Source organism: Coptis chinensis, chromosome 4 (genome assembly GCF_015680905.1).
Source record: "Coptis chinensis isolate HL-2020 chromosome 4, ASM1568090v1, whole genome shotgun sequence".
NCBI lineage: Eukaryota > Viridiplantae > Streptophyta > Magnoliopsida > Ranunculales > Ranunculaceae > Coptis > Coptis chinensis.
The window spans coordinates 80,312,327-80,384,415 of NC_141459.1; the positions used below are offsets into that span (position 1 = coordinate 80,312,327).

The 72,089-nt window shown below is 37.0% G+C and overlaps 3 protein-coding genes and 1 long non-coding RNA gene across 6 annotated transcripts in view; all 4 read left to right on the top strand.

The window, feature by feature from the left end:
• The window catches only part of LOC147505028 (uncharacterized), a 2,999-nt gene extending 1,530 nt beyond the window's left edge, over positions 1-1,469 (top strand). The window contains exon 2 of the long non-coding RNA XR_015220516.1: positions 1,164-1,469. This is a non-coding gene — a long non-coding RNA (uncharacterized LOC147505028). The remainder of the gene's footprint in view (positions 1-1,163) is intronic.
• Positions 1,470-5,222: 3,753 nt separating this feature from the next.
• LOC147505029 (uncharacterized) lies at positions 5,223-6,780 on the top strand. The gene is made up of 3 exons (XM_086605447.1): positions 5,223-5,635; positions 5,730-6,023; positions 6,423-6,780. The coding sequence occupies exons 1-3, from the start codon at positions 5,223-5,225 to the stop codon at positions 6,778-6,780; spliced, it is 1,065 nt and encodes a 354-aa protein (XP_086461573.1).
• Positions 6,781-9,431: 2,651 nt separating this feature from the next.
• LOC147505030 (LRR receptor-like serine/threonine-protein kinase ERECTA) lies at positions 9,432-16,183 on the top strand. Of its 3 annotated transcripts, XM_086604105.1 has the most exons (8): positions 9,432-9,491; positions 10,688-10,699; positions 10,800-10,871; positions 10,978-11,051; positions 13,277-13,405; positions 14,911-15,012; positions 15,087-15,351; positions 15,994-16,183. In XM_086604105.1, exons 1-6 carry the CDS (start codon positions 9,451-9,453, stop codon positions 14,913-14,915), a joined length of 333 nt encoding a protein of 110 aa, XP_086460231.1. In that variant the 5' UTR covers positions 9,432-9,450; the 3' UTR covers positions 14,916-15,012; positions 15,087-15,351; positions 15,994-16,183. The 3 variants fall into 3 exon arrangements, with proteins under 3 accessions (XP_086460231.1, XP_086460229.1, XP_086460230.1); XM_086604103.1 differs by lacking the exons at positions 9,432-9,491; positions 10,688-10,699; positions 10,800-10,871; positions 10,978-11,051; positions 13,277-13,405 and adding an exon at positions 14,538-14,798; XM_086604104.1 differs by lacking the exons at positions 9,432-9,491; positions 10,688-10,699; positions 10,800-10,871; positions 10,978-11,051; positions 13,277-13,405 and adding an exon at positions 14,538-14,798 and having other exon boundaries at positions 16,010-16,183.
• Positions 16,184-48,118: 31,935 nt separating this feature from the next.
• On the top strand, positions 48,119-48,913 carry LOC147505031 (uncharacterized). The gene has a single exon (XM_086605448.1). The coding sequence runs from the start codon at positions 48,119-48,121 to the stop codon at positions 48,911-48,913; it is 795 nt and encodes a 264-aa protein (XP_086461574.1).
• The last annotated feature ends 23,176 nt before the right edge of the window (positions 48,914-72,089 follow it).

Consider the following 72,089-nt stretch of genomic DNA (forward strand, 5'->3'; position numbering starts at 1 on the left):
TTATGGTGGGAACAATAATCATTTTGGTGAGCTTTTATAATTGGTGATTTTAAGAGATTCTAGTGACTTAGGGTCGGGGCCTAGTTAGTTTAGTTTGTCTAAAATGATATGGATAGTGGTAGATCGGCTCCTGTGAGTAGGAATTTCCAGCCAGGGCATCGTAGATTGAATTCGATAGGTGCCCCATTGATTTATTCTGGTAGTTCTGTGACTTCACCAAATGTGAATGCACTACCTACTGGGAACATTTGTCCTTCTAGGAAGGTTATGAAGACGGGTATGGTGCAGTGGAATTTGGTTTAGAAGTCATGTGTTAGGGTCAGGAATGGGGAATTATGAACATGGGAGTATAATGAGAGGTGGTGGCATTGTGGGAAGGTCAACCTTTATGGCTAAATACATGGGAGGTGACTGGGATGAAATATACTTGAGAGGTCTAAAAATTTGGGCTAATGTAAGAATGTCATGGTTGTTGCTCTTCATGAATGGGAGAAATAGGTTCTATGTATTAAGAAATTGAATAGGGATTAGGTTTTATGCTGAGGTTTGGATTTGGAATTTTTGGACTCCCCTTCCTAAACTTTTTTTTTTAGCCCCCTTTTTTGTTTATCTTTCTAGTTGGCCTAGTCAACCGCCTGGAGGCCTTGAAGGGACAGTCAGGGATCGCCTAGGCAGCTGTTTTTAAAAACACTAATCGGACAAAATTGCAGCTTTTTGGATCCCGATCGGATAGTTTGATTTTGTTACAGATCGTGTTGCCTCACTATCATTTTCCACCCAATAGCTGCTACTCTAGGATGGGTTGTAGCTTACCACAAGAAGTTCTGCCTTGGTGGTGTGTAAGTTTTGGTTCTAATAGCTTCATGTGTGTATCTCACAACAAAATCCTCATTGGCACTGCTTCCATTGTCCATACTAGTTTAGGTGACCCCTTTTCCTTATTGTACGCCTACCTCTTGTCTTAGTTTTTATGTTTATTTCATTGGTCTCTGCATTTTTTTTTTATCTATATATTTTATTTAACATGTATGTTAATGGGAAAAACAGTAGAATACTCTATTACCTTAGCTTCACCATGATTAATTCAATTATAAAGCCTGATGCCCCAAAAGCCAAGAGTATGCACTTGTATGCTAATTTTGTTCTCCTTGCCGGATATGCAGGTAACTAACAAGGCTGGAGGGAAAAGGTAGATAGGCTAAACTAAACAAGTAGTAGTGTGTTTTCATTGTTGTTCAAGTCAGATGGAGTTAAAAGGACTAGACTAGCATCCGGCCTACGTACTATGCTTGTATAGGGACCTAATATTGATTGCTCCTAGACTCTTTATGTTTAGCGCCACTGTGCTCAATTTTGAAATGTTATCTGTGTGCATATCCTAGCATAACTTTTTATACCAATGGTAGACACAGTGATACATTAGTGTGCTGGGTGTGTGGCAGCAGTAAATCTTGCCAGAGGTTTGACCCTATTTCATCATTTCTTAATTTTGGCGGCAGCCCGTTCAGTATCAACAACTCATCACCCAGCTGCAGGGACTTTTGACTTTTGACCCACCGTGATGGTGAAGGTCACTACACCAAAACAGGATATTAGTAAGCGCTCCAGTTTTTTACTTAGTAACGGTTTTAAAGTGTAACTAGGTTCCTAACGTTTTATAAGCGTTACAATTATATATAAAGTGTTATGTTAATTTTGCCAAATATGAGAATTAATTTGTTACATTTTTAAATTGTTTGTTTGGACCAAAAAGCGTAAATAAATCATGAATATTAAATATAATATTAAAATAATAGCTAAATTATAATTTAAGATTTCTAAATAAAAAATTTCGGTGAGAGGAAAGAATTTTCGGTGAGAGGGAAAGACCAAAATTATCGCACTCTTCTCTCCTATTTAAGATTACTAATGAACATCTTTATATTGTATGCTCTTTTCATCGCCTCTCTCATTCAACAAGTTCATCGTTCAACAAGTTTTGGGAGTCAGCACCAGTCGTCGCTGCTGCCGCTATTAGGTAACGTACTTCCTTCGCCTTCTTCTTCTATGATTTTCTATGTTTCATCATCTCATATCTCTTTTTCAATTGTTCACACTACTACTAGGTGATATCACAACTGAAATTAACTTGGGTGTTAGTTGGCTACAGTTATAACCAAAGGTGCGATTTTTATTACTTGTGTTATTCATTAAAAAATTCGATTTTTGTGGTTTGATTTTGCTCTTCTATATGTAATTAGTAATTACTTATTTTAGTTATGTTATGATTTATATTTTTCCTGGTTTGTGGATTGTTAGATTAATATTCATGCTAGCAAACACACACACGGTCTGTATAATGAATACCACCAGTCCTGTTGATGAGAAATTTTTGAATAAAAGGGAATCATCTGTTAGTGTCCTCCCCTTCACCGGTTGAATGATTATAACACTGGGTCAATATCTCAGCTCTGTCTTGAGTGATTAACAAGGTATGCTCGAACTGAGCTGACAGACTCCCATCTGATGTAACAACCGTCCAGTTATCATCTCACATAACAGGATTAAAGCTACCCATTGTCAGCATTGGTTTGTGGATTGTTAGATTGTTAGTAGTATCTAACTCCCTTTTTTTTTAGTTTGATAGCATGGATAGGGTTTTCTAGAGTTCATGCTGGATTGGGTTGAAATATTTAAACAAAGAATAACCCATGTCTTATTTCTAGTAACTGTGGGTTTTAATAGATAAAATCTGAACTGGCACACAAAGTATCTCTTTTTGAAATTCAGACTTATATTTGAAGCAAGTTCAAAATTTTCAAACTTGTATCGAAGTGATTTAACAGTTCGCATCCTATTGGCTGAGCCTTTGGAATAAAATCTACAATGAACTACATGAGTTTGTATATATGTGCAAACCGATAGCATATATTTATATTTTTTTAAGACTGAATTTCAGGCAATTATCTTGAGTATAGTGTACGCGTGTTGGGGGGAATGAGAAGTCTTTTATTTTGTCTTGCATTTTGTGTTTATATGTTATAATGCCTTCAAAGTAAAGCATTTGAAATCAGTCCACACTTAATCCTTCCAGTGCCAAGTAGTTCGTATCTAATTGTGTTTACCAATTGAAGTACATCTGAACATGTTTAGCAATTTAATGGTTAAAATGTAGGCACCGTTTAGCTTGTTTACCGAGATAGTTCAATATTTATAGAACGTTATGCATCAAATTTTCATAAACAGATAGTGCTAAAAGCCAGGCTAGTAGGAAATGACATTGACCCTATCGCTTGTTCCTTGTGTTTACTTGATGTGCTACTTGCAGAATGTCTCAACCGATTCCAAAAGATTGGATGAATGAAAATGACAGACTTGGGAGTGTGTATAGGCAGGGGTTTCCAATTTTATTCTATTCGCTAGTGGCAAAGATGAAACGTTGACCACGTGTCCTTGCCCATGTAACAAATGTCGAAATAGGAAAAGGTTTGCGTATGATATAGTTAGAAAACATTTGATTCATAACGGTATAGAATCAACATATCGTGTATGGGTTTTACATGGTGAGAACCCATATAAGGATCGAATGGTAAACCGAGTTGAAGAAGAAAATAGTGATGAAGGACTAGGGATAGGAAATTTTGTTGATGTTGCTTATGGCATACATGAAGAATTAGTAGGTGATTTGAGTGGAGGCGATGGAAGTCAAGCCGAAGATGTTGAACCACCTATTGTTCTAGAACCTGATTTGGGTAAGAGGTACAATGAATATAAGAAAAAAGCAGAAGAAAAATTATACCCCTCATGTGAGGCTCCTGTCACAACCCTTTCAAAGAAATTTGTGGACCTCCATAACTTGAAGAAGCAATTATAATTGGTCGGAAATAGTGTGACCGCTTTTGTCTATGTTGAAACGTGGTTGCGGATGGAAACACTTTGCCTTCTAAGTATCCCGCAATGAAGGCAATGTTGAAAGATCCGGGAATGAAAGTTTGAGTGCATAGATGCATGTGAAAATAATTGTATGTTATATTATAAGACTGAAGCTGATTTGACAGTGTGTCCTCAATGTGAAACGCCTAGGTACAAAGTAAAGGAAGGGAAATCGAGAAAGAAAGAACCAAAAAAGGCGAGAAAAGTATTGAGACATTTCCCTTTGATTCCTAGACTTAAAAGGTTGTACACTATATCATGGATAGCACGTGAAATGACGTGGCACAGTAGAGCGACACCTTCTTGGAATTATATGAGGCATCCAATCGACTCGCCTAAGATGGAAGACATGTAAAGATGATTGGCCAAATTTTGCTAAGGAAGGCGTAATGTTTGGCTTGGAATTGCAACCGATGGATTCAATCCACGTGGTGTTCAATCCATCGGGTTATAGTTGTTGGCTTTTTTTGTGGTGCCTTATAATCGCCACCGTCTTTGTGCATGAAATCTGAGTTCCATATGATGTCGTTGTTAATACCTGGGCCGAAGGCACCGAGTCAAAACATCGATGTATTCCTTAGACCACTAGTTGATAAGTTACAACAGTTATGGAAAGAAGGGGTGGTGACTTGTGACATGCACAAACAGGAGCATTTTACTTTGAGGGCTATGTTAATGTGGGGCATTCATGATTTACCAGCGTATGGCAATTTATCAGGTTGTGTAACACATGGTTATAAAGCTTGTCCTATTTGTGGTGATGAAACTCCATCTATGCATCTTCGGAACGCAAGGAAGATCGTCTATACAAATTACCGGATGTTTCTTAAATCTGATCACCCATTTAGGCAAGGCAAGTACTTAGGAGTTAAGACAAAAGAGTTAAACCCTCCTCCGCCAAGGTTAAAGGGAGAAGTAATTGAGAAAATGTTAAGTCGTGTCCATTATGTACACGGGAAAGTATTAAAAGGTACCAAACGGAGTATAGATGATGTGGATGTGGTTGCTATTGGAGATGATGAAGATGATGAAGTTACTGAAGCATGGTATAAGAGGTTTATTCTCTTTGAACTGGAATATTGGCCGAAGTATAAAATTTGACATGTTATCGACATGATGCATGATGAGAAGAACGTGGCAGAACACATAATAAATGTGATTCTTGACAAGAAAGACAAAACAAAGGATACAGTTTAGGCACGAGAGGATTTGAAGAAAATGGGGATTCATAGTGGTCAATGGATGCAAACGGACCCAATCGCGAGGGAGATCTGTTAAACCAAAGGCCCCATTTGTCTTGAATAAAGAGAATGAGTTCGCACAATTTTGAAGAATTTGAAGCTTCCTACGGGGTTTTCATCGAACTTAAAAACATTGTCACTTTGAGTCCTCCTGGTTTGCTTACAATGAAATCACATGACTATCACGTGATTATGTGTTACTTGCTTCCAGTTTTGCTTCAACACGCTTTTCCAAAACATCGTGATTTGCGTAGAGCTATTCATCAGATTAGCTTATTTTTTAATATTCTATGTTCGAAAGTCTTAATCCGAAAGGAAATCCAAGATGCCAAATACATGGTTGCAGAGGCATTGTGTGTATTGGAAAAGTATTTTCCAACCGCTTTCTTTGATATCTCAAAGATCCACCTCTTGGTGCATTTGGCTGATGAAGGGCTGATTTGTGGACCTGTGTATCCTAGGTGGATGTTTCCATTTGAACTGTATGTAAAATGCCTTTACTTTTATATCTTATTTAGTGGCAATTATTATCGATGAAACTACAAAGTACAATTTTGGTTTTGTTTATTTTAATAGGGCAATGAAGGAGTGTAAAAATATTCCAAGCAATAAACGTTATGTTGAAGGCTCCATTACGGAGTTCTATATTGTTTCTGAGTCTGTTAGGTATGTTATGGAGTACATGCCAAATTCTCGGGATGGAAATCACAAAACTACTCGTGAGGCGTTTCTAGATAAAGATGGAGAGTATAGTGATGAGGGGCCTATACTTGAGGGTAAAACTGTGATCCTAGGCAAGGAACAATGGATACAAATCCGTAGGTGGGTTCTTTTTCGACTCGACATCGAAAAACTTGATGAACATTACAGGTTTGATTGTTTTTGATAGATTTGACTCAAACATTTACTAGTCTAAAAAGTCATAATAAATAGTCGTGTCAAACTGTATAAACAAATTGTAGTGAATATCGTGCCTTGCAAGCAACTGCACGTGCTAGAAGAAAAGGGGTAGCAAAGACAGAAGTGGAGATACAGACTAAGTTTATTGTGTGGTTATATGACAAAGTATTGTTTTATATATAATTTAGTTTAGTAGGATATTACAATTAGTATTTTAATTTTATCTTTCTAATTGTCGTTTTTTTTTATTTCACAGTTGTTGGCTGCAAAATACATAGATTGTGACTTATAGAGATTTGTCCAAGGACCATTGTTCAAAGCTAAAACATATAAAAAGTACCGTGTTAATGGTTTTGTGTTCTCTACTAGGTCGCATGACGAAACAATTTCCACACAAAATAGTGGTGTTTGCATGAAAGCAATCACTACGTTTACAACGAGTAGGAAAGACAAAAATCCCATTGATGCATCGACTAAGTGGTATGGGGTTATCGAACAGATAATAGAGTTGGACTATACGACCTTCCAGCATGTTGTCTTTTACTGCAATTGGGTGAGGGTGGAGGACAAGACCAATGGTTGTAAACTTTGTCCAGATTATAATTTGGTGATGGTTAATCTCAATAGGCTAAAGAGTGTTGATCAGTACTTTGATGAGCCGGTGATTCTTGCTTTTGAGGCTAGTCAGGTGTTTTACTTGGAGGATTTGAGAAATCCTAACTGGTAGGTAGTCATAAATTCACCTAGGCGATTGACAAGTCGAGTTGGTGAACTAGATGCACCAATTGACTTCCAATCTATTCTTGAGGACCAACCTAATTTGCAGCCGTTGATGGAAAGTCTAACCTGATTGTAATAGTTGCACTATCATATTGTGAGATTTTAAGTTGCATGCGAACTTCTCATTTTCTACTTTTAGATATATAAACTCTTTCTACTTTGAAGTTTGTTTGTGCAGTTGGGTGAAAGGTGTGTTTGAGTTGTTTTTTATCTTTTTTTTTAATCAAGAATAGTTTCTATAAATGTATACTTTTGAACTTTGTCATTTTACCTATTTCTTCTAACATTTTTTTGTCATTAATAATGGCACTAGGTCAATCTCAATCTATTGCTTCCCAGCCATCGAGTTCAGTCCCACTTCCATCTCATAATTCAACTTCAGACTCTCACACATCTCAGCCTTCGGGAAACTCACCAACGATTACCAAGTTACCTATAGAGTTCGATGAGGATGGCGTCGCTGTGGGTCCTAACCATGCCAAATGGAATACCCAGGTTGGTATTTATGTTCGATCTCGTATTCCAATTCATTACAAGGATTGGAGGAAAATAGATGGAAGCTTCAAGGATAATGTCTGGAATAAATTAATGGTAAGATTTACATGTACTTTAATTTCGATGATAGCATCCATTATTCTTGAATATTAGTATGTTTTTCAAATCCTATATCTACATGTTGTCCAGCCCTATGTATGGAAATTTACTTAATATGAAATAAACAAAAGTCACTTTGTTCATGTAGGAAGAATTTGAGCCTAATGTTCCCCAAGCAATGGCACACCGAGAAGTTGAAAAGGACTTTCCCCAAAAGTTCAGATCAGCAAAGTATGCCTTGCTGAAAGAAATTTTGTGTAAGTGTGGGAGCGTGGAAGAAGCTATTGCAGCATGCCCAGATGGTAAGGACCCAAATCATTGGACTGTGTTTGTTAGAAAGGAGAGTACCGCTGAAGTGAGAGCTAGAAACGCAAAGAATGCAGAGAATGGCAAAAAGAATATATATCGACATACTAATGGGCGGGACACATATGCCCATAAACTGGATAAAATGGTAGGTGTCTATTCTTGCACTAACGATTTCTTATCACGTTATGCTAACAACTATTAAGGATTTTTTTTTGTAGGATAAAGAAGATCCTAGCAGAAAACATGGACGGGTAGATAGTTGGAAAAAAGGACATGAGCGTCGTGATGGAACTATATTAGCGAGAGCTCGTTGAAGCTTGAGCTTACCTGTGTGTTGGTATTGTATATAGACTATGTTGCATATTGTATTACTCATATCGGTGGTTAATATTGTAGGAACAAGTGGAGGCTTCTCATAAAAGAAGAAAAGAAGCAAGGTGGTGGTGAGGCGTGTAATAGAAGTAGACTTCGATAATGATGAGTTGTCTGAAGTCTTTGGGCCCGACAAAGGGAGTAGAACTCGTGGAATCAGCTCCAACAAGTCTAAGAAGCAATTGCAACTTACAGGTATTGTTAAGGCATTATTGCAGCAAGTAAACTCTTCATCCAATTCTAAGTTGAAGGGGGAAATGAATGAGATGAAGTCTTCCTTAGTTAATGTCATGGGCGTGTTAAAGGCGAGTTTGCAGTTTGCATTTGTGCTTTATTGCATACAATACCATTATGTATAACTAATTGTTACTATAAATTGTGTAGGATGTACTTAAGGCTGTCAAAAGCAATGGAACACCGACTGCTCAACCACCGTGCAGCCCAACAACACCAGAAACTGAAGTCGGTTCCAGTTCTATTTGTCACTCGACTCAACAAAACTTGATGAATATGTTTGCAAATTTGAATCCTCCTTCTAGGACGCTTGGTTCTTCACCAAATGTATCTTTATTAGAAAGGGATGGTGTAGTGGTTGCTAAGGGGTATGTCATGACATAAACAGCTGGAGATTGCAATGGCAAAAAAGTTCTCGCAGGTGAAAAAAAGGTCTACATAGAGGAAGTCTTGGTTGGTGATGCTCTTGTTTACAATGGGCCCCAAGATGGAGTTAGATTTTTGGATGGCTTTAGTGCAGGAGGTCCTTTAATTTGGCTAGAGTCAAGGATGCAATTTTCTTAATAAGTTGTTTGGGATATGCAAACTTTCTGAACTTGGAATTTTTCAGTATGGTTTGGTTACTTTATGTTTTGAATGTCGTTTATTTTTTATTTAATATGGATGTCATAGTGACTTGACAAACTTATGGTCTTTTTTTGGTATGGATGAGTATTGACTTTAATATGTTCATACTATATCTATTTATTAAATTTGATTGCAGTATATGTATGCTTGTTTGCTTAGCAGGTTGAAGAAAGTACTAGCCCATTTTTAACTCCGCTTGTGCAAATCAATATAATTGGTTTGCACTGTCGGTCCCAAGCCTGGATAAAAGAGGAGGGAGGATGGTGGAGCCTTGGACTGTTTCCTGCAGACACTATAAAGAGAAGAAGGAAGAAGTGGAGCCAGAAGGCAGAGGCTGATCCGTAAGCGAGATCAAAGGATTTGATTTTGGCGTGATCGTGCCCGGGTTTATTTTCCAATTCATGTTTATGCTTATTTTTATCATTTTTTCTACTCAATTCTCAGAGTTTAAGCTTTGTTTCACAGATTTCTTTGAAGGCATATGAAAAAGACGTGTTTCAATTCTTTTCAAGGGCTGGCAAGGTTAGTAGGGGTGCTCTTTTTTAGCATATCATATTACCTCCTAATATAGTGGATCGTAAATATTTTCAGAGTGTTCATTTGAGATCATATATTTCCAATTTACTGGACTACGAATTGAATAGTTTGTCCTATATTGGTTAAGTGAATATTCGAATAGAGAGCATGATTTAATGGCAGCAATCTCTATGGCAACAAATTGAGTGGAGGTATCCCACCTGGTTTTGAAAGACTTGAGAGCATGACGTCCTTGTGAGTCCTGTTATTCAACAATTTTTCGTAGTTCAGAATGTTATCCTTTTAACAGCCGTACCCTCTTTTTTGCTCTAAGTTCTGTCATATACTCGTATGGACGGTATGGTAGCTTATGGGTATGTGTTGTTCTTGCGAACCACAGGAATCTTTCGTCCAACAATCTCAAAGGCCCTATCCCTATAGAACTGTCACGGATTGGCAATTTAGATACTTTGTAAGTACCATCAAACCAAAGAAGTTTTTTTTTATCAGCCCTGGAATGTTTATTTCATTAGTTTCTTTTCCTCAGGGATCTATCAAATAACAAGATTTATGGCTCTATTCCTTCTTCTGTTGGTGATTTGGAACATCTTTTGAAACTGTTAAGTTCTACTATCTGGTGCCTTTCCATCTCCATTTTTCTTCTTTATAGAGTTATAGCTAATGCCTTGTATGTTTATCTACTAGAATTCTTAGCAAGAATAGATTGACTGGTTACATTCTGGCAGAGTTTGGAAATCTGAGAAGTGTTATGAAGATGTAAGGAACCTCCAGTTTTTCCTATTTTATTACATTAACATACATGTGTAATGTTTCTGAACCAATCTAACCATGCTATTATATTGTAGAGACCTGTTAGAAAATCAACTCTATGGTCAAATTCCTCAAGAACTCGGTCAGCTACAGAATTTGTTTTCACTGTGAGTTATACTTCTGATGTTTAATATTAGAGAATGAATCTCGAATTCAGCCTCTCGAGGGAAGAACCTCAGGTTTTAGACTTTTAGGACATTGGCTCTGTGACAAATGTGTGTTCAGTGCACCTTTTGACAGATCCCTAGCTAATGCAATCGCGATTGCAAAGAACATCAACGGATCTCTTTTACTTTAACTGGAGACCTTCTTTCACTTGTGGAGAACAACAATTTAACTGGAGACCTTCTTTCACTTGTCAACTGCTTCAGTCTAAATGTTCTGTAAGTTATCTTTTTGTCTGGGAACTCTATCAAATTCATTATTAGGTTGATTATAGGTGAAAATTGCAGTCCTCATAGTATCTTATTTGCATCTAAGTAGAAATGTGTCATACAACAACTTAGCTGGTGATATTCCTTTGGGAAAAAAGTTTTCAATGTTTCCTCCGAGCAGGTGAGTGATTGTAAACATTTTTTCCTGGTGGGAGAGCTTACTACTTCAACTTTCTTGACATAGATGGTTCTGATTTCGTATTGTGGGTGGACTGTCTTCTCTGTAGCTTTGTTGGAAATCCTGGGCTTTGCGGTCCTTGGGTTGATTCTCCTTGCCACAATTCTCACTCTCCTGAACGAGGTACACATAAGTTCTTAGACGGATCTTTCTACTGTCACTATTCTCTAATTCGTTGCTTGTTGTAACAAATCTGTGTGGTCGTTGTTGTCACACCCCGAATTTCAACAGAATTCGAAAAAACATTATTTGTTCAAGACTCTTTGATCTTCGAGGTGTGACGCACTCTCAACTCCCAAAAACCCATAAACAGTTTAAATATGCGGATAATTAAAAACCAATAAAAATTTTAACTTAAACAAAAGTCATCTTCATTACAAAAATTAACAAATGAAAAATACAAATAAATTTATCTCAACTGAAAATCTATATCACCTCAAAGGAAAACAAAGCCTATCTTGAAATGCAATGCTAACGCAAACCACAAGTAGCAACCAATCTTCTTCACCACTAAACCTGTCAAGACTTATCAACTATGTTCATTTAATGAACACACCCGATAAGCAAACATGCAATCGGTCAAGATTATAAAATCTTTGGTGTGAGTAGCTCTAAAATACAACATATAATTATACATATATATACACAATCCATACGGCAGTTAGTTCCTCTACCGAGGCGCCTTAACTTTCAACGACTAATATAACATCCTTAAGTACAATAATTAAGGCAGGTAGTTCCTCATCGAGCCTTAACTACCCACCCACTAACCACACAACAAACTATACTCATAATAAATAAGGCATGTAGTTCCTCCATCGAGGCGCCTTAGGTTCTAACTAAACAAATAACCAACCAAACATATTATATCTGTACCGCATTTCATGTTCAATAACATAGTGGGTCGTCTCTGCCCAAGTAATTAGTTTGACCCACCCTTTTGCAAAACCATAGACAAACATCTATCTAAAGATACCTCATTAACCAACATATTACCATAATTAGATTATTTCAGGCTTTCTTTGCGTGTCCCTAAGATCACGTAGTATCTATGTCTTACCTAGTTTCCCTGGCTACCACAATCGCTTCCCAACGCCGAACATGTACATCCACATGCCTCCAGCCACCAAAACCGGCCACCACCATCTCCACACGTCCACCCATTTCAACCAAACGGTTGGACTCCTAAAGAAGAACCCAACATCTTTAATACATAAAACTCGATCTCATTTCCCCCTCACCAGCGCAAATTCGGCCAAATTGCGCCGCCATTGATGCTCCTCCGGAGCTTCAACAACCCACACCTCACTACACCACCCAATCCTACAACCACCAACCCATAACACAAACAAAGTAGTTCACAACAACGAAAATCCAAAAAAAAACCCAACCCTCAGTATCATAGTAACGAAAATTTACAGGGGAGGAGGTTTGGGGGTTCGCGCCTCCATTGACGCTCCCTTCAAGCTTCCACAGCCCCTTCCAAACCAACATTCAATCACCCAACAACAAGTTCCAACCAAACACAAACAACCCACGCACAACAGTTAACATAAACTTTACTGACCGCCATTAACACATTTATTCAAAGCTTCCCACAGTTAAATCCCAATTTCCGATATTTAACGAAGTTTAATAATACGACGCACGACGTAGAATAAAACAAGATAATAAGTAGTATCAATAGGCAGAAATCTTAGACAGTATACACCGATACACGAAAACTATAAATTCGGTGAAATAGCAAAAATTAGCTACTCACACGTATTAGAACTCGACGAATCCTCCTATTCCGAATCGTCGCTCTCCACCCTCCAGCAAACGAGTTTCTAGCTCTGCCTCCATTTTTATTATTATTTTTTATTCTCTAAAACCATATTCTCTAGAACAATGTGATTATATACTTGGGTTTGAAATCCAAGCCCAACACAAACTCGGGCCCAGAAACCAGGCCCACATATCCCAAACCCAATCCGATCCAATTTTAAATAAATAAATAATTAAATAATTAATTAATTAATAAAAATGTATTTTAAATATGGGCGTTACAGTTGTGCACATAAATATCATTTTGGCTACATGTCGAAATCTGAAATTTGTCAAAATTCAATTGAATGGGCACCACACGGGACCTATGGTTTCCTTATTCCTGTAAATGGCTGCTATATCGTCTAAGATTATTCACTTCATGAACATGCCCTTTCAGAGTCGTCCCCACTTTCTAAAAACCATATCGTCGAACTCATTCATTTTCTTGAAAACCAAAATTAATGTGGTTATATTTGCGTTTAATTGTTTTTTCTAGTTCTTGGTAATTTCATTATTTTCCTCCAATGTGGTCTTTGCAGCCTCAATATCTAAAGCAGCTATCCTAGGAATTGCTTTAGGTGCACTGGTCATCCTTCTCATGATCTTAGTGGCAGCATGCAGACCGCACAATCCACCTCCATTTTCTGAAGGAGCTCTGGACAAACCAAGTGCGTCCCCACTCCATATCTACTCGAATAGTTGTTGTGGCCCAAATGGCTTGTTTACTCTCTGTCACCTAAATATGTTGTCCAATGTTTAGTGCGCACCAAGATGATTAAGAGTCTTAATTAGCTAATTGTCCGGAGCTTGTGGTCCTGCTTTTGATGAAGAGCAGTAATGGCAGCTTGTGGGTTGACCACTTGGGTAAATAGTGGGAGCATTCAATTCTCTCTAAACAGTGGGATCACTTTAAAAATGATTTGAAAATTAGAAAATATGAAACCGCTTTAAAAGTGATGTTAAATGTAGAAAAAAGCAAGTCAATGAATAAGTGATGTCACGTGGTTCGTTTTTTTATTTTTTCACCAAAATTAGCTTATTACCTCTTACTTGTGTTCGGTCTTGGATGAAAACTTGAAAACCCGCCATTGGTCAAGATTATCTTTAGGTTCAAAGTAACAATATTGATAGCATAATGGCATTTGGATTTGGAGATCTAACCATGGATACTACTACAAGATCGTATAATCAAAACCAATTGTGGAATGAAAACCATTTGGATATGATGGGACTTGATGCACCGACCTTGCCGGGTTCAGAGGAAAATCTACGGGTTTTTTCACAATCAGAACTTCAATGAACATAGTTTTTCTGCTCTCACTAACATGGGTATGAACATTTCCCCTTATTATGAGATGGTGGATCACCAATTTGAAGCGAGTCCGGTGGGGTTACTAATCGAAAAGTTTGCATGGATTTTAAACTTTCCCACGAGTCGCGAAGTTACACAAAGCACTTGGTCCATCTCTCTAGCAAAGTTGCAATGATTATCTGTGGATCCCAAATGGCTCAGGTGATGATGTGCATAGCAGCTCAATTTGCAATACATATTTCACTGGAAGTAGGGAGCCATCAGTTATCCAATGGATTTATTTTGAAAAAAGGAGATGTAGATAATCTATTGGATGCAATGGTTTCATATATGTGTGATACTTCTGGTGATATTGCATCAGTTAGATCCAATAGTATCGATCACCTACAAGCTCCTCAGACAGATTGCTACTTCTTGCCAAACACGCAGAGTCAATCCGGATGCGGTCGGTTAGAGAAAATGATTCAGGTCCATGGAGCTCAGTAAGAACTGGTTTTGTTTCCAGATAGGGGAAAGATCTTACAAAGTGTCCATCTAAATCTTCACTGAAAAGATCGAGAGCTAATTTGATTGCCGAAGAACAAGAAATGGGTTTTGGGTGTATTCTATCTAGGAAGGATACCAAGCCATGTCACATTGGCCAAAAGAAGGCCAGGAATAGTGATGTTCAAAAGCCAAGACCGAGGGACAGACAGTTGATCCAAGATCAAGTTAAGGAGCTACGAGAGCTTGTCCCAAATGGTGGGAAGGTGTATATACTTGTTTTACAGTAGTATATCCTCTGTTCTCTGCTGTGGTTTTACCGACTTTTCTGCCTTTTGCTTTCAAGTAATTCACATTTTTTCCTCTGTGATGAAACAGTGTAGCATTGATTCTTTGTTGGATCAAACCATAAAGCACATGTTATTTCTAAGAAGTGTTACTAACCGAGCTGAGAAGTTAAAGCAGTGTGTATATACATATGTAAGTTGTTGTCTGTCTAAAGAAGCATTCTTCTTTTTTTCCCACTCCAAATCTGAAAACAACAATCTCTGCAGGCTGTTGACAAAAAAAACTTGGAGTTATTTGAAGATCAAGGCAAGGAAAATGGTGCAAGCTGGGCTGTTGAAATGGGAAGTCAATTGGAAGTTTGTCCAATTGTCGTCAAGGACCTTGAGCAGCCAGGGCACATGCTTATAGAGGTCTATATTATGTGTTGTCTCTTTCAGCCATGAGTACATTTCTGTAAAGAAAATAATGTCACTGTCAGATAATCAGAAAAGTGACCTTGACGTCGGACGTCATAAGTCATAACCCCTTAAGGTATGTTCGTGATTTATTTGTAGCTTATTGATATTCCAATCCCATCCAGTCAAACTATGTATGAAAGCATAAAAACCGTTTAAACATAAGTAAGATGGACATTTCATATTCTTGAAACCCCCCCCCCCCCTAAAAAAAATCTTCCCCGCTCCGCTCATGCCCCCACTGCAATGCAGTATACTAGTGTATATAGTGTCGTTTTGATTCGAGGATTAGTTATTTGACTTAACTGGCATTGGTCGAGATGGTTAAGTAGCTGGTTCTATGAATCAATATATATTTGAGTAGTTAGGTTTAAGACCGAGGTCTGAGGTTTTAACATATGTTATGAAAGTATATTATTTGATTTTCACGTTATGACGGGATTTATGTCTATGAAATGTTGAAAATACAAAGGAGATTTTGCCGAAATTTTTATGTCTTTCGTCAAGGTGTCTGACAAGGTTATAGGGTTTTGGGGCGTTACATAAACTTTCAATACTATGCTTCTATTGCTACTAGTCTATTACCATACTTTCTTTTCTTAATTTTGTAGTTTGAGTATAAGGAGCTACTACTTAAGAATAAGATATAATGATATAAGTATATATCTATACATATTTGTTTCCTACTACCTGACTCCTTTTTATTTATTTCTATTAGTGTATATGATGAAAAGGACTTTTCTGATGATACCATCCCAAAGTCATCCCCTGATGCTTGCAACTATTGAAAGTGGGAGTTTTGTACAAATGACGTGAGAGCTTGAGTTTAGGGACAAGTCCCATTGATTTGGAAAACAATGTATATTTCATTCGTGACAAGTCCTATTTATGAAAAGACGTTTTGGTGATATTATTTTAATAAAATATTATGTGATTAGATGTACTTGTGAGATTTCTTGTTTATGTTATGGACGATTGTAGAATACCCAATAAGTGGGGACATCTTTATGCAGGTTAGTAGTCTCCCAAAAAGAGTGGTTTTGGGGGAAATTATTTTTTTTACTTATGAAATAGTTTTGTAACTGTGGAAAACCGTAACTAAGCTTTGTAATAAGTAACACTTACGAAACAACAAAACCGTTACCAAAATGTTACAAATTCTATAAATCAATTACATAAATAAACGTTACTAACTTTCTAAAACCGTTACTGTTGTTGGCAAAGAGTAACACAAAAAAGTGTTACTAATACTATAAAACCATTACTGTTGTTAAAAAAGAGTAACGATCAAAAAGCGTTACGAACTCTATAAAAGCGTTACTAATGTTAGAAAAGAGTAACACAATTAAGCAAATAAAACCGTTAGCAAATATTTTTAGTTACGGAAAAAACCGTTACATAAATATTAAACCGTTACGAATATTAATAACGCATTGGAAACGCCAAAACTGTGACGTAAAAAAACCCTTACAAATATTTTTAGTAACAGTTTCTAACCGTTAGGAATATCCTGTTTTGGTATAGTGGGTTCTTTAAGTAGGAATAGAATATGGTGATTCAATCGGGCACTCATCAAATTAAATTGGGCAACCCCCCTCCCAAAAAAAAAAATATTACAAGTTTGCTATATTACAAGTTTGCTATCAAAGCCCAGGCCCAACAACCAATCCAACAGGTCTCGCCATAACGAAACCCTTAGGTCGTTTGAGTGTATACTCAAACGGTCTCGTCATGTAGTTTGAATGTACGACCTCACCATGTAGTTTGAGTGTACACTCAAGTGGTCTGCGCGTGTCGTTCGAGACAAAACTCTTGGTTTTTAGCTAGACGATATGGTGAGGTCGTTTAGGCAATCTCCAATACAACATGGCCGGGTCGTTTGGGGACTCTCTTGGGCGACATAGCCAGTTGTTTGGACTAAAAAAATTTGAGAAATTCATTTTGGTTTTTGGTCACTTTCATATCCCTATCCAAACACAAATTCTACTTTCATGTTCGGATTTAGGTGGGGGTGTACTAGGCTTTCGTTTGGACTTCGTTGTTTGGGCTTGGGCTGGAGGCTGCCCAATCCAATTCGTGTGGCGCCCAATACAGGACTCTAGAATATTTAGGTGGGGGTGTACTGGGCTTTTGTTTAGACATTGCTGTTTGGGCTTTGGCTGGAGGCTGCCCAATCCGATTCGTGTGGCGCCCAATACAGGACTCTAGAATATTAGTTTTGTATATTATTCTTCATTCTTCTTGTTTTGTCACGTAGCTCTTGCGGTTGAAAGAGAGAGATATGTGCTCCCGCACCAATCTCTAAACTCCTCGACTGTACGAATGTCATTTGACACTACTAGGAAGAACTTGTATTACAGTACTAAAAACAATTGGTATATCTCAGATAATACTTCTTTTTTATTGCTTGACAAGTCTTTCAGAACAAATGCTCTGGCTATCCATCTTCATACACTGTACATTATGATTAGTGAATGAACAAATATTTAATGTGAAAGATTCAGAGTGACCAATATGAAATTATGAACAAACATTAGAAATGAAAAGTTTGACCTAATGATGTTGATTGCCTTTTTTTATTAATGGAATTTTATTGATTTCTCGAGGAATGTTTTATTGAGTAGAACTGTAGAAGTAATACAAGTGTGTTTGACCTAAAAATAAATAAAAAATAAAAAATAAAACTAAAATATTGCATGAGGGGACGTATAATAAAATAAAAATAAATAAATAAAGTATTCACGGACTTGGACTAAGCTAAAGAAATATTGCAAGATCACAAAAGCAAGAAAGCCTAGTGAAGGGACGACTAATTGGGAGACATGGGGATTACAACATGGGCACAAGCTATAAATGAGATCAGAACCCTTGGGATAGCCCATGTGTTAAAAACAAATAAAACTGCCATAACCACTATTCTAAAAATCGGTCTAGGCGGTCTCTAGGCGTTAGGCGGTGCCCAACTGACTTGCCTAGGCCCAAGTCGTTTAAAAAATAGACGGACTAGGCGGTCTAGTCAAGTTTTTTTTTTTTTTTTTGATAATTAAATATCGAAAATTAAATACCCGTATAGATCGACTTAAGATTTGAATGAGTTTAAAAGACTAAAGTCTAATGTAAATTATATGCCACTATAAGAAAAGATATGTTTTTATATGAAGTCAATATTCTTTAACTATTACGCATTTTTGTAATAAGTATTGATAAACACTAAAAACTGTAATATTAAATTCCATTGAGACATATAAATTTGGTTAATTATGTGTTTAATAATCATGAAATAAGTATGTTTTTGTACTTTTGCCGGCCTTCGCAGTAAACATGAAAATATTGGTTAAACCTGCGTTAAAGTACGAGGAACGATATATATATGAATTCTTCCAAATCAGCCATGTGAAGCCCAACAAATCCGCATAGAAGCATCAAACTTCTAAATCTCCCACCTCTTGAACTAGGACTCCGAATGCGACAAGTGAGCTGCTCAGACAATCAGGACGATGAACTCTACGCATAGGCGAGAAGTTGTAAAACTACCAAAAGACCGGACCGCCACTAGACTGCACGTGGACCCACTATACAGGCCCGCAAGATTTTTTGAGTCATCATACAAGTCAAGATAAAGGTGCAAATAATTGGTGCAAAAGTGACACCTTGCATGTAGTTAATAAAGTTAGATGAGATTAGGTGTTAATAGTGAAAAAAGATAGGTGTCACTTTGTTGTGGATTGTGTGGTTAAGAAGGAAGTAAATGTGGTTTGGTGTTTATCACGTGGGAGGAAATGAGATTTCTCTCAAATGAAGAAGAAAACAAAGCAAGGGGGGATACTCCATTTACTCCCTTGACTTCTTTTCCTTTACCATACATTATTTTAGTTCCTTAGTCTTAGTTTTTATTTTTAGTTTTGAGTTTTTGTAGGAAGCTTGTAATAGTTTTAATGGAGAAAACCTTGTGTTCTTCTAGTTGAAAATAAATCTAAATGTAACTGAGTTTATATAGATAGTTCTTCTTCTTTTTGTTCTCTCTCTCATTCTACATTCTACACTTGTCATATTTTCCCAAGGAACATGAGCTAAACCTTCTCTTTGTGGGGAGTTAATGATGCTCATGTGAGGGAAACCTTTGTTATTTGATTTTAGTAAGCTGTTAGGAAGAACAACTAGACCTACATCCTATCCCAAAATGGTAGTTGGTGTAGAGTCTAGTTAGGAATCAAGGTGATGAGCTTAGAGATAAGTCATTGCTTTGGTTTTACATGCTAGCATGTATGATCTTAGAGATGAGTCATATATGTTAGGGATCAAGTTAATTTTTATTAGGACTTGTCTAAGAGTTCTAGGAAGATTAAGATGCACTTACTAAAAATCAAATAATATAAGTTATTTTCACATGAGAAAAATTAACTCTCCACTTTTGTTTTAGTAAAATTTTATGTTGTCTTAGTTACATGTTTACGTAACTTAAGGTTTTCAATTTTTGTGCATTAAAAGAAACCAAGTAGTTAGTATTAATATAATCATAGCTAAATTTACTCACTAGTTTCCTAAAAGAGTAAAACCAGTTGTAAGTGGTCCTAGAATTTAGGTTGGTTCGAATCCCTACTCAAAACCATATGAACACGAAGATCGTGAGTAAGGAAAAAAATCTTTGAATTCGCACTTTGTTCAATATGAGATTCATATCTCTAAGATACGCAAAAGGTGAATATCAAAATGGCGCCGCTGTTAGGGTAAAGACCAAGGACTTGTGCTTCAGACTGGAAATTGCTCCAAGGGGAACCCCCACCCTCATCTTTCCTTCCTTTTTGCTGTTTTCTACGTTTTTGTTTTATTTTCACATTTTTGCCTCGCAAACGACCTGATGATTATCGGATTTTTTGCTGTACATCCAAGAACAAAAAGTTAGGACCGGGAAAGTAAACTACACAAGAATCTAAGGTTGCTGTGAAAATTTTAGCTCATTTTGGGAGAATCCTCCGCATGCGCGGTACTGGACTCACGTTCACAGGTGGAGCCCGCGATCCACAGGTGTCTTTTCTCTTTTGCTACTCACGTTCTATCTCCAGCATCCACTGATATATCTTGAGACATATCCAGGCCTAACTCTCTGGAACTGTAACAGAAAATTCAAATAGCTTCTGGGGTTAATTACGTCGACGGATTGAAACATCTGCTTCATTTCTTTGGCAGACTAGCGGGACGCTACAGGTTCCACATTTTTACTGTTTTTGCATGAATGTCATCTACGTAGTTATTATGTATTAGTTTATGGATTATTATTTATGTATTAGACTAGAAATATGCATGAATTATGTTTATACACCTGTAAATATTTATATACGATTAACTGGGCATGAATTGCATATTAATGTATATATACATATAAATAGTACTGTTTTGCATGGTTATCTGTCTTTCTACGTATAAATGTCTATTGTTGCATGTTTAGTATTTCTCTACGTATAAGTACACATCCTTGTATAATACTTCAATTTTGTCAACAAAGAGGAGAACATTCCAACGAGGGTTAAAATCTGAGTTGGGTAAGTTGTTTCTAAACCCTACGGGGTGAAGCTGCTCTCTATATGACACTCACAATCTCAATGAGTATTGCCAAAATCGAATTATTATGCAATACAAGAGTCGTATTTTAGTTTATGTATAATACGTTGCATGTTTAGTTTTAGCATTGTCGTATTTATCTGCGTACGTATACTATATTCGCATCCTAATGTATTTAGATACATATGAGTGATTCAAATTTGCCTGTTACTGTTGATATACGCCTACGTAATATCGATTTACAAATTAAGCGCATATATATCGATTATTCGATGTATATTTGCCTCAGACGTATCAAAGTATTTATCGATGATACAACCTTGCCTATTCGTATAGCTATATGTATGAGTAGAGTATCTTCACATGCTACTGCATCTAGTATTGTATAAATAGATCGTATTTGCATGCTTGTACTTTCACCCTTGCATAAATCTCAAGCAAAAAAAAAAAAAAAAAAAAAAAAAAAAAAACCTTGCATAAATTTTAATTCTATAAATCTTAATCATATTTCAACGGTGTCTAGGAAACTTAAAAGATTGAGGTTACTTAATTAGAACCGTGCTTGCATGGAAAGCCTCCCTCATATCTCTCTTGTAACCTGGCCGTTGGTTTATACACATATATTCTTCGCTTCACTGCTACATTAGCAGCAGCTTAGGCCTACGTTGTTCAACTCTAATACTTCAAGAGAATCATAAAACTCGAGTAATTATAAGTTCCTTCTATAAATTAGATCTACTTTTATGCTTGCATGAGATTACGGTCTGGTTCCACTAAAGAATTTGAACATACCTATCTTCGAAAAAAATACGATAAGCAATTGCGTAAGTTCTCACCTAAAAATTGTTCTTCTTCTGTTAATTACCTTCATCAAGATCCTTCGCGCCATTAACTTCTGCAGTTATGGCCGACGATCCTCCACCAGCTGAGAAGCCCCTGTCGGACTTCTATACTGCATTACTGCATTACAGGAAGGACCTTCTTCCTGCATCAAACTTGAGGACATTGTCGGTGATTTTCGTATCCCGCCAAACGTTTTTAGTTTGTTACCTGTGTATCATGGTTTGGATCACGAAAAATTGTACAATCATCTTCGTAAACTTCAACAAGTGGCCACAACATTTCACCATCCAACCGTATCTAAGGAACAACTCTTGCTTCGGCTATTTCCATTCACTTTAGCAGAAAAAGCGTCAATTTGGCTTGCAGGACAACATCCACAATCCATAGACATATGGAATAAACTTGTTCAAGCTTTCATGGTTCAATTTTACACTCAAAAGAAAACTACTGAAATGCTTCAGAAAATTCAATTCTTTCGTCAAAATCCTCATGAATCCTTTACGGAAGCATGGAGTCGCTTTACTGATCTTCTTTTAGAATGTCCTCATCGCCAACTAGACAAAGCCGTCCTTGTTCATTCTTTCTTTAATGGACTTTCTGATCATCAAAAAGAAACTCTTGATATAATGAACGGCGGTTGCTTCATGGACAAAGGAGCTATTGAAGCATATACTTTTCTTGAAAAACAAGCGAAAAAAAAGGTACACTTGGGGGTAACACCGAAGTCGCCTAGATCATCAAAGGATACTGTAACAAAGGCTACATCTATTTTTGAGGTAAAACCCAATCCCGAATTAAAAAATTTGATAGAATCCCTAACTAAAAAAGTAGATGCCCTTGCAGTTCAAGTACACGATCAACTCCCAAAACAGGTCATGAACGATGACACATCCCCATGTGTTCTTTGTCTCAGTCCTGACCATCCTGATGCTTATTGTCCCTTGTTATATGTCTCCCCTTCTCAACCATGGAGGAGGCATGTGCATTCAACATTCCTAATGCACCTTGGAGACAACATCCGAATTGCGCTTGGCGCCAAAATAACCAACAGCTGGGGGCTCCTCCAGGTTTTGCTAATCCACCAGTTCGACCAACCAACAACTTTATTCCATACTGCCAAGGAAATAATCAGCAATACCAACAAAGTCAGAATCAATTTCAAAATACTTTTGATGCTAACTATCAAACCAACCGAAGTCTTGTTCCAGCCAATCCAAATCCCAACTACAATCAACAACTTCTCCAAAGAATAATCGCGGATCTAGTAATTGCAGACAACCTCGCGCCACTCGTTACGGATAGGACAAGTGAGACTTTCTTAGCTTACATGAACCAATAATCTCAAATTTTAACGTCTATCCAACTATCACTTCAACAATTGGCGCAAGAAAAGAGTAAAAAAGGCGTGTTTCTTGGACAAGCAGTTCCAAACCCTAAGCCAGCAAACACTACCTTTGAACTCACCAATGCACCTGGTACAAGTACTCCCAACCAAGGTGAGGTGCACGCAATCACTACTCTTCGATTTGGAAAAACTGTAGACAATCAAATACGTATGCCAGATGATCAACCAAAGGAATCCGACGGTTCCAATAAATCTATTTCCAATAATGAACCTACGGAGGATTCACCAAATACAACAAAGTCAACATCTCAAAATTTAGGAAACAAGCTAGCGGACCCCTTTGCCAAATTCCACCCTAAGGCACCGTTTCCTGCACGCTTGGTGATACTCGTAAAATGAATAGTTTTACTAATGAATAAAGCGATGAAACTTTAAACGCAAGTAAAACTAAAACTGAACTTATACTAGACATATCAAAGATTTCTACTCTCGATACTATTGAAGTAGAGTTGGAATAAAAGATTCGTTCCACTCCTAGTTCTTTAGCACTCAAGTTTCATACGACTATCAATCCTACCAAAGTCAATGAGAGAATTACGAATTATACTACGAAATGCTATGGAATACTAAGGTTTGAATCTAGAATAAAAATTAGAGGGGAATTGAATCCACCTTGAATCCAACTTAAGAACTAACATAGATTGTTGTAATCCAATTTTTACGTTCTTACGGTAAGAATTGGTCGTTCTAATCCCTAATTATACATGGCATCTCTACCAATTCATAACTATCATGTGAGGAAGTCCACCCATTCTCATGGCAAATCAACTCCCTTTTAGAGTGGAATAGACTCTTACAACAATTCAACACTATACAATCAAGTTTTCATCAAGGTTTCATTCAAACCCCTCTAATGGAGGTTTAGCCTTGATTCATCAAACTATCATTTCCAATTGAATTAAAACTAGACATCATATAAAAATTCTAACTTTACTAAATTCAACTAAACAATAATTGAAATCTAAATTAACAACTAGAATTCATTGAATAACAAGAATTGAAATTAGATCTAAACAATTTTAAATAATAAAATCGAATTTAACAAGAACTACTATTTTATTTATCTAATCAATGATAAACAATGATTCAAATACTTAATCTAAAGCAAGAAATGAAACTAATACATGGAATGGAAACTAATTAATTAAATCCAAAAAACTAGATCTAGAACTAAGCATTTTTAATGGCTACTCTAATGGCTACCTTCTAACATAAACTAATTGCTACTTAAGAGCTAAGTCCTGTATGTGTAAATGGAAGAGACCAGATCCACATTTTCATGCATGGGCTTAGGGTCCATGTTTTGGGCCGGAAAATCGAGCCCAAAGCCCAATTTCTTCAGTCCACAAGCCCCTTTTCAGCTGGCTTTGACTCTAACAGGCTTTTCGTCCACTTCTGATCCTCTAATTTGGTCAAGGTTTAAACCATTGGAAAACTCTTTCTGATCCGGTCGTTTTGACATAAGGTATGCCCAATTCCAAGGCCTGAGTCCAAAGATACGATCTTCGGAAGTTCTGCTGACTTTTGTGTGTTATTTATGCCCGTCTTGGCCTTTAATCCCATAACTTCTTAGCAACTAACCCTTTGCTCATTTATATCGCCAAAGTGGCACATTTCTGCACATACTTGACTTCAATGCCTGAAATACATAAAAGCACGTAATTAAACATTAACTCTTATTTATTACTCGCATAATTGGTCTAAAAGTATTATTATTAAGGGGTTAAAACTACAGTTTTTGGCTCTTATCAAACCACCCCCAAACAGCATTTTGCTTGTCCTCAAGCAAATATGAGAAATTAGCATAAGTGACCGAAAATGGAGTTCTAACTAATCTGAGTTTTTACGAAAAAGGATTGCATTGACCATATGCAACCAGGCCTTAAACCACTAGGAATTCCCTAGTGGACGAGTTATAGCCTCGTGAGAGTTTTCCAGTGAAGGTACTCACAAACTTCAGCTATACTACAACGACTTAGAAATAAACTATTGTTTCCTTATCTATGTCTCAATTATCTATACATCTCACTAGCAATGAATACAGAATAATCAAGTCAAAACCTAAGCTAATATATACATAATAATCTATTATCTACAAATAAACATATATACAATGAGTAATACTATGAGATGAACTAGCAGGTCCGTTTCTGAAAACTCGGAATAGCGTCCTTAAGTAGGTCCTCACATAAATGTCAAGACAAAAACCACTCTGATTTTTCTGCTCAAGTTTCGCTACTCCAGTGTGCAGTGGGCACACTTTACCTTACAATCTCAATGACACACAAGGAAGTCGGAGTCGATCAAACACATCTGCCACTTACTATCACACTAACCTATTCCTAATTGAGCTAGAGGTCTTTATTAAGTGTTGCGGGGATTAGGAGATGGTTTAAGAAGGAAGGAAATGGATATTCAAAGAGGATAAGTCTGAGATAATAGAGTCTTCATATTATGTAACTAGAGAAAACCTTATTCTTTACTTTTGCTTCTACACTTTGTTTCCATCCTTAGCTATTTTATTTTTCTTTGGCTTTTGACTCCTTGATTCTATTTTTGGAGTTCTAACTCTTTATTTCCTTTTATTTGGATGTAAACTTACTTTTTCTTCTGAAATGACTAACGAATTCTTGATTTCAAAGGTTCTTCTCTTTTCTATTCTTCATCTCTATTCTCAGACTTATTCAAAGAATTGGGTAGGTTGGTTTTTTATTTTGTTTTGTTTTGTAATAGGGCATAGCATAATAAAGAAAAAAAGGATTTGTGGTTTGTGAAAGGCTCAAGAAAGGCTCATCGAGAAGGGGCTTATGCTCCACGCCCATGGACTAGCTATCCTAAAGATTCCGCCCATAAGAAAATAATTCATAGGTTTGAATTTCTGGGATGGTGATGGAGAATACTTTTGTTTATATCGATCCAAAGAGGGCCTAAATTCTCTTAGGATATGGTATAATGATCAAGCAAGTGGGGCGTGTGATTTTTCTATCCGGATTTTACAAATTTCATATTTAGCGGTTTTTAAATTTTTTTCCACAAAATTTTTATTTGTTTTTCTAGTAGATGAATTCAAGAACGCGGGAATGTCATCCCCAAACCTCCCTTGTGTCATTTAGGTTTTGAAGCTTGGTAATGAAATAAATTTAAAATGAAGCTTAACTCGCGTTTTGCTTTGGTTTGGGATGAAGGGGACTCACGCGTATATGCACCAGATCGGGGGCCCAAGCCCAATTCAATTTTTCGAAATTTGTCAATTTTTTGCGCAACTTCAAACTAAAATTGCCGCTTCGTTACTGGTCCGATTTTTGCGAATGAGCTATAGAAATGATCAGGAGATAATTTCCAATCCAATGATCCATAAAACACCTTATTCCAACTGTGGATGACATATAAGAAGATGGAAAACGCCTCAAGGTGCATGCATGACGTAAGTTATGCGAACGAATGAGCTCTAAATTCATAGATAATGTCACTTCGAATTGAAATACGATTAAACAGCCTAAGCAACACAAATGAAAAGTTGAACAATCCATTATGGAAAAACAAACATCCCACCCCCAAACAAATTTTAGACAACAGAGTTTGAAAATTTGTTTTAACAAATGGGTCTTTTAGCAACACAAATGGAAAGTTGAACAATCCATTATGGAAAATCGAACGGGAGTTTAACAAATTTTGGGACAATTAGAGTTTGAAAATTTGTTTTAACAGTGGGTCTTTTAAAGTTCCTAAATTACTATTTTTATGATTTTAACAATTTTTTTTATTATTTATTTATTATTATTATTTTTTGAATAAAGTTTAATATAAGAAAAACAATAAAGCAATAAATGCATAATTCGCACCATAGAAGAATATGACTCAAAATCCGAGAAAACATGCAAGAGTGGAAAACGTGAATTATGTTTAACGTGAACTTAGAATCCGGTACTTACAGCCACACACTCCATAAGGAGGGCCCGGTTACCTGAATGGTGCACTTACCAATATGTGGAAATGAAAGGAAGTACACCAATTAAAAAGGTTAGTCCTCATAGACAAGGTCCTGTAAGAGAACTTCCTCTACATCAGGGGACAATAGCTCGTGAAAATGTTTCAACCGTTGGCCATTGACTTGAAAGGTACTGTTATCCTTGGGATTTACCAAGGTGATTGCCCCATGAGGGGTGACTTTAGTAACCAGAAAAGGACTAAACCAATGGGTTTTTAATTTCCCTGGAAAAATATGTAGACGGGAGTTGTAAAGCAAGACTTTTTGACCTACCACAAACTCTTTGCGCAAGATTTGCTTATCATGACCACGTTTCATGTTAGCTTTATAATCCTTCGCGAGATCATAAGAATCGCTACGGATTTCTTCAAGCTCATTCAATTGCAACTTGCATTTGACACCCGCCTCATCAAAATTGAAGTTAAGGATTTTTATAACCCACATAGCACGGTGCTCCAATTCAACGGGCAAATGACAAGGTTTTCCAAATACAAGTCTAAAGGGAGACATACCTATAGGAGTTTTGAAAGCAGTCCTATATGCCCATAAGGCATCGGATAGACGCTTTGACCAGTCTTTCCTATTAGGATTTATAGTTGTTTCTAATATCTTTTTGATTTCCCTATTATAAACTTCTACTTGTCCGCTAGTTTGTGGATGATACGGAGTTGCTACTATATGTGTAACTCCATCCTTTTTCACTAGAGATGCAACAACTCTGTTGCAAAAATGTGTTCTACCATCACTAATGATGGCTTTGGGAATGCCAAATCGATAGAAAATATATTCTTTAACAAAAATCACAACTGTCTTATGGTCGCTACGGCAAGCCATGGCCTCTATCCATTTAGACACGTAGTCCACGGCGACTAGAATATAAATAAAATCGTGGGAAACTAGAAAGGGACCCATGAAATCAATGCCCCATACGTCAAAAATTTCTAGCACCAATATTGGATTCAATGGCATCATATTACGCTTCGTGATTCGCCCAAGTTGTTGGCAACGATTGCACGTCTTGCAATACACTTGGGCATCTTTAAAGAGAGTAGGCCAATAAAACCCACATTAAAGAATTTTAGCAGCTGTCTTCATACCACTAAAATGGCCACCACACTCTTTGTCATGGTAGAATGAGAGAACCTCATTATATTCCCATTGGGGAATACAACGACAAATAATCTGATCTGCACAATACTTGAAAAGGTAGGGCTCATCCCAGTAGTATAACTTAACTCTGGCCAAGAACTTCTTATGTTCATTTCTTGACCAATCATAAGGAATAACATCAGACGCTAAATAATTCACAATGTCAGCATACCATGGTGCAGAAAAAATAGCATACAGATGCTCATCCGGAAAAGGGTCTGGTATGGAGTCAGAATCACTATCATCGTCGTTTGTAAGTCTAGATAAATTGTCGGCAACTACGTTTTTGACCCCTCGTTTGTCCTTTATTTCTAATGTGAATTCTTGCAGGAGAAGAATCCATCGGATCAATCTCTGCTTAGCATCCTTCTTAGCGAGAAGGTACCTAAGGGCTGCATGGTCCGTGTAAACTAGAGTCTTAGAACCAACCAAATAAGGATGAAACTTATCTAAAGCATAAACGACAGCTAAGAATTCTTTTTCAGTAGTTGTATAATTCCTTTGAGCATCGTTTAGAGTTTTACTAGCATAATAAATAACAGTGGATTTATTATCTAGTTTTTGTCCCAAGACAACACCAACTGCATAATCACTAGCATCACACATAAGTTTGAAAGGTTTAGACCAATCGGGAGGCTGTATAATGGGTGCAGAAGTTAAGGCGACTTTTAAAGTTTTAAAAGCCTGTTTACAGTTAAAATTAAAATCAAAGATGGCCTTCTTTAAAAGTAGATTAGTTAAGGGTCTAGCTATTTTCAAAAAATCTTTGATAAAACGTCTATAAAAACCTGCATGGCCTAGAAAGGCTCTAATATCACAGACAGTCCGTAGTATAGGTAAAGTTGCTATCTTTGGCCTTATCTACTTCGATGCCATCACTAGATAAGATGTGACCTAGTACTATGCCTTTTTTCACCATGAAGTGACATTTTTCCCAATTTAAAACAAGACTCTTCTCTTCACATCGTGTTAAAACTTTAGACAGGTTAGACAGGCATTCAGTAAAAGAGTCTCCATAGATAGAAAAATCATCCATGAACACTTCTATGAAACACTCTACCATGTCACTAAATATATGAAGCATACACCACTGGAAGGTACCAGGAGCATTATAAAGGCCAAAAGGCATTCGTTTATAGGCATATGTTCCAAAAGGACATGTGAAGGTAGTCTTTTCTTGGTCATCAATATCAATAATAATTTGGAAATATCCAGAGTAGCCATCTAAAAAACAATAAAAAGCATGACCAGCTAGACGTTCAAGCATCTTATCTATAAAGGGTAAAGGAAAATGATCATTCCGTGTCATGGCATTTAAACATTTGTAATCAATACAGATCCTCCATTTCATAGGGCCATGCGTGGCAACATATTCACCCTTGGCATTACGTACCAAGGTAATCCCTGATTTCTTTGGAACTACATGAATGGGACTTACCCATTCGCTATCAAAGATTGGGTATATGATTCCCGCATCGAGTAACCGTAAGACCTCTTCCCTGACCACTTCTTTCATGGCAGGGTTTAAACGACGTTGAGGTTCGCGGGAAGTCTTTGCGTTATCCTCTAAATAGATACGATGAGTGCACACATTAGGGCCAATTCCCTTAATGTTGGCTAGGGACCAACCAATCGCAGAACGATGTTCCCTAATCACCCTGATCAACCGTGTCTCTTCCTCCTTAGATAATAGAGAAAATATAATTACCGGATGACTACCATCCGAATCAAGTTGAATATACTTTAACTCAGGAATAAGAGGTTTAAGCACCGGGGTGGGAGGAATATTGATAAATGCTTCTAGAGGGTCCTCATCTTGAGTAATGAATACTTGCTTAGGCAGCAGGTCTTCAAACTCTGTATATGGAGCAATTAAAGGGTCTACAATTTGTGTAGACTCGAAGATGGTGTTGACTTCCTCTATGTAGGAGTCATCGATAAAATCTGAACTTCCAAAAGAAAGGAATTTATGCATATGGTTTTCTGAAAATGTGTTATTAAAATAATCTTGAGCTAAGCTCTCGATCATGCTAACCTCTCCATTTATAGACGAATCTGGTAACTGTTTCATCATTTTAAAAACATTTACCTCAATCAAAAGATGGCCAAAAGACAAGGACATCGACCCATCACGGCAGTTTATAAGCGCGTTGGCAGTCACCAAGAAGGGACGCCCTAAAATGATCGGAACAGAGTCGTTAGCGACTTCTGTATCGAGGATAACAAAATCAGCAAGATAGTAGAAATCCTGGACCTTAACAAGCACATTTTCAACCACACCCTTAGGGTTCTTAATTGATCGATCCGCTAATTGCAACATCATTTTAGTAGGTTGCATCTCTTGTAGACCTATTTGTTTGTATAGATAATACAGGAGTAAGTTAACACTCGCCCCCAGGTCTATTAAAGTGGTCGTCGTGTGGGAATCTCCTAAGGTGCATTTTACAGTAGGACGACCAAGGTCCTTGTACTTAACGATTCCATTGTGTTCCGTTAAAGTTGGAAATTGTTCAGTTAAAAAGACTTCTTTAGGAATATTTGTCTTACGCCTTTTAGTGCACAACTTTTTGAGAAACTTAGCGTGGTAAGGTAATTTTTTAATTCCATCCAAAAAGGTAAGTTTATCGTTAGATTTTTAAAAACCCCTAATCTCATCAAAGTTTGTATCCCTGTTTAACATAGTTATTTTATGGGGAAACGGTGGTTTCTCTCTATATTTAGCGTATGGATCAACTGGATGTCTAACTTTTACTTTCTGTTTCTTAGGTTGTGGTTTAACTGGTACCTCTATGGGGTAGGCTCTTCAGTTTCTAATACGGTATCTAGTACAATCTCCGGTGTAGGGACAACTAGTAGGGTAACTATAGGCATAGTTACTTTGTTATCAACCACTCTATCAAAACGGAGAGTGGAGATGGCATTTAGCTCACCTAAGTTTTCATTTTCCATACTAGTATTACCATTTACCTCAAAGGCTGTGTTTGTTGTTTTAGGATTAGCTATCGCTTGTCCTGGAAACACACCTTTGGGTTGCACTTTCTCTTAAGCTAACTGCTGTAAGGAAAGTTAGATGGCTTGTAAAATCTATTGTTGAGATTGCATAAAGGTATCGAAACGATCCGGTTGTAGAAGAGTGTTAGTTATAGGTTATGTGATAGGAACTATGTCACGTTGATTATTAATGGGTGGATTTTGATAGTTATTATTTACCGAAACGATACCTCTATTAGCATTATAATTATTATTGTTATAATTATTATAATTACCCTGACCTTGTCCTTGTCGTGGTGGAGCTTGGTTATAATTGTTTGCTTGCCTAACATTTTGATTATTAAACCCTGGAGGTGTTACTTGTTGATTATTTCTCCAACTGAAGTTGGGATGTTGTCTCCAAGGGGCGTTAGGAATAGAAAAATTATTAATCGAGCAAACATTATCTTGTTGTGACTGTTGTTGTTCATAGGCGGGAGGACAATAGGAGTCGGGATGGTCTAGACTCAAACAGAAATTACATTGATTGGAGTTGATATTCATGACGGGGATCAGCGTTTGTTGAACAGAAATAGCCTATACATTTTTAGTTAGAGATTCGATTAAATTTTTAAGTTCTGGATCGGGTTTCATCTCAAACATACCGGCGGCTTTAACTGTTGTAGAAGAACTAGCGGAACGAGAGAAATCGTCACTACCCCACCCCCATTATTATTATTATTTAGTTTGATCTTCTAAAATTTATAAGCCTCTGTGGCTCCCTTTACTTAGGAAACTACCCCCATTCATTATGTCAAGCACCTCCTTGTGCTGGTGTAACAGTCCATTGAAAAAGGCACGAACTAGCGTGTCTTTCACAAGGTTATGGTGTGGACATTCTATAAGTAGATCGGTGAAACTATTCCAATCCTCGAAAATGATTCATGAGGATTCGGTCAAAAGAAATGAATCTTGAAAGCATTTCATTGGTCTTGATGGTGGGTAAAAATGTTCCATAAATAGTTGAACAAGTTTAGACCATGAGTCCACAGAATTTGGCGCTTTGGGCAAGTTAACCAAAGACGCTTTATCGGCTAAAGTGAAGGGAAATACCCTTAGTTTAATTTGTTCAAAGACCAACGTAGGGATGGTGGAATGTAGTAAGGACTTGGTCAATCCTACGTAAAGCCGATAAGGCTTTTCATGGTCTAACCCATGAAAACGGGTAACAAATTAAATATATTTGGGGATTCGAAATCCCCATCGGGTCCGGATAGAACGATGCAAGATTTAGGGCTATCGGTCAAGGCTTTGTAAAAGTCAAAGAGAGGAGACTCTCTTTCTTCAGCCATTACTTCAGGTGGTGTGTGTGGTATATTAGTTAGAGGTGTAGTCGATGGTATACTAGAAAGGCGTGTTTGTTGACGTTACCGGTTGATTATGTTAGGCGTTTTTCTTCGGCCTGACCTTAATCTCATGCAAGGCTAAGCCAATTTTAACGAACACAACAACACTCCAAACAATCCTGATATGCTAGTATGAACCTCTAACAAGAGATGCGAGGTGTGGAAGAAAAGAGTACCTAAATGCCTCCTTGCTTCATTTATAAATAGTATCTTGTTTACACGTACTCAGTGTGTATAACAAATTAGAACACTGAAAACCTTGAAGAAATGGAAGTTTGAAACAAACCTGTGGAAATCTGGCAGATTCAGCAAAGGGCGCAGGTCGCGCTCAGAATAGGCCTAAGTAGGGCGCAGGTAGCGCTCAAGTTCGAGCTGGAGTTCCAGGCTCTTGGGCGCAGGGCGCGCTCCAATTTAGCCTTGGTGGGGCACAGGTAGTGCTCAGGGAAAACCTCGAGGTCCAGGAACTCGTGTTTTGCCTTGGCAAGGAGCGGGTCGCGCTCAGCCAAAGAGTGGAGTTCCAGGCGCTTGGGCACGAGTCGTGCTCCAATTATGCCTACCCAGGATGCGGGTCGCGCTCGTGTAATTTTTCGAGGAAAATTTTCAGTGCTGAAATGGACAACCACAGTGAAAATCAAACAAGGGTGGGTGGGTTATGGGACTTTGGAAAATTAACAATTCTAAAGAAAACAATGCTAAAGGCAATTAAGATGGCAGCGGCGCCATTTGATAATCGTAAAAATAAAATATAGTTTTACTAATGAATAAAGCGATGAAACTCTAGACACAAGTAAAACTAAAACTGAACTTATACTAGACTTATCAAAGATTTCTACTCTCGATACTATTTAAGTAGAGTTGGAATAGAAGATTCGTTCCACTCCTAGTTCTTTAGCACTCAAGTTTCCTACGACTATCAATCCTACCAAAGTCAATGAGAGAATTACGAATTATACTACGAAATGCTACGAAATACTAAGGTTTGAATCTAGAATAAGAATTAGAGGGAAATTGAATCCACCTTGAATCCAACTTAAGAACTAGCATAGATTGTTGTAATCCAATTCTTACGTTCTTACGGTAAGAATTGGTTGTTTTAATCCCTAATTATACATGGCATCTCTACCAATTCATAACTAGCATGTGAGGAAGTCCACCTATTCTCATGGCGAATCAACTCCCTTCTAGAGTGGAATAGACTCTTACAACGATTCTATACTACACAATCAAGTTTTCATCAAGGCTTCATCAAACCCCTCTAATGGAGGTTTAGCCTTGATTCATCAAACTATCATTTCCAATTGAATTAAAATAGACATCATATAAAGATTCTAACTTTACTAAATTCAACTAAACAATAATTTAAATTTAAATTAACAACTAGAATTCATTGAATAACAAGAATTAAAATTAGATCTAAACAATTTTAAATAACAAAATCGAATTTAACAATAACTACTATTTTATTTATCTAATCAATGATAAACAATGATTCAAATACTTAATCTAAAACAAGGAATGAAACTAATACATGGAATGGAAACTAATTAATTAAATCCAAAAAACTATATCTAGAACTAAGCTTTTTTAATAGCTACTCTAATAGCTACCTTCTAACCTAAGCTAATTGATACTTAAGAGCTAAGTCTTGTGTGTGGACATTGAGGAGACCAGATCCACATTTTCGTGCATGGGCGTAGGGTCCATGTTTTGGGCCGGAAAATCGAGCCCAAAGCCCAATTTCTTTAGTCCACAGGCCTTTTTTAAGCTGGCTTTGACTTAAATAGGCTTTTCATCCACTTTTGCTCCTCTGATTGGGTTAAGGTTTGGACCATTGTAAAGCTCTTTTCGAGCCGGTCATTTTGACATAAGATATGCTTAATTCCGAGGCCTGAGTCCAAAGATACAATCTTTGGAAGTTCTGCTGACTTTTGTGTGTTGTTTCTGCCCGTCTTGGCCTTTAATCCAAGAAGTTCTTAGCAACCAACCCTTTGCTCCTTTATATCGCCAAAGTGGTACATTTCTGCACATAATTGACTTCAATGCCTGAAATACATAAAAGCACGTAACTAGCATTAACTCTTATTTATTACTCACATAATTGGTCTAAAAATATCATTATTAAGGGGTTAAAACTACAGTTTTGGGCTCTTATCACTTAGCAAAGAATAAACCTGATGAGAATTTTGATGAAATTCGAGAGACTTTTAAGAATTTGACAATAAACTTACCTTTTCTTGATACCTTAAAGTTATTGCCCAAACATGCAAAATTTATGAAAGATATGTGCACCACAAAAAAGAGAACTAATATTCCTCAACTAGCGTTCCTCACCGAATAGTTTCCATCCATCACCGAACACAATGGTATAGTCAAATACAAGGACCCTGGTAGACCAACGGTTCCATGCACCTTAGGTGACAAATATACGACTACTGTGCTACTAGACCTAGGAGCTAGTGTGAACTTACTTCCATATTATTTATTTAAACAACTAGGTCTTCATGAGCTGAAACCTACCACCATGACTCTACAGCAACGCACCCTTTTGCAACAGAAAGGGTGTTCAGCAACACACCCTTTTGCAACGCCAAAAAATTGTTGTTATAGGTCACCTATTGCGACGCCTTTTGGGGCTACTAAAAATTTGGCGTGCTATCAATTTTCTTGTTGAGGGATTTATCTACTACAACGCCTCTAGCGTTGTAAATGGTTCTAATTATATTTTCTAAAAAAATAAAATGCAATATTTTTATGTGGTTTTTGTCATTTAGAATGCGGCTGCCGCTGCTAAAGCTTAATGGATCATTTGTGGGTTGTAACAATTTTTTTAGGACTGTACATGTTTATTTGGTATAGCCTCTGTTGCGATGAAAGTGGCGTTGTTGATAGGCCTCTTGTGGGCGGGCCTATTTTAAATTGGCGCTCTAACTAAAAACTAAAAATTAAAATACCAAAATTGAAAACTTGGACTAAAAAAATTGAAATACCAAAACTGAAAAACCCGAAAAAGACTTTCTTTGTTTTCTCTAACCTTTACTTCAACCAGCGCTCCCCAAGTTGGCAACGAATGAAAAGTCCAAAACACTCCTCAGTTCTCACATCCATCGACAGTAAGCTAATGATCTCTCTCCCACCCTCTCTCTCTCTTTTGATTTTGATAACCCAAGCTTCGATTTTTTAGGTTCGTTCGGTTACTCGGGAATAATTGCCTTTGGTTCCCTTCGGATTTGTTTTATAGGTTGATTTGAAATGGAAATTAGTTCTGGATTAAAAAAAAATTGAAATTTTTAATTTTTTAGGTTGGGTGCTCTTTTTATTTGTATTCTTTTTCATTTTAGGAAATGAATTAGACTTTTGGTTTTGGCGTTGGGCTACTTTTGGTTATTCTCTTATATTGTTTGCCATCTAATTCTTATGGCTATTCTTTTTTTTTTTTGCAAGGTGTGAAAGTTTCACTTGTCCCGGCAGCTGTGGCTACTGTCTCAACTTTTGATTGCAATCTTTTGCATCTGATTTGGACCTTGGAAAAGCTTCAGCAACAACTTGATGTGATTGATCGGCGATGTGAGATGTATTTTCTTCAACCTTTAGTTATTCTTCCTTATCGAAATTTATTTTTTGGGGTGACCCGGAATGGCAAATTATAGTAATTTTTCTTTCTTGCCGCTTTGTCCTAGCCCTCTTGGTTTCAAGGTGTTCCCTCGTATATTTCTTCCTTATTGATTATAATTAAGTGTTAGGTATCCCTTACATTCTCACCTTTTAGGTACTTTTCGTTGTTGTGTTTTGTGTTTCTTTCCTTTTAATGTTTTGAATCAGCATGCATAGATACATCTAATCCTAAAATGCAACCAAGTCTGTACGACATTTATCCTGCAAGCTTAGGATAGATACAATCTCGAGGAGCGTTACGAGAAACAATGTAGTACGATATATAGTTTTAGTAACATTAGTTTGTAGTATTGGTAGCCCCCAATTTTGATCGACTCAAGTTACATACGTAAGAATGCTAGGTGGCTCCTTAATACTAAAACCACTATGAGCCAGTGAAACACCTTTTGTTCATGACTGTTGTTTGTTGTATTTGGGGTTGGTCTTGGTGCTTTGGACATATAATATGGGTTAACTATTTGAATAAATAATAGTACGAGTGGAGTCAAGTCATGGCCAATTTAATATGATTTAGGAATTTTAATATCACTCAAAATATGTTGATATATTTAAATATTTGTCTAGTTGATTCCATTATGGACGCCTAAAGTACTAACATTTGAAGTAAGGTTCTAGATTTTGCAACTTGCCCTTCTTCCAGCTTCCAGGATATGCCTACTCTTTGTACTAAATTAGGTCATTATATGTTGGTTGGAGATCTGGAAGGTATATATGAACCAACAAAAGGGTTACCATGAAGTGGCAATGCCTTTCTTCCCACTTAGATCAAGGTACAAATCTCCCTTCTATTAAAATTTTTGTGTTGCTCTTATTTGAGGACTTTAACGAATGAACAATATGAGTATCTGATCTTGTGTTAATGCTCTTGTTTCCTTTCTTATTTTTGTTTTTGCAAGTAGGAACTATGTATTAAATTTATTGGAATGTGTGATTGAGTAATACTCTTTTACATATGTTCACTATTAGTCACAACTTTGGTAAGTTATTATGGTTTCAAGTCCTTGGGTTATATTGTTGGATTTGTTGTTGACAGTGTGATTGCCTTGGAATTTAGTAAGTTCTATGAGTATTTCCATTACCAATCAGTTCAACACAAGATATGAAGCCTATACTTAGATAATAAGAAGACTCTTTTAAGTTGGTGTTATTTTTGTAATCCTGTAAGATCAATCGAGTCACTGTAAACCTTAAAGTCGTACTTTGCTACCAAGAAAGGCATGTAGACTTGTCTCGAGTATCTTTTAATGCCAATCGAGTCACTTATAGACCATGGTTTCGTTGATACAAACATATATCTCTAAGATTAGTTGTGTTTTTTTTAACTGACTCATTGTGTTTTTCTTGGTCAGGCCACTCATTATTTTCAATAACCTCTTTCTTTGCTATTTTACTGGATGTTCGGAAGAGGTCGGTGACCGTCAGAAGTTTTCAAGTGTTTATTCGAATTGATACATGGTTTGCATATTCTTGGTCTGGAACTAAGCTGCTTTGTAAGTTGCCTCCATTTACCATTTCGTTCTGCTGCGGTCATTTTTGGTTCTAAGACTTATTGTAAGCTCTATGCCTGACTTGTTGCAGCCTAGTGAACAAGTAGCAGGTCCAAACAAATGCAACATGAGATTAAGATCGAGTTGTCTCTAACGCCATACAGGTATGCCTTTTATCTATTTTTAGAAGGGAAATGGGTTGTGAATTTTGAGCAATAAGATCTAGTGTAGTTCGATATCCTTGCTATTGTATTGTCTTGTAGATTTCTTCTTGTATCTTTTGGTCAGCAGCTATGCATTGCATGCTACCATGTGGAGATTTTATACCTAGTTCACTAGTTCATAGTTTGGCTAGGGGATATATTAAGGATATACAATATTTACACAAGTATGTACTAGGTATGATCTACAATATCTTTTTTTACGAGATTAGTGTATACCACAAATGTAATGTAATGACTTTAAAGTAATACATGTTTATCTTATGATCCATATGACATCTGTGTTTCTATGTGAGGTACTTGTGTTTTAGTCTTTGCTTGATTACTTGTTTCAAGATAGTAGTCTGACAACTATGAGTAAATATTATTAATCTGTACATCTTATAATTTTTTCGGTCCAAAGCATATATTATTGTTTGATGAACATAACAGGCAAATTACAATCGCTAGCTTCTTGTCTTACCCGAAATTCCATGTTGTTCAATTCAAACTCTATTGGTTAGTGTCTATTTTTTCTTTCTTTCTTCTTAATAAGCATGGGTAGATTATTGTTTTTCAAACTATAAAAGGTTGGGAATTTAAACAATTGTTATAAGCTAAGTCGTAGTGGTATTTAAACAATTGTTATAAGTTAAACAATTTATTGTTTAACGTGGAAAAAATATTTTCACATTCATTGCTTACGTGAGTGCATTTTTGCTTCATTAATGTTTCAGATAAGTTTACTTATACGTTTTTTTTTCTTAATTTGTTGTACCAGATTGATTGATCAGTTGCCAATAGACTAACGAAGAAAATTACCTGGATGGATCTTGTTCAAATGGCGGCAGTCTACAGATATTTGAGAATTTTGCTAAAAATCTAGTTTTGACGATTATGTGATATGATGTATTGGCACTTTTTTGTAATGGATTATGTTAATTAATGAATTATACTTTGTTACGACTCATTGTGCTTTGAAATGTGGTTACTGTTATCTACATAAATTGAATTTGTAAAATTTTGCAAATTCATATGAATCAAAATATTTGGTGTAATTCAGGCGGTGCCGGCCATTGAAAGAAGTAGGACATTTCAAACTGGTTTAAACAATTAGGAACACATCTAGTGTAGCAAATGGGTAATTTATAGTGACGCTCAAAAGTGCAGCTAAAAGGTTAACTTATAGCGACGCCGAATGGTGTAGTTAAAAAGTCATCTTTTTGCAATGCCAAAAAGTGTTGCCAAAAGTAGTTTTTAGCAACACTAGTCATTGCAAATAGTTTAAAACCCAATTAATTTATGAAAAATGAAGTAGCGACGCACATATACTATTAGCAACGAAGTGTGGCGTTGCCAAAACTAAAAAGTTTTTGCAACACCATTATAGGCGTTGAAATTTAGCTTTTGTGACCCACTTTTTTGTAGCACCTTTGCGATGCCATGTTTGGCGTTGCAATTGATCAGTTGCGATGCTTTTTGAAACTTTTAGCGATGGGGTATGGCATTGCAAATGAGCTTGTCTATTGTAGTGGGAATTATGAAAAACGTCCTTGTAAAAGTCCAAGACTTTTTCTATCCTGTAGACTTTGTTATTTTGGATACAGAAGTTGCATGTGATTCCATTCCTATCATCTTAGGACGTTCGTTCCTAGCAACTGCTAATGCTCTTATTAACTGTAGGGATGGTTCCATGACTATGTCCTTCGAAAATCTTTCGGTCGAGGTAAATGTGTTCAAGATGATGAAACAAATTCCAGAGCTTGACATTGATGGTGAGGTGAACAGGGGTTGAATGACATTGATGCGGCAAAGAGTATTTAACAAACACTTTTCCTGAAGATGAAGTATACCAATTTCTTTCCTTTAGTGATTCTGAATTTGAGGACAATGATTATACACAAGAAGTAAATGATTTATTAGAGTCAATACCATTATTTGACCCTACGACCGTGATGTCCAGCGATTTGGATGAACATCAATCTATTTACTCTATGGAAGACGACTTTCCTCAAGAATCTTTAATACCCACTCCACCCGCCCCTGACTTAAAACCTCTTCCTTCGGAATTAAAATACGTACATCTTGATCCAGATGGTAGTCATCCAATTATTATATCATCTCAATTGACTGACGATCAAGAATCCTATTTAATAGATGTCATTCAACAACACCGTTATGCTATTAGATGGTCCCTCGATGACATTAAGGGCATTGACCCTAGTGTATGCACCCATCGCATACATCTTGAAGAAAATGCTAAGACGTCGTGTGAACCGCAGCGTCGTCTAAACCAAACCATGAAAGATGTGGTACGGGAGGAAGTTTTAAGATTACTCGATGCAGGTATTATTTATCCTATCTCCGATAGTGTTTGGGTGAGTCCAATACACGTTGTTCCAAAGAAATCTGGCATTACAGTTGTGCGCAATGATAAAGATGAATGCATCTCCACTCATATTCCAGTGAAATGGCGAATATGCATTGACTATCACAAACTTAATACAGTCACTCGTAAGGATCACTTTCCACTGCCCTTCATCAATCAGATGCTTGAACGGTTAGCCGGTCATGCATATTACTGTTTTCTTGATGGTTATTCAGGATATTTTCAGATAGTCATAGATCCTGCTGATCAAGAAAAGACTACGTTCACCTGTCCTTTTGGTACATTTGCATATAAACGAATGCCTTTCGGCCTTTGCAATGCACCTGGTACTTTCCAACACTGCATGCTTCACATTTTCAGTGATATGGTTGAACGTTTTATGGAAGTATTCATGGACAACTTCTCAATATATGGAGATTCTTTCGATAGCTGCCTATCAAATCTTGAAAAGGTCTTTACACGTTGTGAAGAGAAAAACCTTGTTCTTAATTGGGAAAAATCTCATTTCATGGTTACAAAAGGAATAGTTTTAGGACATATCGTTTCAAAAGACGGAATCGAAGTCGATAAAGCTAAGATAGAAAAAATTGCTTCACTTCCTATAACAAAAACAATTCGTGACATTCGCACATTTTTAAGACACGCAGGTTTCTATAGAAGATTTATTCAAGATTTCTCAAAGGTTACTCGACCTTTAACCAATCTCTTGCTTAAAGATGTCGTTTTTTACTTCAGTTTCAATTGAAAACAACCTTTTAAGACTTTAAAATCCGCCTTAACTACCGCTCCCATAATTCAACCACCTGATTGGTCTAAACCTTTTGAATTAATGTGTGACGCGAGTGACTATGCTATTGGAGTTGTACTAGGGCAACGCCGAGAAGATAAGTCAATTGTCATTTACTACGCGAGTAAAACCCTTAATGAAGCTCAACGTAACTATACCACCACTGAAAAGAGTTTCTCGCCGTTGTATATGCCTTGGATAAGTTTCGTCCTTACCTAGTGGGTTCTTTTACAATTGTCTACACTGACCATGCGGCGCTTCGCTATCTATTAGCGAAAAAAAATGCAAAACAGAGGTTAATCCGATGGATTCTCCTTCTGCAAGAATTTACTCTAGAAATTAGAGATAAAAAAGGTTGCGAAAATGTGGTTGCAGACCATTTATCAAGACTTGTTAGCGATATTGATACTGATACCGAACCTATCTGTGATTCCTTTCCGGATGAACACTTATATTCCATTTTTTCGTCCCCCTAGTACGCTGACATAGTAAATTACTTAGTTACCAAGGAAGTCCCTTCATCTTGGTCTCGTAATGACCGAAAAAAGTTCTTATCCACTGTGAAATTTTATTTCTAGGATGATCCCTACCTCTTCAAGTATTGTTTTGACCAACTAATCCGTCATTGCATTCCCGACTGGGAACACAATGACGTGTTATCCTTCTGCCATGAACAATCTTGTGGTGGTCATTTTAGTGGTAAGAAAACAGCAACCAAGGTTCTACAATGTGGATTTTATTGGCCAACACTGTTTAGAGATGCACATGAGCATTGCAAAGCATGCAACCGCTGCCAGCAGCTAGGACGCATTACTCAACGCAATATAATGCCCTTAAATCCCATTTTAATTGTGGAAATCTTTGATGTATGGGGCATCGACTTCATGGGTCCCTTTCCAAATTCTCATGGTTTCCTTTACATATTGGTAGCAGTTGACTACGTGTCAAAATGGATTGAGGCATTGGCATGTCATGCTAATGATCATAAAACGTTCGTTTTGTTCGTAAAGAAAAATATTTTCTCTCGATTTGGCGTTCCAAAAGCTATAATTAGTGATGGGGGAAAACATTTCTGTAATAAAATTTTTGAATCATTAGTAAAGAAATATAGAGTCACGCACAAAGTGAAAACTCCGTATCATCCTCAAACCAGTGGCCAAGTAGAAGTCTCTAATAAAGAGATCAAATCCATTTTGGAAAAAACTGTTAATCCATCTAGAAAAGACTGGTCTCTACGATTATATGATGCCTTGTGGGCATGCAGAACAGCTTTTAAGACACCTATAGGGATGTCTCCTTATCGCCTCGTTTTTGGAAAACCTTGTCACCTACCGGTTGAACTTGAGCATCGTGCTCTATGGGCCATCAAAAGCCTCAATTATAATACTAATGCGGTAGGTGCAAAGATAAAATTGCAGTTAAATGAGCTTGAGGAAATTCGGAGTGATGCCTATGATCTCTTGAAATTTTATAAAGCCAACATGAAAAGAGTGCATGACAAGCACATATTGAGAAAAGATTTCAAAGTTGGTCAAAAAGTTTTGTTGTACAACTCAAGATTACACATTTTTCTAGGAAAATTAAAAACTCGATGGTCTGGTCCTTTCATTATCTCTGCTGTCACCCCTTATGAGGCTATATCTTTGAAAAACATAAATGATGACATCGAATTTCAAGTAAATGGCCAAAGCATTAAACATTATCATGAGTTGCGCTCTCCAGATGTCGAAGAGACTCTTCTCAAAGATCCAGTCTACACAGACTAATAGATTCGCAGGTGTACTTCTTTCCATGTGATTTACACAGGGAAAGTACGCCATTAGGGTAGCCGAGCCCTCTTCTATTTTCTTTTCTAAAAATCCCTAGAGTGTGTGGTTGCAAGCGCCGGAACCTTAGTCTACAAAAATTCTATTCAGAACTGAGTATAAATGTCTTCTGTTAATTAAGCAAACGTGCCTTCTGGTAAATAATGGGTACCAAAGATTTCTCTTCCTTCCTTCTCTTCCCTTTTCTATTCTCTTTCTCGCGAACTTCAGCTCATCATTTGGTATAAATCTCACCCATCTTGAATAGGTAATGGTCGTAGTACTTTTGCTCGAAAGCGATGGGCAAAAAGGATGGGGTGGTGTATGAACTGTCAAACACCTTTCTGTCCAGGTCTTGATCTTCTATCCGAGATGAGCCGGTATAAGGTATATTATTGTCTAACACCAGCTCAGCAGGATAAACTTTGTTGTCGTCCCATTGTTCCCACAGGTTGGGGTTCGTCTTGAGGATCTGACGTTAAAAGACTCACATTCATCTTGAGGATCTGACGTTAAAAGACTCAACATGTACATACTCGTGTTTTTTATTTTCACCTTTGCACTAAGTGTTGTGCACAAAGAGAGTCGTGATATGCAACATCGGATGGTCCCTCCTTCGCATGGGCAATGGATTTCACCAGGCCAACCCCGAATAGTTTTCTATTTGATTACAGTTCGGGGCGGTTTGAGGCTATACCATATGTACTAAGGGTAATATTATTATTAGACCATTGCACATTGGTCAGGGATGGTACCGTCCTGAACCCTAGGCCCCCAAAACATAAAAGTTAAGCCACAGTCTGGCTAGATTGGGCTCGCTCCAGAGCCGACATGACAGTTGCCTGATTTTACAGTAATGATTTCTTCTTGAAGTCCGGTGTTGTTGACACGTTCATCTCCCATTGTACATTTGTATATAAAATTTGTAAATAAATAAAAACTTAAAATAAAAAATTTAAAATTTAAAATTTAAAAAAAAAAAAAAAAATAGATGGCATTTTTTAATGCCGATCGTTTTGATATCTCATTCGTTCAATTTGGAGTTTTGAAATTCCAAAATTTTCATTAGGGACATAAGGGAATTTCTGGAAATTATTTGGATCTTGGTCAAATCCCCACAAAAATCCACGCGGGGCATCCACACGTCAGCCCCTCACTTTTCTTCCCCAAAACCGGATCTTGGTCCCCATAGAAATTTGACCAGTCCAAATTTGACCCAACAAGACGCGAAAGCACTACAACACCGATTCATCCAATTTTTTAACACCAACATCCCCTCACTCCGCGCAACCAATATAGGCCCTCAAAAATTCATCTCAATCCCTTTATGGCTGGAAATCGGAGAATCACAGTTGAGAGAAATTTTTCAAATCTCTATAATTCCAGAATATTTCATCCATTTTTCGATGGGGAAATTGCTAGTAGAGAGTGGGAATATCTTTTGCATCGAATTCTAGCTTATTATTCCGAAGATTTAGTGTTGAAGTTTTTTAACAATTGAGGGTTTTGGGGGAATGAGTTTTCAATTACGGCGGATGGGTTGGAACGTGAACTCACTTTGGAATTGATATCGACAATGACGAATATTCCAATCAACTCTGATAGTGCGACACTGCTAATTTTGGAGTATCCGAATACAATGGAGTTGATGTTTGACACGCTTCTCGAGGGCGAATACAATACTACCTCGAACTGCGTGTACCAGCACTTGCTCAGACGTAACCAACTAGCCGTTACTCAGTGGCTGGCTTACAACATCATTGGAACTTCAAAGACGTTTGACATGAACAAGACATTCTTACACCTATTGTGGATCCTCCAGGAGACGAAGGATACCTTCTGTATGGTCCATTTCTTGGGACATGTTCTTACGTCTACGTCAACCGGGTCGACTCCTCTTTGTCAGACTTGTTACTCAAAATTTTATGCTTAACTTAGGGTTCCAGTCCGCTAGTCCTTTAACTCCAACAAGGTCTTTTGAAAATTTTGCGATTTTCGAGACTTGTGTCATGGATCACTGGGACCCTATAGCAAGAGATGATATTGAGCATGATAACGTACCTCCTCCTCCTCCTTCACCACCCAACTATTTTAATGAGGATACCATGCGCCGAATCAGCACTCCCATGGAAGCTTTGAGACACATGAACACTAGCATGCGCAAGATGTTTCTTTATCAAGAAGAGATGTTGACTTCCCAAAATGACTTCCAGCAAGAAATGTGTAATCGCCAAGGCCGTTTCCAGAGAATGATGATGGCAAATCAGCAGCAATTCCAAGATCAACTGCTACAGTCTTTGGGCTACATTCCGCACTACCAACTCGGCCCAGAGTTCGTCGTGGGGCAATTTTAAGTAGAAACTCTGGTTCATCTTCTGTTAACCGTGAGGATTCCTAGTAGTTGTTTATTTTCCTTGGTTTAGAAATGACTATGTCATTTATTTCTCTTATGCATTGCATTTTTATTTTTCTAGTGATAAAAAAAATTATATATCGTTTGATTTCTCATAATTTTGTATCTCGAGACGGTTTGAATGAGAAATGGTTTATGATATGAAATTATTGTACTTCGTAGTATATTAGTTGTTCCTTGATGCACTGGGCCTACTCTCAAAGCCCAACGGTCAAAACCCAACGGACTGATCCAAACGGTCAGATGCCCAACGGTCAGATTTCTAATTATAAATCCAACTCTCCTCTTCCACTTTCACTCATCCCTTTCTCTCACTTTTCAAATACTCCTCTTCACAAATTCTCATTTTCTTCAACATAATGAATCAACTCGAGCAATGGGAAAAGGAGCAAAGCGAATGGGCCATCACAGTATTCGTGATAACAGTGTTTATCATTATACTACTGTCGCTCATGCATAACATGATCCAGAATATCTAAATCTATGTAACTGACAACTCTCTTTCCTTCTATCATTTTGTATATTAGTATGGTGTGTTAAATAATTCTCACACATTTGTACGGTTTACGTATTAAATGGAGAAGTTTTGTATTAAATATTTGTGTGTATTAGTTGTATTTTTACCTATATAAAAAAATGGATAATTTTGACTTAACCCCCCACAGATGAGTAGCGGTTTGACTAAACCCCCCATTTTTAAAATCATTTGAGTTTGCCCCCCACTCCGTCAATTTTGTGTGTAACAGACGTTGGTATTTTAGCTATTGACCATTTTACCCTTATGAAATATTGCCCCCCACATTAACACGTTAAACCTAGTTTTGCGAAAACCCCCCAAACGTTGCCATTATTTAATTCTTGCACTCTCTCTCTCGTATTTTACATAATGGCCATTTTGCCCTTATGTTGGGTTTCCCGCCACATTAAAACGTAATACCCATTTGGGAAAACCACCCAAATATTGCCCTAATCTAACTCTCTCTCTCTCTCTCTCTCTCTCTCTCTCTCTCTCTTGATTCTCTCGATCTCTATATGTGGAGATTGTTGGTAAGTCTCGTTCTCGTTTATCTACATTTAATTTAGTTTTGTTTAAACAGATTACATTTTTGTTTTGTTTTTTACACACACACACACACACTCTCTCTCTCTGTTGTGTGTTTCTACCCTTTTGTTTTAGGGTTTAGGTTGATTACTTGTAAGGGGAATTCTCATTTTGTTGTATGTTGTAGTTTCATAGAAAATGGCTGCTTTAAGGTATCGAGTTCTTAGATTGCATATTAATGGTGAATGGAGAGAAGCTACTAGGGATGGTGTTAGGCGTAATGTGTATATGGGTGGGCATGAACTAAATACAGAGTTAGTTGATGGCGAGAAGGCAAACATGGCGAATTAGTTGAGTGGATCACAAAACATGTCGACCGAATCAGAACCCTATATTGGAGATTAATTGGAATGAACGAGGAAATCTAAGGTAGCTAGTTTCTGATGATGATTTGAAGTATATGTGGGTTTATGCAAAAGCCGATAGAAGTGGATATACTAATTTGTATGTGAAAATTACTGAGGTTGAGGAATTGTCGAGTAGTAGTGTTGATGAGGAAGAAGTAAGTGACGATGAGGAAGAAGTAAGTGATGATGATGTTGTAATTGTAGGAGGGAAACAATACAAGAAGGGGATTGAATTTGATCTCGATGAGTGGCCAACTGTGGAAGAAGTTAATAGGATTGTAGACTTAACAAGTGGTTCATGTAAGGGTAGAAAACTTTTTAGAATACAATATTGATGGTAGTGGGTCTCAAATTGGGACTTTAAGTGGTGAATCACTTGGAGGGGACCATTTGGGTGGGGTGGAAACCCAAACTAGTTGGTCTACTGAAGGAAGACCAGAAAGCTCTAAGTCCCAAAGCAGCTCTAAACAAAGTCAAAAGAAAAGTAAGGCAAACTATACTTCCCAAGCCTCTTCTTCTCAAGTTGCAGGTACGTCTTCATTTATTGGGTTTACTTCCGAGCTTATTTTTCATTTATTCTTCTTACATATCTCATTACCCCTTATTCATTAGATGAAGTTGTTGATGACTACTTCAACTTGGATTTTCTAAACTTTGGAGTGGATGACCATCTTTTGGTAATCGCTTAATGTGACCACTGATAATGGTATATTAATTAGATTGGTTTTAATTTCATATGTAACCTTTTTCTATTACAGTGTCTAATTACATTGGTTTTAATTTCATATGTAGATGAAACCCAAACTGGTGGAACACATACGAGGGGGGGTAGATTAAATGTGGATCAAATTGATGCGTAAGAGGCTTACCATAGTGAGTTCTCATCGGATGAAGAATACATACCGATGCAGAGAAAGAGTGATAGTGAAGAAAAACAGTTGGTTGAAGAAAACTTGAGAGGAAATGATAATGTTGTAGATGAAAGGGATGTTGGTAGGATAAATGAGGTCTTGGAGAAAACATACAACATACCAACTGATGAAGGAGTGGTTGGGGTTCCACAATCTTTGAAGTTGGAGGTTGGGTAGTGCTGGAAGGATAGGTATGAGTGTAGGGATTATGTCAGACTTTATGCTATTAGTAATAAGTTTGTTGCTGAAAGGCTGATGGCTGTCCCTGGATGATTTATGTGAGGGTGTTACCAAATAAACATACAATGAAGTGTAGGAAGTTGGTGAACACACATACATGTGAGTCTGATAGGGAAGACAATAATCCAATGGCAAATGCAGGCTAGATAGCAACCAGACTTGAGAAAGAAATGAGGCTTCATTATAAGGTATACACACCTAATGATGTTATGGTGGAAATGATGGATAAGTATCAGGTTAGGATTAAGTATTGGCAAGCTTGGCATGCAAAGAACATGGCAATGGAGAAGATCCATGGTTGTTATGATACTTCTTATGCAAAATTACCTGAGTTGTGTAGGCAGCTTTTGCAAGCTAACCCAGGAAGTGTTGCAAAGCACTCTAGACATGAAAATTTTCAAAGTTTTATGACTATGTGTATTGCATTCAAGGCTAGTCTAGATGGTTTTGTGCAAGGCTGTAGGCCTATGATAGGACTCGATGGTTGTTTCTTGAAGGGGAAGCATGGAGGTGTCTGCCTATCTATTATTGCATTGGATGGTAACAATGGATTGTTCCCTGTTGCTTTTTATTTGTGTATTGCTGAAAATACAGAGACATGGACTGATTTTCTAGAGAAGATGGCACCACACTTAAATAGGCACCCTCAGAAGTTGACTATTATCTCTGACAGGCATAAAGGACTGTGTTCTGCAGTTACAACTGTTTTCCCTGATTGTAACCAGAGGTATTGTTTCAGACACATGGTCAAGAACATGAAAACTAAGTACAGAGGAGTTGAGCTTGAAGCCTGGAGTGCTGCCAAAACATATTCAGAGTCAGAGTTTACAAAACTGATGGATGAGCTGGAAAAGCTTGACAGTGGAGCAAAAGACTATCTGATGGGTGAAGACCCAAGGTTGTGGGCAAGATCATACTTTGATGAAGTGTGTAAGTCTGATCATTTGTCTAACAACTTTTCATAAGCATGGAATAGTCATATATTGATGGCTAGGGACAAACCCATTGTCAAAATGATTTCACAAGTGATGATCTTGCAAATGAAGTTATTATATGACAGGAAAGAGAAATGTGAGCTATGGAATGATAATGATTTAGTGCCAAGGGTTAAGGATATTATTATTGACCTTAGCAGCAAAATTGGAAATTTGAATGTGAGTGGTTCAGCAATTGAAGGCACATTTTTAGTGACTAATGTCTTTACTGGAAAATGGTGGAATGTGGACTTAAAGAGACACACATGTGATTGTCATGAATGGCAAGTCAATGGCATTCCTTGCCTTCATGTTGTAGCTGTCATTAAACCAAGGAGGCAACAATGGATTGAGTAAGATCATTGAATTTCTCTTTCTGTGAATCATTTCCGCCGTCTCTTTTCGTGAATCATTTGTCTTTTCCGTGAATTTTCTCGTCCGCTTTACGTTAAGGGGAATTTTGACTTAACCCCCCAAAGTTTGGTAGCGTTTTGACTAAACCCCCCAAAGTTGGATAGCGTTTTGAATAAACCCCCCATTTTAAAAATCATTTATGTCCTGTCTTTCTATGAATCATTTTTGTGAATAATTTCTGCTATACTGTGACTCATTTATGTCTTTTTTGTGAATCATTTATGTCTGTCTTTCGTGGAAGGGTCATTTCTATCTTCTTCTTTTCGTGAGTCATTTATGTGAATCATTTCGTCTTTTCGTGAATCATTATACCTCCATTTGTGTTGTTTTAGGTATTGTAGCCCTTATTTCTCTGCAAAGAACTTACAAAAGAGCTTGTGCTGGTCACATTGTACCTTACTTGCATGAAGATGAATGGCCTATTGTAAGTATAGTTGCACTCCATTTCATGTTTGGTATTATAGTTGTAGTATGTTATCTGATAGTAGTGTGTTTGTAACAGCCTACTCAAGAAGAGTATATCTATCCACCAATCAGACAAAGACAGCCTGGCAGGCCAAGGGTGAATAGAAGAAGATGTGCAGATGAATCTAACGAAGTAAGGTGTTCAAGGTGCCAAGTTTATGGGCATAATGCCAGAGGTTGTCAAGGAGGTCAGGTGGGAGATAATGTCAATGCAGAAGCCACTGCCATTGCAGCTGCTGCCAGAGAATCTCATAGAGGAAGAGGAAGGCCTGGGAGACCAAGAACAAGGCCACTCCCAAACCCCTTTCTTCTCAAACCAACCAATGCACAAGATGGGAGTCAAGTTGCTGAAGGTGATTTTCCAGCAAGAGGTAGAGGCAGAGGTGGTAGGGGTAGGGGTACAAGTGGTGAGGATGAGAGCCAACTGCCTACAAGTGAATATGGGAGTCAAGTTGTTGAAGGTGATTTGCCAGCAAGAGGTAGAGGCAGAGGTGTTAGAGGTAAGGGTAGGGGTACAAGTGGTGAGGATGAGAGCCAAGTGACTGCAAGTGAAGATGGGAGTCAACTGCCTGCAAGTGGGAGAGGAAGTAGAGGTGGTAGAAGTAGGAGTAGGGGTAGGGGGAGAAATGCTACAGATGGGAGCCAAGAGGGGACTGCAAGTGAGGATGGGGGTGGAAAAGGCAGAGGCAGAGGAGGTGCTAGGGGTAGGAGGAGGGGGGGAAATGTTTCTAATCAAGTCCATCTATCTGAACTTTTATTTGGAAGTTCACAAGGTCCACAACCTAGCCAATCTGAACCTATTCAAACTCAAGAAAGTGTTGCTCCATTGAGGCCAGCCCTGAACATACCTGCAATGCCACCAATGCCACCTCCAAGAAAGAGGTCCAGGAAGGGTACAACATCCTCTCAAGCTTCTTCACAGGCAGAGTCTTGACTACATTAATGCTATGTTTTTTATGGGGTTTTGTAAGTGTTGTGTTATGGATTTGTTGTAAGACTGAGGTTAACTTAAGTGTTATGTGTAAGACTTCAATGATTTGCTGTAAGACTTAATGATTTGTGTAAAATGTACTTGATTTGTTGTGTCAGACCTGAGTCAAGTGCTATGTAAAATGTACTTGATTTGTTATTCTATTAAGTGTTAGAGAAGTGTTATGTATGCTTAAGTGTTGTGTTATGGATTTGTTGTAAGACTTCAATGACTTAAGTGCTGTGTTTTGATCATTTTAAGGCATGTTTGTTGTTATGCATTTTTTATCATATTAACATGTCAGACTTAAATGTAGACTTGAACACTATGTCAGAATTAAATATAGACTTGAATATGTCCATTACATTAAAATGCTAATTTCCTCACAAGTTCAGTTACATCAGACACATTGCCTTCAATATTCATCTTAATAACACCATCAATACACAACTTAAGTTTCCCCTCCTCTTTAGACTTCTCTTTGTTCTTCACTTCATTCCTTTCCACTTCCACTTCCACAGACCTTCCCTTTTTGCTTTAGTTGGTACATCTATCCATTTGTAAATCCGTTGCATCTTGGTGCACTATTACATCTGAGGAATCTCAATCCTTTAGTGTGTTATTGCCCACTCCAGTGAACCCTCATAGTATCTGGACATCCTAAAACACAGGGATAATCAAACCAACGACAATCAACCTTCCAGTGCCCTGCATCCCCACAAAGAAAACAAGACCCATAGTTAATTGCTTTTGATGATGACATTGCAATCTGAAAACAGAACAAAACAAATTAAGGTTGAGGTTTAATATTAGTTAGTGTAAACCCCCCAAACGTAAATATGCTATTTGCATAAACCCCCAATGTTTAAGTAAACAGTCAACGAAGAAGAAGAAGAAGAAGCAGAAGAAGAAGAAGGTTAGGAAGAAGATTAAGTGTAATAATAGAACCTGAGATGGTTGATTTGTGTTGCTAACCTCGCAAATGCCACCACCCATAAAAATGAGATGAGATTTGTGTTGATTGCAGACTAAAGGGTTGAGGAGGTGATGAGATTTATATAAAACTCAACGGCTATTTCATAAGGGCAAAATGGCCATTATGTAAAATACAAGAGAGAGAGTGCAAGAATTAAATAATGGCAACGTTTGGGGGGTTTCCGCAAAGCTAGGTTTAACGTGTTAATGTGGGGGCAATATTTCATAAGGGTAAAATGGTCAATAGCTAAAATACCAACGTCTGTTACACACAAAATTGACGGAGTGGGGGGCAAACTCAAATGATTTTAAAAATGGGGGGTTTAGTCAAACCGCTACTCATCTGTGGGGGGTTAAGTCAAAATTACCCTAAAAAAATAAATCAACAACTAAGAAAACCATAACAAAGAAATTACCATCCAAATCTCACCAAAATAATTCTATCTCTACTCATGGTGTTCAGAGAAGATCGTGCACGCTACACGGTACGCATAACACTTGTCACACACGCAGCTCGATTATTCTATCCATATTTTATTACTGAGGTATGATCATAAATTCTAAAATTATGGGTAGGTCTAACTGCCATGTGAAACCTTCCCCCATACTTTCTATCATTTTAACATCTCATTAATTGTTTGTGGAAATCTGACATGAAAAGACTTACTATGGATACCCATTGTTGATGTTCATAAAGGTCGGTGTCACAACAACACATGAGTCACTTGTGTTTTCATATATTAATTTTGGATTTTACTAAACTTGGAATCCTGATTGGTACAGACTCATAGATTGGCTATAAATCTCTTCTTTTCAGCCATTCTCTTTCAAGCATTCTTCACTATACTTCCTTCCATAATACTTCCAAATGGATCAACCAAGAAAAATAATGCCTGAGAAAGACTACCTGAAAAGTTTTGAAGATGGCCGGTTTTCTCCTTATTTTGACACTGAAATTATACGTCGAGGATGGACGCCTCTTCTATATCATTCAGCAGCTGGTTATTCCCGAGAATTAGTTATGATGTTCTACCAATTTAGCGGACCTGAAAATGGAAAATTCTATTTCAATGCCTATGGACGACGATTGGAATTGACTAGGGAAATTATCTCCGACATACTTCAAATCCCAATGAATACCCAGGAGTTCCTTTTTCTAGAGTCATCATTTGATTCCGTCAAAACTTTACTACGAGCTACCATATCTCATGGCGAAGTCGGAAATAGACATCACATTGTTCTTCAACGCTCTTTGAAACAGAATCAACGAGTTGTGCTCTACTGGTTGGGACACAATGTGGTAGGTACATCACACCAATCAGAAGTCACAAAGTCTCAACTTCACCTACTTTGGGTTTTGCAAACTCAAAGGGATGATTTTTGTTTAATCCAACACCTCTGGAACGCGATCACCAGGAAAACAAAAAGGTCAGCACCTCTACCTACTTTAGTCATACTGATTATGATACGTTGGGGTTATCCAATAATTTCTCCAGAGACACCCCTTCAAAGAGCAAATATTAGTGTACTCCAAACAGACTACTCCGTTAGTTTTTGGACTCCTGATACTCTGACAGATGAATAGAACGACCCAAGCTCAAACTCTGAACTTTTCTTTGATGAAAATGTCATGCTAAACATTTTTAATCCCATAGAAGGCATTCAATTTCTTCATCACGGCATGCGGGAACTACACGCTCGTCAGAATATCATCATTACAACTCTTAAGGATTTCCAAGAACATCAAGCAATGCATGATGTTGAACAGGAGGAAATCTTGGAAAATCATTCTCAGTCCTTACAAAATCACGCTCTCCTATTGGAGAATCAAACTACACTCTCTGCCAGCCTAGGGGATATTCAGATGCAGCTCAGCCAACAAATTAAAGAACTAAATACTGTGGTGCACGATATGCATCTCCAGTAGCATCATAATAATCCATGATTTTTTTATTGAATAAAAATGGAATAATAATATTAAGTGAATAAATAAATAATCGTATATATTATTACATTTTTCGTCGTATTATTAATTTTGTTCTTATCTTTGTGTCTTCTTTTGTAAGAAATACTTGCTAGAATCATTTACGTTGTGACTAACTAATTTAACATGTGATTTTCAATGTCATTACAGGAGGGTTTATTTTCTTCCATATTCATTTATCCATCCAGTTTGCCTTTCTCCTTGCCCTTTTCTTAACTTCATCCACCATGACATCTTCATCAAACATTGCATCTTCATCAAACATGACACCTCCAAAACTCATTCCTGAGCAATCCTTTCAGTCTATGATGGATTCCAATACTTATGGTCATCTCTTACGTGACTACATCACTAACATTGGGTGGTCTTCCCTAGTTCTTCAACCCGACCAAATTTATTCTCTGAGTTTGGCCGCATACTTTTATGCTAATATGGAGGACACACCAACATTCAATCATGCGCATGGCTTCTACTTAGACGGGTTCACAATCCTAGTTGGTGACACACATCATATTTTTTATGAACAACAGCTTGCCCTAACTTTGGATCTTCCATATCACGAACCGGCCGCATCATGGCATTACATCTATCATAATTCTTACCATTCCTTTTAGTGGCAAGTTTTTTGCGAAACTTACGGTGATGGTTTTGAGATTAAACGAGAAGGAGATGGCCATGTACCATGGCGCGACATCACCATTCCCTTAGCAAGCATGACCATGAACATGGGGACTGCGATGTTGTTTATACTCCTAAACATCATGGGAGATTGGCATTTTTCTACTGCCAATGAGGCTGCCTGCATAGTATTCAGTGCACTAGCTCAAGGTCATACATTATTTAACATCTTAGGTTGTGTTATCTCCAACCTAAAACGAGCTCGCACTTTTCAGGATCAGTATATTATTTTACCTGTAACCGCTTGCCGAATCATGAAGACACATTTCCCACAGTTTGCAGCTACTTTTCATGACTGGGTCAAGGTAGATTCTATGTGCCCAGCAAACAAAATTATTCGTTCATTAAGGTTTAGGCAATGGAAACGTCCCGCTCGGTACCTGAGGCATGTTCGTTGTTACCCGAAGGATGAAAATATGAAGAAACATTTGAAGAAATCCGGAGACAAAGAATGGGCAGAAATTTGGCAGACTATTATCTTTTGGCGCGATGCTAAGGAAATGCATTTCCTTATTGAGGACGCCAGACCAACACATCCTGCTGGATGGTAAATTTGAGAATGACATTGTACATATATCTAGCTAAATAATTATGTTTTGTGTGCTATTGTTTTTCATTGTTTCTTTCTGTATAATATATTATGTTCTCCAACCTTTGTGTTCCAGCAATCCAGACCTAATTTTGCTCACGGTTCTCAGGTAATTTCTTTCTTTATCTATTGATACTTCGAGGACTAAGCATCATTCTATTTGGGGGTGTCTTAAACCTGTAGCAAAAATTAGGCAAATTGTAGCCTGTATATAGTTTTTATTTTCTTGTTAATAATTGCACTTAGTGACAAAGTCTTGTCTCCTTTTCAATGATGAAAATTGTCTAGAAATCTCACATTAGTATCTGAATTAGGATTTGTTTTTAAGAAACTTAAGATAATACGTATGTAATAGTTTATACATCTTTTCATGAACATTCATGTACTGAGTATCATCGATTGTACATAGCAGTAAGTTTCTGGAATCAACGGTTAGTTACTTAAACGATCAATCCTGTGAGAATCTAACAAAAAAGTCTCGATATGTGTGATATGTGAGTAATAACATAGAGGAGTAGTTTTTCCGATTAGAGAAAATCACGCGTCTACTTACTTGATCACCACCCGAACCCTAGGCGAGAATTTAGGCCTTCTTTGGATCGACATAGCTAAAAAAATTCTTACATGTTACAAATTTTACCGCTAGTCACTCCACTGAACCTTTTATCAAACCTTTCACTTTCACCAAAAATTCCTTACCCATCTATTAAACCAAATAAAAGAACCTACCTAAGTGATGAGTATGAGAAATAGGATGAAATGTGGAAAAATAAAGAGAAAGACTTGTCCCAAATAAAAGTCAGTTACTTGCTTCAGGAAAGAAAAATAGAATCATGTTCAGGAAAGAAAAATAGAATCCTCGTTCCCTATTAAGGAGATGTATGGATATCTGAGATTAATTTAGGAAACGAGTTTTTGTCACTGAGTCGTTGTAGTATAAATGAAGTTTGTGAGTATCTTCTCTAGAAAACTCTCACGAGGCTATAACTCGTCCACTAGGGAATTCCTAGTGGTTTAAGGCTTTGTTGCATATGGTCAATGCAACCACACTCTGCGAAACGAGAATTAGTTAGGACTACACATTTTTGGCCACTTATCTGTTTTAATGTCTCTTCTTTGCTTGAGGACAAGCAAAGTGCTGTTTGGGGGTAGTGTGATAAGCACCCAAAACTGTAATATTAAACCCCATTGAGACATATAAATTTGGTTAATTATGTGTTTAATAATCATAAAATAAGTATGTTTTCGTACTTTTGCAGGTCTTCGCAATAAACATAAAAATATTGGTTAAACCTGCGTTAAAGCACGGGGAGCGATGTATATATGAATTCTTCCAAATCAGCCATGTGAAGCCCAACAAATCCACACAGAAGCATCAAACTTCTGAAGCTCCCACCTCTTAAACCAGGACTCCGAATGCGACAAGTGAGCTGCTCAGACAATCAGGGCGATGAACTTTACGCATAGGCAGGAAGTTGTAAAACTGCCAAAAGACCGGACCGCCACTGGACTGCACTTGGACCCACTATGCAGGCCCGTAAGATTTGATGAGTCATTATACAAGTCAAGACAAAGGTGCAAATAATTGGTGCAAAAGTGACACCTTGCATGTAGTTAATAAAGTTAGATGAGATTAGGTGTTAATAGTGAAAAAAGATAGGTGTCACTTTGTTGTGGATTGTGTGGTTAAGAAGGAAGTAAATGTGGTTTGGTGTTTCACGTGGGAGGAAATGAGATTTCTCTCAAATGAAAAGAAAACAAAACAAGGGGGGATACTCCATTTACTCCCTTGACTTTTTTTCCTTTACCATACATTATTTTAGTTCCTTAATCTTAGTTTTTATTTTTAGTTTTGAGTTTTGGTAGAAAGCTTGTAATAGTTTTAATGAAGGAAACCTTGTGTTCTTCTAGTTGAAAATAAATCTAAATGCAAGTGAGTTTATATAGATAGTTCTTCTTCTTTTTTGTTCTCTCTCTCATTCTACATTCTACACTTGCCATATTTTCCCAAGGAACATGAGCTAAACTTTCCCTTTGTGGGGAGTTAATGATGCTTATGTGAGGGAAACCTTTGTTATTTGATTTTAGTAAGTTGTTAGGAAGAACAACTAGTCCTACATCCTATCCCAAAATGGTAGTTGGTGTAGAGTCTAGTTAGGAATCAAGGTGATGAGCTTAGAGATAAGTCATTGCTTTGGTTCTACATGCTAACATGTATGATCTTAGAGATGAGTCATATATGTTAGGGATCAAGTTAATTTTTATTAGGACTTGTCTAAGAGTTCTAAGAAGATTAAGATGCACTTACTAAAAATCAAATAATAGAAGTTATCTTCACATGAGAAAAATTAACTCTCCACTTTTGTTTTAGTAAAATTTTATCTTGTCTTAGTTATATGTTTACATAACTTAAGGTTTTCAATTTTTGTGCATTAAAAGAAACCAAGTAGTTAGTATTAATATAATCATAACTAAACTTACTCACTAATTTCCTAAAAGAGTAAAACCAGTTGTAAGTAGTTCTAGAATTTAGGTTGGTTCGAATCCCTACTCAAAACCATATGAACATGAAGATCGTGAGTAAGGAAAAAAATCTTTGAATTTGCACTTTGTTCAATAAGAGATTCATATCTCTAAGATACGCAAAAGGTGAATATCAAGTATCTTTGTTTGTGTTTATTTTTTGAGTTATGGTAAAATGATTTTCTTCATTTCTTGTAGTATAGGTATATATATATATATATATATATATATATATATATATATATATATATATATATATATATATATATATATATATTAGGAAAAAAAAACCGCCTATCGCCTAGCCTGTCTAGGCACTACCTAGAAGGCCTAGGTGCTAGGCACTCTCCCACCGCCCGACTACTGCCTAGCGATTTTTAGAACACTAGCTACAACATTGTAAAGGACATTATATCTCTCAAGCACGTGATACGCACAGTCCACATACAACGACTCCACCAACTCAACTCGACTCCAAACATACGAGAACTCGCCCACTCGTTAAAGATTAGCACAATCGACTCGTCACTCGACTTCATCTCGTTACATCATCACCTGCCAATCTCATCATTACTATCATCACCATAAGGCCTTTACACACTACAACACTCTAATCATTGCCATCATCACCTCCTTAACTACACTATTTCTATACCAACTTAAACAGCATAATACCTGGAACCACCACACACGTGCAGCTTGTGAGGACGTGTCACTCATCCTAGCAACACACTTGTCCATACCACCACATGTGTTCTACCAACTACACACTCCCAGCGCCTATAAAAGCCAACCCCAAAACTACGTTGGCTTGATTCCAATTTCACCCTAAGGTACTGGATACGTAGGCATCTTCTTACTCATAAAGAGCAGTCATTACCACCCACCAAAACACTCCCATTTCTTTACTAGATCTAGATTAGAGCTAAGTCATAAACATTTGGTGTAATGTCTTGTTAATCCTAATAATTACAAAAGTTTATGTAAACTAACTATCTATGCGTAAACATAAATAATCAATCAACTAAACAAGTGCTTAGATCAATATTCCTACTTTCAATTTATTATGCAATATAGAGAGTCAGGATTCGTTCCACTCTTAATCTATCAAGACTAAATAGATTCCAATTAATCAAACACAAAGAAACAATGGTAAGAACAATGTTATGTTGAGAGATTTCTATTCTATAATTATACTATAGATTCAAATAAATCTAAATTAACTAAACTAATAGAAATAGGATTTTGATGGAAGAGAAAGTTATAGAGAAGAGTAATCAATCCAACTAATAATTAGTTTCATGCAAGAATCAAATTATTCATTGAAAAAAGATCATATTTAGGTTTTCACGCAATGATTCAACCTAAAACCTCAGCCTTTATTATCCCTAGCAAAAACCTACATCTCTATAGTCATTATTACTAGCATGTAAGATTATTACAACCAAGTCTCTCGACTTAATTATAATAATCCCTAATTTAATTTACTATATGCTTATTTTGGAAGTCATACAATAAACTAAACTCATTGAAACACAGACACAATTAAATAATTTTACTAAGCAATATATTCCTCATTAGATTTCATAATCACTCCCTCTAATAAGGAGATTAGTTTAATATCATTGGATTAATTAAACTAAAGCAAGAAGAAGAAGACATAATAATAACTTGAATTAAATTGAAGTAATGGTGGCTAGGCTAAAGAAAACATAAATTATGTTATACTAAAGAGAGAGAGAGAGCTAATTTAATTAAACTAAAGAAGGGAGTAGTTTTGTTTTTCCTTAATCCTCTTTATATAGGAGAGGGTTAGGTTTACAATTTCATGCATGGGCTTTTAGGCTAGGTTATGGACCCATAAATCAAGTCCAAAACCCAATTTGTTGAATCCAAGACTTCCAATTCTGATTGTGTTACTATAGCGCAAGTTTTCACCAACTTATACTACTCTAATCGAGTCAAAGCTTAGACCATTAGAAAGAGCTTTCTGAGCCGGTCATTTTGATATAAAATGGGCTCAAATCTGAGTCCTGAGTCCAAAGATATGGCCTTTTGAAGTTCTGTTGACTTTTCTTCAGTTTTCTAATCCGGTTTGACTTTCACTTAACAGCTTTGAGTTGTGCTTTTTAAGGGTTTTTTCTCCATGAAACTTGGGCTTTCTTCATAGAACTTTCATAGCAATCACTTTTGCTCCTTTTAACGCCTATTTAGTAACGAATTTACATTTATTAAACTCTGAAGCCTGAAATACTCAAAAGCAAGTAATTAGTGATAAACATATGTTATTAATAACATAATTGGCTAAATATAAATACTATTAAAGGGTTTAAACTACAGTTTTTGCCTCTTATCAAATCCCCTGGGATAAAAATAGACAACTCCCCTGATCCCCTGGGATAAAAATACTATTAAAGGGTTTACATTTGGCGTCGTCTGTGGTATATTTCTTAAAAATCTGATAACTCACATAACTCTCTTCTCTGGTGGTCAACTTCTCTTTCCACTCCAACTTCTATAATAAATGTTGATCAACCTCCTCCACCCACCACTTCTGAACTTGCAGCTCAGTTACAGTCACTACAAGAGCAGTACGATGTATTCTGAGCTACACATCTTGATCTACCTGTCAACGGTTCTGAAGCAGAAAAATGGTGATCCTGCCAACATCCAAGCCAATACTGAAGCGCCACTCCAGCAATAGTACCAACCCCCCCCCACCCCATCACAAATACCCACAGAAGCAAAAACATGTCTCAAGATGTCCTCCAAACACTGCAGAAATTCAATGATTCTCCCCTCACCAAAGAAATACAAGAAACGGTCGCACCACTGCACTTCCAACAACCACAATTCTTGATGTACGATGGCTCTACTTGCCCTTTTGAGTACATCAAAAGATTTCTACAACGTTTAACAATGTACACTCATCTCGACGGGCTGTTATGTCATCTCTTCCCGTCAACCTTGAAAGGACCCGCTCTCAAATGGTTCTTTGACTTACCAGCTGTTTCCATTGTAAACTTCTACACATTCAAATGGTTCTTCAACTTACCCGCTGCATCTAGTTTCTGATTTTCCATTAATTATTTATCTTTAAGATTAGTTCAATGCATTTGAATCTTGTTCTGATTTCCAGTTAATTATTCTATGAGGTAAGTTTATGTATTTGTATTCTGTTTTCGATTTTCCTAATATATATATAAACCATTTGAATATAAAGACTAGCATCATGCATATAAAGACTAACATTATGCACATGCTACACACGTTTTAGCAATACAGCCGTGAAATCACAAAGCCACATGTATTTTTCTTTCTCAAAATATGGGCGGTCCCTGAAGTGACGGTTCTTTATGGAATTTATAAATTTGCCCAGTGACATAGGCTATTAACACATCTGCCATTAGGGGTGCCAATAGTTCGGTTTTGGGTCGGGTTTTAGCAGTTTCAATTCGGTTTGGGTTTTACTATTTGCGGTTATATCGGTTTCGGTTCTTAACGGTTTTAGTATGATAATTATAGAACCCAACCCAAAACCATCAAAACCCACGGGTTTTTATCGGTTTCGGTTCTAATTCGGGTCTTTATTATTTATTATAATTATTAAATAATTTCAATCATTTAAACACTAAAACTTGTTTTTATTTTTATTTTTTAATTTTTTTTCCTACATGATAATATTTTATGTATAATTAGTGATGTATCAACAATCATATTTACATCAATCTATAGACATATATTAATCATACACGTTAAAATATTTATCATTCATGTGATAATTTCAAGCTTTGATATAGAAATTAAAATAATCAAATATCTAACCCCAAAAATTTGATTTTTTTTTTACGTGCATACACACACACACACACACATATATATATTTGTTTCTTTGTATTAACTCGATCGTGTACACGTCCAATCACATATATTTGTTACCTTTATATATTTTGCATGCATACACATATATTTGTACACGTGTATTAACTCGCATTTTAAATCGTACATGCGTCTTACAATTACATCTCATCACTAATTTTTAACATGAACACTATATATTGGTTTATAATAAGTGCGTGTACCACAATATATCAAACATGTATATCCTATTTAAATATACACGTGCATAAGTTAATAAATATATAAAACAAAGAATGGGCTTGAAGCCCAATGTTCCAATTTCATTACGGAAAAAAGACAGACTTTTCTAATTATGTCAAAAGCCTACCCAGTCCATTTGTTTGTTATATTACAAATTTGTTCCTTAAACAGAAATCAAAATTAGACAAATAGATAGATCAAAAAGAAATACGCCAATAACAATTAGATTGCAAACAAAAAAACCCTAGTTCCCCCAAATTAATCCCAAATTTCAAAATGAAGAACCGTAATGAAGAAAAAAGTAACGATTCAAATGATCATGTGCAAGCAAACACAAAATCTACTCCAAAAAAAGGACAACCAAACTGCAAAAAGGTTAGAACCCAAATTTCATTGATAGTTTCACATTTTGATATACTAAGATTTTCATTTTATGAAAAATTGGAAATAAATTAGGTAAAATATGTTGAATGTATTCACTGCAACATGAGTGTTACATCAAATATACTAGGGTTGATTTGCACTATCACTTACCAATGCAATGTGGATGTTGCAGTGTCAAATCCCACTTCAACATGAGTGTTTGGGTCGAATGCAACATGAGTGTTGTTTGAGGTTTAAATTGGTGATGTTTGTTTGAGTTTTGATGGATGTTTTCCACTGAAACATCCATGTTATAGTAAAAAAAGTACTGCAACATGAACACTTGTAACATGAATGTTGCAGTGGAAATTTGTTGAAACAAGCTACTAAATCATTAATTTTCTTTCAGATTATGTTGCAAGGGAAGGTCGATGTTGTTGGAAAATCTAAATCTAAACTGAGCCTTCCCAAACAAAGTAAGGATACAACTACCTCAACAAGTGTAAACCCAAAAACAAAAGGCAAAGAAAAAAATAAAGGAGAAGGGTAAACAAAATTTGGTGAAAAGTGAGTTGTTGAGTTATAGGTCAAGTTTGAAGTCAATGGTTGAGATTGTGGATTTGATTAGAGGCGACATAACGGAAGTGCATAAGGAAAAAATGATGGATACACCGTTTGCAAGTCTTTTTAGTGTCTTTATTGATAATAGGTTGAATGTTAAGACTACAATAAAAGCAAACATTGATGTTTGTTCAATTTTGGAGACATACTCAGGAGTAGATGATGAGTTTTATGTTGGGGGTAAGATTGTTAGATTTACCCCGAAAGACGTTGCATTGATTTTTAAGTTGTCTTTGAAAGGGGAAACTGTGGTGTTATATCCAAAAAGTGTAGGAAAGAGTAACAAGTCGGAGTCTATAAAGACTTACTTTGGAAGAGAGGACGAAATCAAATTGTTAGGAGTAAAGAATGAGATTACAAGTGTTGTAAAGAAGATTGGGATGGAAGACGATTTTGTGAGGTTGATGTCCCTATACTTGACTACGACAATCTTCTTCCCAAACCCAACAAGAATCAATTGGTCTTTTGTTCCACATATTGAAGATTTTAATGGGATGAGAAGAATCTTGTGGCCGAAAGTAATCCATGTAGAGTTGATGGATCAGATAAGACGTAAAAGGAACAAGCTTTCGACGATTTTTGGTTGTGTGGTTGCACTTTTGGTAGCTAGGTTTTGTTTTGTTTTGCAAATGAATTCTATTTCTAATGCAATCCCTTTTGCTAATACTTTTGTTTCAAATTGCAGTATTGGTTGTGTGAGCATACAAATATAATCACACCAATAGATGGATTTGAATCTGTCGAGCCTAGAGTTTGTAAGTGGAGCTTGGACGTACTCCGAGAAGTAATGGAGAAGTGTCCTCTAAAGGATATGGGTCCTGAAAATGTAAGTCTCATGGTTTTGTCTAATTCCAATAGTACTGTGAGTTACTACAACAACATAGATGTTGTAGTGTCAAATTCCGCTGCAACATGGATATTGCACTGTGAGTTACTACAGCAACATGGATGTTGGAGTGTCAAATGTCACTGCAACATGGATGTTGCACTATAAACTCTCACTACAATATGGATGTTGCATTGTCAAATTCCACTGCAACATGGATGTTGTTGTTGCAGTATCAAATCCCATTGCAAAATGGATGTTGCACTATCAAATTCCACTGCAACATGGATGTTGCATTATTACATTGACATCAAATAAATGAGATTGCATGTTAGTTTTGAATATTAACTGTGTATTTTGTGCACTATCTTCAGGTATTAGTCGAATTGGGCACTAAATCAAGCGAGGAGGAAAAATTGTTAGATCTCAACTTCAAAGTTGAAAGAGAAGTTGTTTCAAACGAAGAAGCCATGCGAATTGAAAATAAAAACCTGAAAAGGTTAATTGATGAATTGAGATATAATCAGAAGAAGGACAAGGAAGAGATCAAAAATCTCAAGAAAGAGGTCCAAGTTTTGGATGAGGAGAATACGAAGTTGAAGGAGGAGAAGAGCGAGTCGTTCAATGATACTTTTATAGATGATGAGAAGCAACTAAAGATTGTGCGGTACAATGATAGTGTCGTGCAAACTGAACAAGATAATGAGATTAGCAAAAGAGGTCCGGAAACAAAAAAGAATGAAGAAATAGGTTCATTGGTCAAAAGGGTAAAGAAGAGAACAATGTTGGAAACAAGAAAAGAGAAAAACCTTAGGGCGGTGATAACAAGACCCCTAAAAAGAGGAGAAAGGCAGAGAAAAAATAAGTGGATGCCAAACCTATAACTGTGGATGACTGGCCTACTCCAATAGTGGACCCAATGCCATTAAAAATGTCTGATGTCACTACAAGCATGGCATGGCCTTATTTGGAGAAAAAAAAAAGAAGGTGGTTAAGCAATTTTTCAAGAATGCAAAATCAGAGTAAGTAACAAAGCTTAAGAATTATTGTTTTTGTTGATGTGTTATACTGGTGCGTGCGACACTTAATAAATTGTTTTTCTTTCATTTTTGTTTATTTCGTAGTACTATAGCGTGGGAAGATGAGTGGAAAGAGTTAACACTCAGTGCAACGATGGTTATGGACCTCATGTTGGGAGATTTGTAGATAGTCAAGTAAGGATAACAATTATAGCCTCACTACTAGCTTGAATTTGATTAGACTCAATAGCAAACATGTAGATGAGTTTTGTTTTGCACTGGATATCCCAATGCAACATGAATATTGCTTTGCTACCTCGCATGGCAACATGGTTGTTGCACTGTTACAGTGGCATCAAATTAATGCGATTAATATGATAATTAGATGTTAATGATTCTTAGTTTTTCTCTACATATCATTAATTGGTATGGTCAATATTTGCAAAGAAATGTCAAGAGAGCTGAAAAAGAGACATTTTTCTTCGATTCTTGTCTTTGGGTAAAGTTTGAACTTCTACTATCCTTTATTCTCTCCAAACATTATTTTACAAGGAGTACGTCTAACTTCATACTTTCATTTGTATTCAAGACCTATGTAAGAGATAATCTCACTACAAGTGTTGAATCACACTTGATTTCCGAGATAGAGTCTTTAGGCGACGACATCATCTTATGTTTTTTCCCCATGATTCATGGAAAATACAAGAATGACAAAGTGGAAAATCATTGGACTCTACTCGTTTATAACATAATCTCGGACAAATGGGCTCACTACATTCAATATTTCCAATAAACAAAGGAGACATTTGCTTCCAAGATGCATAACAATTGGTGAGTTGACCTTAAATTTTGAAATGTAAAGTTGAATTGTGTTATCTAGTATCTAAATGATTGATTTCACTTATATTAATGCAGCAAATATGTGTGTCGCAAGCGATGAATGACAAAAGGCGTATGGAATGCCAAAAATTAATAAACCCTAAGCCAACGATAAAGTTTGCAATTTGCACACAACAAGATCTAGAGTCATAAGTAATTGATGAATTACTTGGCTTACTTATATTGTTAAATTTTGATGTAGAGTCGTAAGAGAAAAGCTACTTGTGCCCTGGAGTAATATGAATGTTGCAATAATTGTTCTTAATTTTTTATGTGGCAGGGCTGACTGTGCACTCTACGTGTATCTCTTCATGGAAACTTTGGCAGCTGATGTTAACACTTGATGGTTATATTGTAAGAATGTTTCACAACCATTTACGTACCAATATTCAAGATTTCCTTACTCACGTGTCTTCGTGTGTATGGTTAGAGTAAGGATTTTCGTTCCAACCTAAATACAAGGATGATGTTACAACTAAAATTTTAGCACCTTAGAGAACTATGTGAGTAGGGTGTTGATCTTTAAGATAACTTCCTAAGATAACTTAACATGCAAGACAAGGTAAAAAACGAAACTTGAGTTGTTTAAACAAGAAAACTAGAGAAAGAGAAAGGTAGAGGTTTTATTCTACTCATGCAAAGTCTAGCTACATGTCTTTTAGAAATATTTAACTACAATCTCTAATCCATTTTGGGTTCATAGACAAACCTGAAAATGGACTTGAGGATCGATCCCTAGTAAGATAGACTCATATCTGAGTCCATCTTACTAGCATAAGGAGTTGAACTGATATTTTATCTCTGAAATTTCATCTCTGAAATATCATCTCAACTCCTAGATTCATTTTACTCTAGCCGGTCAACTTTAAAAGTATGAATTTACCAGCAGCTCGCGTACGCGAGCCATCCCATCGTCACATGGGTAGCGCACGCGACCTGATCTGGAGCTCCAGGCTCCAAACTTGGTCGGTCACTGTCATTTTTGTGACAGGTTGCAAAATGACTCCTAAGTACCTAAGTAGTAATTTAGAAATCTAAAATCGTAGTATGATCCTCATATGAGCATAATTAACTTTCCACCTTGGAGGGTTTTAGCTCATGATCATGGGATTTAAATGATATGTTAAATTATGCTATGATAATTTAAGAATGGAAGATAAAGAAGAATGGAAAGAGCTGATTTTACTTAAGAAAAACTTATTTTAATTCAAGAACACAAGTTTTTCCACCATTAACACTATTACAAGATCTTATCTAAAACTAGAAAATGAAAACACATGCATGAATGGAATGAATGGGAGTAAATGCTAAATCAACTCATTTCAAAAGCCTTCTCTCATTCTCCCATGTGAATCACCTCCCACCATTTACTCTTCTTTAATTCCATCTTATCTCCAAATCATACAAAGCCAAAATTAAACACTATTTGGCACAAAAAGTTTAGTTAAGGTAATTAATACATGCAAGGTGTCAATTTGTGCCAATAATTTGGCACTTTTGTCTTGATTTGCTCCATGATTGATGACTCATCCCTTCTTATGGGTCCATGTGTTGCGTCTAGTGGTGGGTCCGCAAGTCGATTTCTGCAAAATCTGGCCTATGGTAGAGCTTGTCGTACTGATTGCCAAATCGGAGTCCAGGTTCAAGAGATATGAGCTTCAGAAGTTTGATGTTTTTCTGCACGTAATCCCGTTCTAACTTGATTCTGTCCTGTTTGAGTCCCCAGACTTTAATCCGGCTTTGTTGAGCTTCACATGGTTTGATTAGGAAGACTTCAGCTGTATATACTATTCTCGTGCTTTAATGCAGGTTTAACCATTATTTTCACGTTAACTGTGAAAATATGCAAAAATACGAAAATCTAATTATTTCATATTTATTAAACACATAATTAACCAAATTGTTATATCTCTACGGGGTTTAATATTACAGTTTTGGGTGCTTATCAGCATCCAAGGGACAAATGCCACCTGCAGTAGAAAAGGAAGCTATACATCGCGATTGGGCATCCAAGGCATACACAATTTTGTCTGACAAACCATGTTAGGTGCCAAAACATTCATGCAACATGAATGTTGCAATGTTAACTCGTAGTTATTTTGGTTTTGTTGTTAGCTAGCTAGTATCGTAGTTATTCGGGTCGTGGTTGTAGGGTCCTCTGTCTGCACATTTTATGTAAAATTTCTTATTAGTGCTATCAGTTTGATGTTACTCCTGTACCACTAGCACATTGCAAGTCTTTAATACACAAAAGCTTCTACCTTTAAAGGTTCTATCTTTTGTTGCTCTTGTAAATTTGTTACCACATTTTCAGTTATATTAATTTGTCATTAACTATTGTAAGATATAGTGAATAATCCTTTATTATGAATCATGTGTATCTATTTAACCAAATTTTGTTAAGATTTGCTACAGATAATGGCATTTTATAAATTCTTATGTATACGTATCTTGAAAAGCCTCAATGAGACCATTAATGAACACCAAATTTTATTTTGGGACTTCACTTATAACAAAATCATATTTCATTGTCGATGGTCACAAGCAGGTGGTGACTTGTTCTTAAATGCTAGTATCCTATGTATGTTCATGTTGAATACCTTATCATCCAGTTGCTTCCTAAATTTCAAGTTTCTAACAAATGGGTTTAGTTTTGTCTGCATTATGAGTACAAGATTCCAAAGACAAAAACACCCAGTTTAAAAGGAAGCATCAAACTATGTAGTTGTAGTACATAACATGGCACCTGTAAAATGGAGAAGTCTCCTTTAAAAGAGATGGGTTTAGTAAGTCTCACACATTACGACTGCAACATGAATGTTGCACTGTCAATTACGACTGCAACATGAATCATTTTACAGACTATAAATTCCATTATAACAAATGAAAAATAAAACAAACCGACTAGCGAATAATCTCAAATGAGTATTGTTTGCACTCTCAATTATGACTGCAACAGATTGCAATATGAATGTTGCACTGTCAATTACGACTGCAATAGACTTCAACATGAATGTTGCACTGTCAATTACGACTGCAACATGAATCATTTTACAGACTATAAATTCCATTATAACAAATGAAAAATAAAACAAACCGACCAGCGAATAAACTCAAATGAGTATTGTAAGCCCCATCCTACCACGTCGATATTATCCCCACTTAGCCACTGCGGACCTCCAGCAGTGTGGGGTTTTGATTCTGGACAGCTGCTTCCCAGGAGGTCACCCATCCTTGGATTACTCCTACTTAAGCACAATTAACTACGGAGTTCCCACGAAATCTATAGCCAAACATTTGAACTCAATGTTAGGATTTAGCGGATCAATTACTTAAGCCCCAGATCTCGAACAACTTCCTAGATGGTGGAATGCATATCTGGCGCAACCATCACTCCACAGGCTAGGCGCTTTCTAGATACCTGACGCAACCTCTCCCCATGGAATAGGTGCCTTTTCAGTATATTCCCACGGGATATTACATTCTCCCCATCTCTAGAGAGAGTCATCCTTGGCTCTGATACCATTCTGTAACAATCCGCCTCATCCTACCACATCGATATTATCCCCACTTAACCACTACTGACCTCCAGTAGTGTGGGGTTTTGATTCCGGACAGCTGCTTCTCAAGAGGTCACCCATCCTTGGATTACTCCCGCTGAAGCACGCTTAACTACGGAGTTCCCACGGAATCTGTAAAAATTCTCGATGTTAGGATTTAGCGGATCAAGTACTTAAGCCCCAGATCTTGAACAACTTCCTAGATGGTAGAATGCATATCTGGCGCAACCGTCGCCCCACGGGCTAGGCGCCTTTCCAGATACCTAACGCAACTTCTCCCCATGGAATAGGCCTTTTAGTATATCCCCACGGGATATTACAAGTATCAACATTCCATAAAAGTATACAATGAGTATCAATTTATCATTAATAAATGTCAGAAGACCAAACTTAAAAATCTCAATTAAGTAGCCACTGCAGACCTCCTAGTAGTGTAGGGTTTTGATTCCGGACAGCTGCTTCCCAAGAGGTCACCCATCCTTGGATTACTCCCACTGAAGCATACTTAACTACGGAGTTCCCACGGAATCCGTAGCCAAATGTTTCGGAAAAAGCCTCGACGTTAGGATTTAGCGGATCAATTACTTAAGCCCTAGATCTCGAACAACTTCCTAGATGGTAAAATGCATATCTGGCGCAACTATCGCCTCCAGGCTAGGCGCTTTCCAGATACCTGACGCAACCTATCCCCATGGAATAGGTGCCTTTTCAGTATATCCCCACGGGATATTACATTCTCCCCATCTCAGGAGAGAGTCGTCCTTAGCTCTGATACCATTCTGTAATGATCCGCCCCATCCTACCACATCGATATTATCCCCACTTAACTACTACTAACCTCCAGTAGTGTGGGGTTTTGATTCCGAACAGCTGCTTTCCAAGAGGTCACCCATCCTTGGATTACTCCCACTGAAGCACGCTTAACTACAGAGTTCCCACGGAATCCGTAAAAATCCTCGATGTTAGGATTTAGCGGATCAAGTACTTAAGCCCCAGATCTTGAACAACTTCCTAGATGGTAGAATGCATATCTGGCGCAACCGTCGCCCCACGGGCTAGGCGCCTTTCCAGATACCTGACGCAACCTCTCCCCATGGAATAGGCGCCTTTTCAATATATCCCCACGGGATATTACAAGTATCAACATTCCATAAAAGTATACAATGAGTATCAATTTATCATTAATAAATGTCAGAAGACCAAACTTAAAAATCTCAATTAAGTAGCCACTGCGGACCTCCAGCAGTGTAGGGTTTTGATTCTAGACAGCTGCTTCTCAAAAGGTCACCCATCCTTGGATTACTCCCACTGAAGCACACTTAACTACGGAGTTCCCACGGAATCCATAGCCAAATGTTTCGGAAAAAGCCTTGACGTTAGGATTTAGCGGATCAATTACTTAAGCCCCAGATCTCGAACAACTTCCTAGATGGTAGAATGCATATATGGCGCAACCATCGCCCCACAGGCTAGGTGCCTTTCCAGATACCTGACACAACCTCTCCCCATAGAATAGGCGCCTTTTCAATATATCCCCATGGGATATTACAAGTATCAACATTCCATAAAAGTATACAATGAGTATCAATTTCTCATTAATAAATGTCAGAAGACCAAACTTAAAAATCTCAATTAAGATAACTAAAAACATATGGTTTGCCGAGAATATCAAAACTGATCACAGACTAACAAATCACACTGGTGCTTTCAATTCTTTTCTTCTTAGGTTTACCAGGACCAATCTTCGGACTACACGGATAAACCGCAGGAGAATCAGGCATACGTCTTGGCATAGAACCATTCGGAACTGACTTGATAGAATGTGAGTAACATTGCCTGAACGCGATCACTGTATATCCTTCATCAATCTAGCCATAAAAGGAACCAATACAGGCGATAACATGTATGCAAGGGAAATTATCGATACACCAATATTTACAAATACATGTTTTATTCATCAAATCAATTGAATGAAGAATGTCGCTATAAACTAGAAACTGATTTTTATTGGATCTAACCACCCTCAAAGTCATTACAACTTCAAACTTGCTAGCCAGTACTATCTCCATTGTTTGATATAAAACGGAATTCCATTTCATAGACTCCTCCAATTTGTTCCAACTCATTTCCATCATCTTTTCCATGATTCCAAAAAGCATAGGAGTAATAAGCAGGAAGCGCTCCTTAGTGATCCATGCATTGAAACATTCAGCTAGTGTCGAGCACATCTCACCGTATCTAGCACCGCAGAAGTATGCATTTGCCCAATTTTCCAATCTAATATCTGTTAAAAACCTTTGCATAACTTTTCAACACAATTAAAAAATTCATGATGAGAAGCTGCATAAGCACAATCAGAAAATAGCTTCACAACATATTTCCTCAACTTGTTATCTTTCCGTATAGCATAACCAACGTTGTTCTTCAAGTGCCAAAGACAATACAAGTGAAATGACCCCGGAAACACAATTGGAATATTTTTAACCAGTCCAACATGTCGATCACTCAAAAATGTCAAAATTATATCACTTAAAATAACAAGTTTCAATTGTTCTAAGAACCAAAACCAATTTGCATCAGTTTCACTAACCACTATAGCAATGGCCAACGGAAAAATTCCTTAAAAAATAACCAAAATAGAAAAGAAAAATAAAAATGGTTAAGTTAGTCTAATATGCATTAACAAACATTATTACTAAGTAAGCTTCTCAATAACAATATAATACTATTTCATGTTTATATAGATAACAAATAATCAATGCATTCTAAATGATATACGACGTTACCTTGATTTCCATTTTTGGCGGTTGCAGCTAACAAACATCCTTTATGCTTATTTTTCAAAAAAGTACCATCTAAGTCACTATAAGATGACAATGGTTAAAAGTGTCATGTAGTCAAGCGCCGCTTAAAGCGCAAGGTGCACTTTAGTGCATCGCCTTGACCAAGGTGTGAGAGGTAACATAAGGCGTACGTTTTTTGTGCTTTTGTGCGCCTTTTGTCGAGGCGCGAGGCGCACAAGGTGCGCGCCTTATCAACTTTTACAGTTTTTTCATTTTTTTTACAATTTTTGTTATACGTGACACATTTACACTCGATCCAATTGTTGTATGATATAAGAAATTGTACAAATTTAGTAAGTTTTATTGTGGAGTACACTTTAAACTTAACTTTTGACTAGTTTTGTAAAGTCCTGAATT

Excerpts from the sequence above, each read along its gene's own strand:
- LOC147505029 (XM_086605447.1), top strand. The coding sequence starts at position 5,223 with ATGAGTTCGCACAATTTTGAAGAATTTGAAGCTTCCTACGGGGTTTTC. Across the intron at positions 5,636-5,729 it reads TGGATGTTTCCATTTGAACT|GGCAATGAAGGAGTGTAAAA; the intron begins GTATGTAAAATG and ends TTATTTTAATAG. Across the intron at positions 6,024-6,422 it reads AAACTTGATGAACATTACAG|GTCGCATGACGAAACAATTT; the intron begins GTTTGATTGTTT and ends GTTCTCTACTAG.
- LOC147505030 (XM_086604103.1), top strand. The coding sequence starts at position 14,637 with ATGGGTTTTGGGTGTATTCTATCTAGGAAGGATACCAAGCCATGTCAC. Across the intron at positions 14,799-14,910 it reads TTGTCCCAAATGGTGGGAAG|TGTAGCATTGATTCTTTGTT; the intron begins GTGTATATACTT and ends GTGATGAAACAG. Across the intron at positions 15,013-15,086 it reads AGCAGTGTGTATATACATAT|GCTGTTGACAAAAAAAACTT; the intron begins GTAAGTTGTTGT and ends CAATCTCTGCAG.
- LOC147505031 (XM_086605448.1), top strand. The coding sequence starts at position 48,119 with ATGAGGCTTCATTATAAGGTATACACACCTAATGATGTTATGGTGGAA.